This window comes from Amborella trichopoda, chromosome 13, assembly GCF_054954075.1.
Source record: "Amborella trichopoda isolate Santa Cruz 75 chromosome 13, AtrichopodaSantaCruz75HAP2 v2.0, whole genome shotgun sequence".
NCBI lineage: Eukaryota > Viridiplantae > Streptophyta > Magnoliopsida > Amborellales > Amborellaceae > Amborella > Amborella trichopoda.
The window spans coordinates 42,242,845-42,314,933 of record NC_142348.1 but is presented as its reverse complement, the minus strand read 5'-3'; the positions used below and the strand labels follow the sequence as shown (position 1 = coordinate 42,314,933).

Sequence of the window (72,089 nt, the reverse complement as noted above, 5' to 3'; positions counted from 1 at the left end):
TAGAAGTAAGATGAGAAATGTTCCATATACTTCTGTAGTGGGTAGTTTGATGTATACAATAGTTTGTACTAGACCTGACATTGCCCATGCAGTGGGAGTTGTTTCCATGTTTATGTCTATTTTAGGTTGAGAACATTGGCAAACAGTTAAGTGGATTCTTCAATATTTGAAGGGGACACAAAATGTATGCTTGTGTTTTGGAAATTCATCATTGGAAGTTGTTGGTTATGTGATGCAGATTATGCAAGATGTCGTGATATTAGAAGGTCTACTACTCGATACATTTTCAATGTTGACAGTGGTGCAGTCAGCTGGATGTCAATGTTGCAAGATACTGTTGCCTTGCCAACAACTGAAGCTGAGTATGTGACATTGACTAAGGCAACGAAGGAAACGATTTAGTTGAGAATATTACTTGGCAAATTTAGGGTGAAATAGGATAAATATGTTGTGCATTGTGATAACCAGAGTACAATTCATCTGGCTAAGAATATAGCTTATGACTATAAGACAAAGCATATAGAGGTTAGATATCATTTTATCCGATTGGCCCTCGAGTGTAGAGATTTACAGGTGGACAAGATTCACACTGAGAAGAACCTTGCCAATATGTTGACAAAGGTTGTCTCAACTAAAAAAAATATGATGTGTAGATGACTTTCGGGATGGAGAGTGGTGCATTGGTTATTATTTCAGAAACTTTGTGATTTATCTTCAAGTGGAAGATTTTTACATTGTGAAAATAAATCACATATGTGAGAGTTTTATTTAACTTTTCTCTCTTTTATTTTGGGCCATTAGAATGTATCAAATCCAATGGTTGTGGTATTATAGGAATTTTACTCTTTTAAAGGGATTAAAACCCTTAGAGAGATAAAGAGTGAGCAAGATAGAGAGATTGGACTGCAATTGAGCTTTCTCTTAAGAGCTTGGTATGCACTGTTTTAGAAAGAGAAAGTGAGCAAAAGGCTTGAACTTCATTGTGGATTTGTTGTATGTCATACTTTAGCGAGAGAAAGTGTTAAAGATAACCCATTTTTTGGGTGTTCTTAGTGCCTTGTTTTTTTCCTCTATTAAGAGTGAGAAATGACTGCTGGAAATTGATATTTTGAGCTCGATTTCACCTTGTAATCCCCCCAAATCAGTAGCTAAAGTCTCACGTCATTCTTTCGTGGATCTAGGTCACGATTTGTGACCCAAGTACGTTAAATCTTTGTGCTCTGTAGATTGAATGTTGATGTATTTTTCATTTCATATTCTTGATTTTATATTGTGTAGTTTTCATTGCTTGTTTATATTGATATGAATGCACAATAGCTGTAAATGTTATAAACCCTTGCTGATTTTTCACCGATCGATATCAACAACACAAAATATGCCAAAGTCGATGTGTGTGTAGGAGTATGAAACATGCAATAAAACAAATAAATAAATAGTAATTCACTAGCACCGAGATTTACGTGGTTCACCTTTTTAGGCTTTGTCAGGTATCAAATCCATTATTAACTCAAATGTTACAATGGTATTTCAAGAAACAACTTTTCTTGGACTATCTACTTTCTTTTAAAGACTGTATCTCCCTAGGTTTTTTTCTCTAAGATTCTTCACTCTCTCAGATGCTTTTTTTATTTTATAGAGACTTTCTCTCTCTCTAAACGAAAAGATTATCCGATTCACTCTTTTTCTTATCTCTAGAAGGGTAACTTTCTCTGTTATTTTTTTATGCAAAAGAAAGCTCCTGTATTTTTTCCAATACACCAAAACGAGTCAACAACATTAAAAGAGTCACACATGCTTTTGCCTTTTATATATAGGCTAATGAGATAATAATCATAAGTCAACCGTCATATTTTCCACTTTCCCAAATTGCCCCTTTACTTAGGGCAAATTTCATTGGTGCCCCTCCCATCATGGGAGGGGACACCGAACATTTTGGAGTTTAAAATTTTATACTTAAATATGAAAATAGATTTTCAAATAATCCTAATAATTTTTTACACCAAAATTACATGTTATAGTAAAATTTGGAGGTGAGCCTTAATTGGATTGCTTGATGTTACAACCTTACAAAAACCACACCCTTTGAGTAGTTTCTCTCTCTCTCGATTTCTTAGAATATTCACGATGTTTTAGTTAACTGCGTAGTGATGACGTTTTTTCCTTTTCTCTTCTTCAAAGAGTTGAATTGCAGTGACTTATCCAAGTATTCATTTTTGAAGAATACTATTTAGTTGTTGAAGTAGATTGTTATCATGAGAGAGTGAGAGAAATTTTGTAGATTTCTATGAAGCTTATGGGCAACATTTTCTAATGATTTGTAGATTTATTCTCTCCTTTCCTCTTTTTGAATTCTTTTGATGTTTGAAAGAGTTGGCCTAGTATTACTTGACATACAGCTTTTTCTCTGGGAAAAATAGGGTAATTGGTAACTATAAATTAATGGTTCTTTATATTGTTTTTCTATTCCACCTTATGATTGTTACTGTGGTTTTTATTGTGTTGTTTGGCCCTTGAACAAAAATAGGACAATGTTTGATCAATTTTGTCCAATGGATAGATAGAAGGAGAACGTTATTATTAATGTTATTAATGTTTTGCCTTCATCTTATCAAGTATTTTCTTCCATTTTTATAGCTCTAATTTAGATGTTTAATCTTTAACTACTATATGCTAATTGTAAGCAAAAAATTGATAGAGCGCGAGACCAATCCGAGATCAGAGAAGAGATGTCGTGAGGCTGGTGATCGTAGAGCCCAGATTTTTCTTGCCCTCTTGAGAGAGAAGATAAGAAACTCTGTGTTTTACAAATGAAACTTTGTATACCCCTTTATTTTATTTTTATTTTTATTTTTTTGTTCTTCCTCTTTCAGGCCTCACTTTTTATAGGGAGAAGAAAAGTTACCCGTTATATTTCTCAACTGGTCTCAGAGAAAATAAGGGTTCCCTGATCTCAGGGATATACATCCAACGTTCATATAGGCGTTGGTTTATGTGAACGTTGGACGTGATAAACATAGGATTCCTCCCACAATTATAGGTAAAGTCACACGAGGCCTTATGGTCATACGCGCTAACATCTCCCTCTTGGCCATGATGGCCAAGCGTAATAAGTCACATACATACTCCCACTTTTGAGTATGACCTTTAAGAAAATGTATTGTCATGAGGTTTTTCTCACGTTTTCGCGATTATGCCTCTCATAACAAATGTCTATCATGAGGATTTTCACGCTAATGTGGATTTTGTCACTCATGAGAATTGACTGACTTAGACATTTTTAAGTCTCATTAAACTAGTGTGCGTAGATAGTATTTTAACACTTAGACCCTTTGTTAATGGATCAACGATCATATTTGATAAGGGCAAGTAACTAATAATTACTTCACCTTTCTCAACTGTATCCTGAATGTAGAGATATTGGACATCTATATGTCTTCCTTTTAAACTATTTGCTCCATTTTAAATTAATTTAATTGTAGCTTGATTATCACAAAATATTTGGATCGGTCCGTCGATTATTTGCAGCTTCAAATTATCTATGAAGCTATTTATCTAGAAGGCGAAAGTACAAACAGTCATACATGCAATGTATTATGTTTCCTGTATGTACCTAACTACACACCCTTGTTTTTGCTAGACCAATAAACAGTTGCTCCTCCAAAGAGGAAACTATGTCATAAGGTGAACTTATTATCGTCATTATCCCCAGCAAAATCCGCATCTGAATATCCTATAACTTCAATCTTATCTGCTTGAAAGAACAATTTTAGATGTTTTGTTTCCTTAATGTACTTTAGAATTCTTGTTACTGTTTTCCACTTAGCTATGCTTTGATTACTCTGATATCTGCTAACAAGTTCTATAGCATAACTCAAATCTGGTCTTGTGCATCTTACTGCATATACCAAGCTACCAATAGCTTGTGCATAGGGAACATTAGGTTTTTATTGTCCTTCTACTAGATAATCATTTCTAGACAACTTTAATCCATTTCAACAGGAGTAGACAATGACTTATAATTTTTCATTTGAAATCTTTTAATAACAGAGTCAGATATCTCTCTTGGCTCAAGTACAACATTTTTTATTTTTTATCGCTAGTTATTTTTATTCCTAAGACATAAGAGGCTTGTCCCATATTTTTCATCTCAAACTGAAAAGAAATTCATGACTTAGTTTTATCAACCATTTCTAAGTCATTTCCAGCTATCAGGATATCATCTACATATAATGAGAGTATTGTGAACTTACTCCCACTCTTCAAGACATAAAACACAGTGGTCCAATCTATTTACTTCATAACCCATATGTAGGATGGCATCATAAAATGTTAAGTACCATTGTCTTTAATATTGTTTTAAACTATATAAAGATTTATTTAATTTGTATACTTTATTTTCTTAACCTTTAATTATGAAGCCCTCAGGTTGTTTCATGTAGATGGTTTCTTTTAGTTCACCATTCAAAAATGCAGTCTTTACATCCATCTGGTAAAATTCTAGGTCATAATATGCAACGCTTGCCAAAATTATTCTAATGGATATAAACGTTGCAATTGAGGAATAAGTGTCGATATAGTTGACTCCCTTTCTTTGGGTAAAGCTCTTTGCTACTAACCTAACTTTAAATTTATCAATTGATCCATCAGATTTTAATTTTTTTTCAAGTACCCATTTAGAACCAATAAGTTTCCTATCTGATGACAAATCACATAGATCCCAAACTTTATTTTTCTCTATAGAATCTAATTTTTCTCTCATGACATTAAACCATTCTTGAGATTCTTGTGACTTCATAGCATCATTGAAGTCAAAAAGGTCATCGATGTCATCAAGGTCAATAAGGTTATATGTCTCATCACTCATATAGACATAGAAATCATCAAAATATGATGGAGGAGTTCTAGACCTGTTTTAACCACTTAACACTGGGTGTTAGGTATTTCAACATCATCATGTTTATCAGGGCTATCCATATCCACTGTAGGTAGTGGTTCTAAGTCATCTATGATATTAAGTGGATTGTCATTATCCACTACAGGTAGGTTTTCTTCAGTAATTTTTTCTAAGAACTCAACATCTCTGCTTTCAATGAGCCCCTTATCTTTTTGATAAAATCGATATCCATTTGATCCTTCGAGGTATCCTATAAAATTACAAACTAGAGTTTTGTTTTCTAACATATTTCTCTGCTGATATGGAATTATGACATGTGCAGTTGACCCCCACTTCTTTAAGTTGGATATATCAGGTTTTCTACCTGTCGACAATTCATAAGGGGTATAATATATTGCCTTAGTTGGAACCTTATTAAAAATATATATGGATGTGCTTATTACGTCTCCCCAAAAGATCTTTGGGTAGATTAGCATGAGCCATCGTGGATTTAGTCATTTCTAAGAGGGTTCTATTACGCCTTTCAACTATTCTATTTTGTTGTGGCACATAAGGCATAGTAGTATGTCTTTTAATATCATATTTTTGGTAATAAGCATTGAAAGCTTCGGATGTATATTCACATGCTATATCAATTCTAAGAACTTTAATATTCCTACCCAATTGATTTTCTACTTCCTTTTTATATATTTTAAAATTTTCTAAAGCTTATGATTTATGGTGAATTAGATAAACATATCCAAATATAAAAAAGTCATCAATAAAAATGATGAAGTATAATATCCCTCTATGAGTTTTAACATTGAGGGGCACACAAATGTCTAAGTGGACTACAATTAATAACTCATTAGCTCTCTTCCCTTTATTGAATGATTTCCTGACAAGCAATGCAGATAGGTTGGAAATTCCACATTACTTAGATTTGGAATAAGACCCAATTTTATTAACCTATTTATTTTGTCTTTTCCTACGTGGCCAAGCCTAAGATGCCAAATATATGCATCAACAACCATTACACAATCAATATAACCAATACAACTAGAATAAGACGAAATTTTATTATTTACATTAAGGAATAAGTTGTGGTTATCAACTAAGTGTCCCATAAATTTATCCACGCTTTTCGATTGATACTTTCAATGATCGGAAGCGGACTTCAAAGCCTTTTCTTATAAGCAAGGGGACAAATACAATATTTCGTCTCATACAAGGGACAAAATATACATCAGTTAATACAAGATCGATTGTCCATACATACAGCCTACAAGTTCATACACCTATTACATTAGAATAGGTGTTGTTCCCCATGTAGATGTGCTTCTCCCCGACTTTTATTTCTTTAAAGTCCTCGAAGATGCCTTTTGAGCTTGCGATGTGTCGATTAGCGTCTGAGTCCACCCACCATCCTTTGATGTCGTGGTCTGCCAGCAGGCACTCGGATACCACATAAACAACTTCACGCCTTTTGCTTCTATTCCCACTATTCTTTGGATTTGACGAGTTTCTATTCTGTAGGCAGTAGTTCTTGAAGTGACTTGGCACTGACTACATAAGAAGCATTTTGTAGGTCCATATTTAGTTTCTTGGTTGTAGGGCTCAGTTCTTTTATTTTTGAACCTATTGTTCATCTTGTTAAACTTCATTTGAAATTCTGGTTATTAGGCTTATGTTGGTTAAATTTGGGAGTTTCTTGAGCAAACATGAGTTTACTCCCTTTATCTTTGTTCATGTGCTCTTGCTTTAAGGCTAGTTGCATAGGTAGGTCACCTAATATAAGATATTTTGTATTCAACCTAAGTACAATTGTTACCATCCTCCATGAAGGTGGAAGACTATTTAAGATAGTGGAAACTTGCAAGTTCTCAAGGGCTTCATTCACAGCAATGGCTAAGTCATTAGTCATAATGAGCATCTTGTTAACATATCCACTATATTATTACCCTTATTCATCTTAAATGCATTATATTGCTCTAATAGCAATTGAAGGTGTATTTCATAGGTTGATTCATATTTAGTTTTTATTGCCTCTAGCACTTTCTTAGATGTTTCATGATGCTCGAAAACGTTAATAAGGTCAGCTTGCATAAAAGGTAACATAAATATTTCTGCTATGAGGTCATCTTCTAAGAAAATTTCTAGCCTTTTTCTTTCTTCTTTTGTTGGTTTATCACCAACTTCTGATGGATTTTATCTTAGTACATATATTATTTTACCTTGGATGAGAAGATATTCCATCTTTCTTTTCCACATCCCAAAATTATTTCCATTCAATTTTTCAATTTTAGAAAGTTAAGCCATTACAATTCTACTGGCCATTTGCTAAGTTTTGTGTGAGTAAACCAATTCTTTATAGGTTCTAAAGAAGCTAAACAAAGCACCAAAAAAATTTTAATATATGGTCAATACTTGTACAGAGAGAGCTGCAATTATTTCATAAATAATGTCAGTTATTAATTGATGCCTTAAAAAAATTTATGAAATAGGCAATCTCCAAAAAATTATAAGCAAGTACTACAACTATCAAATATAATAAAAAAAATTCCCCTTTATATTAATTGTTTGGGGTGCAAGAGCAATATCAATATCAAGAGTGTGTATGCCCTTACAATAAAAGAGCAAATATCAAGTATGTTATTCACCTTAGAAGACAAATCAATTTCTATATCACACCAAGGCAGTAAGTGCATTAAAAAAAGGGAAAATTACATACATATCCGTTATCCTTTATGTTATTACGAATGTACCAAATAGTTTTTGTTATTACATGTATGTCTATTTTTTACTTTTTATAATGTAATTTTTTAAAAAATATGACTTTACCCTTTTCAGATGTTGAATAACCGAATTAGAGGGTTTCTCGGATGTTCAACATCTGAAAATAGGCTGAAAGTTTAACTTCACATTCCCATTTTCGGGTGTTGAACATCTGAATTGAAGGGTTTTTCAGATGTTCGACATCTAAAAATGGTTTCAGATGTTGGACATCCGAAAATGAATTTCCAAAAAACCTATGAAATTTCGCAGTCATTTTCGGATGATGAACATCCAAAAATATGATATTTTCGGATGTCTAACATCCAATAATGGTTTCGGATGTTCAACATCTGCAAATGTGATATTTTCGGACATCCAACATCCGAAACCATTTTCACAAGGAATACAATGTATCGACATAACCCCTTCAATTTAGATGTTCAACACCCGAAAATAGGCATGTCACTGTTAAACTTTTGGCCTATTTTCAGATGTTGAACATCCAAAAAACCCTCCAATTCGCTTGGTCAACATCCGAAAAAGGGTAAAGTCATCTTTTTTTAAAAAAATATGTTATAAAAGATAAAAAACAGATATACATGTAATAACAGAAACTATTTGGTAAATTTGTAATAACGCAAAGTATAACGAATATTTATGTAATTTTCTCTTAAAAAAAACCTAGCAATACCAAGATTGAGGAAAATAAGTCTTCTATAGTTTTTTTTTAATAAAAAATATCAGCAATATATAAGGCAACAGAATGACAAGATATATGTTTAGAGTAATTGTACCTCTGTAACAAATAATCCACCATAAAATATTTATCAGAGATGCGAGATATGTATGATTTAACGGTGGGGTTGCAATAACTTGCACACAACATATTTACAACTTTCTTAGATTAAAAAAATGGGTGTTGCCCATCGTTTATATCTTTATGTAATCATAAGCAATCTCTTAAATATGGTTGCATGCAATATCTTAAATATGAGTATCTTAAAATATGACTGCACGCAATATAAAAAATATATATAGCTGCACGCAATATCTAAAAAAATGTATACACCCAATATCTTTTAACTGCTCGCAATATCTTGAACAAGGTCTAGCAAGTGCAATACCAACGAACTTTTGTCACAGCAATCTTAGAAATGACTTTTAGAAATATCTTGTTTTAAACAATATCTTAGAAACGACTGTCAGCAATATCTTAAACCAGGTCTTGGTCAAGCAAGTGACTTACGTGCTTATCATAATGGAACAACAAGGCTAGCAAGTGACTTTATGTGCTTCTCATAATGCAATATATTCTGAGTACAAAGTTCAAAAACACAATAATTCATTTACGCGCTTATCAAAATGCAAGGTATTCTGAGTAAAATGGCAAATGACTTTTACGTGCTTGCAAGATATTCTATGAGTATAAAGTCAAGAGAAAGGAAAGAAAAAAAGAACAGCAGTGACATTCAGTGGTATGCATTAAAATTCACAACAATATTGCCAATAGAGGTTTATTGTTTTGAAAACACAGACGATGAGAGAGTAAAATTTGATGATGGCCCTTATGTAGTTAACCTTCCAAAGATGATAACAGATAACTAAAAAAATAAATGAGTAGAAGATCAAAGAAGGAACTCATAGGTTAGGCATACAGGATAGCAAAGAAAAGCCGAATTGAGATTAAAAAAATTACAACAGCACCGAGATCATCATAACAACCCTTTGCTCTGATACCAGTGCAAGCAAAAAATTGATGGAGCGCAAGATCAATCTGATATTAGAGAAGACATGTCGTGAGGCTGGTTATCTACGAGCCTGGATTTTTCTTGCCCTTTTGAGGGAGAAGATAAGGAGTCCTCTGTTTTACAAATGAAACTATGTGTACCCTTTTATTTATTTATTTATTTTTTTATTTTTCTGTTCTTCCTCTCTCAGGTTTCCCTTTTTATAGGGAGAAGAAAAGTTACAAGGGTTCCCTGATCTCAGGGATATACATCCAACGTTCATATGGACGTTGGTTCATGTGAACGTTAGATGCGATAAATATAGGATTTCTCCCACAATTGTAGGTTTCCCAGCCCACAATTGCAAGTAAAGTCACACGAGACCTTATGGCCATACATGCTAACACTAATTGCATGTGTATGTGGCTTAGATGTTACGGTTCCTTTGAAATGAGGGCGTATTTGATCGGGCTACGCACCATCATCATATGGTATGATCTAGGATGAATTCATGGTTTACCCAATTACAAAATTCAACTTATATTTTGCCTTATGAACGTTTTTCATGTATGGAGGGGTGACTCATTTTTTGTCCTATGGCGGCTTTATAAGTATCGTGATACAACAATCTTATTTTGATGCATAAAAGCTCAGGCAGGGCATGCCTATTTTGTATTTTGAGGACCTTTAACAATCTTATTTTGATGTGTAAAGACTCTTGAAGATCTCCTTTTGATGTACAAAAGCTTTTGAGAGGCATATTATTTTGACATATAAAGAATAATTTTTGAGATTTGCATTTTGGTGCAAATTTGGCTAATAATGGAGTCTAAGATGCTTTTGATCATTAATAGTATTTGTGGAAACTGAATATATTATTATTAAGTAACAAATATAAAATGACAAAAAGCCATACTACAACTCTCTTGTGCTCTTTGATTACTTGCTTCCATCGCTATTACTTCATGGTGTTGTTTTATGAAATGGGATAAATAAACCACTAAATTAGAAAGGTATTAAACCAATAGCATGCAAAGGAAGCTTAATGGAGGCTGAAATCTATGGCCATATTAGAGTCTCATTCGCTTCCAAATCTTCAAAATCAATTCCTTGAAGCCGCAAATTTTGATCTTAACATTGCATCCCACTACAAATTTTATTCATGATTGTTATTCATATGACCACCAATTTCTTAATTACCATTGTAATCTCCTTAGAAAACCATGCATGAATTCATTATTCCAACATAACTGCAATAGTTCAAAAGCAGAAACACAATTATAAGGGAAAATGGAAAATAAATGTCCTAATAAAAATCCATATCTACTAATCAATGAACTAAAAAAAATAAAAATCCATATCTACTAATCAATGAACTAAAAAAAATAAAAATCCATATTTACTAATCAATGAACTAAAAAAAAGAAAGTTCAGAAAATAAATCTATAAATCATTAGAAACGTTGACTCTAAGTTTCATATAAATCTATAAAGTTTCTCTCCCCCCCCCCCCACACACACACACTCACACTCACATCATAACAATGTATGCTCCAAAATGAATACCTACTCTTCGAAAATAAGAGAAAAAGAAAAAAAAGAATAGAAAATGAAATAAAAAAGAAAAGAAATCATCTCTACCTATTTACTAAAATACTTTTAATATTTAAAGAAATCAACATCCAAAGAGAGAGGGGAGAGAGATTACTTAAACTTATCCAAAAAGATAAAAAAGAGCTTCTTTCTCCACATGTTAAAAAAATCCTGCAATTTAAAAGAGAATAATAAAACCTAATTCTCTAATGATACAATGAAAAATATATGCAAATGAACATAAGATAAATAGAAAAGCAATAAATTACAAAATAATCAAAGACAAAAAACCAAATTTCGTAACTACTTTTATGGATTTTAATTCAGGAAACAAACGTAATTCCGAAATATGATAATTTTCAACAAAAATATTTGATAGTTTTCTCTGATTTGGGTAGCTAAAGCTCTGATTTTCCCTTATATCTTGCAAATCATGGATTTTAAAGAGGCAATAGGCACGTAACATCAAAGCGCAAAAAAAAGTTCAATGAGCAGGAGCGGAAAACCCAAGGGGAGCATGGAAGATAACTTGGTACTAAAATTGTGAGCTTCTTCTTGAGTAAAACATCATCTTCAATGGAAAAGGTTGCAGAAGCATGAGAAGATTGGCTATTTCCATGACCCTCGTTCATTTACCAAACCAAAAACCTAAAATCCCACATCTCAACTCCAATTGAGAGAGAGAGAGAGAGATCTTGTAGGAAACCTAGAGAAAAAGACATAACAAAAAAGGGATTTTTTTTGAGTAAAATGGTTTTGGGGGATTGAAATCAGCGGCAATTTATGGAGCTCCACCAGATTGGTGGAGGAAGGAGAAACGAGGAGACATTTTAGGAAGAGAGAGGTTAATAGAGGATTGGACGCTCAATATTTGGTGTCAAAATGTTTTGGGTGCAGTTTGCATTAGGATGCATCCGTAGGTGTACAGTTAAGGTGCACCTTCAAATTTTATCATGGTATATAATTTTGATGTAAAATGTTTTTAGGATTATCTCAAAATCTATTTTGATATCTAATTATAAAAATTTAAATTTAAAAAATGCTTAAAATCAAGTAGATCTATAAACCTATGAAAATCTTTTTTACTTTTTATAGTCATACATCTCGATGTAGAGAGATCAATCAAAAGGTCTTTCAACATTAAAACTACCTTTTTCGAAGGATTTTTGAGTGGCATCCGTAGTTCTACATTATAAGGTAGCATCGTTATATAAACTTTTTCCAAATGTTTTATATAACAAATAGTAAAAATAAAATAGTGTAGAGACGTGCAATTGTGATCAGGACAATCTTGGCCCTCCATTCAGAATGTACGGTTGGATGAGGGGAAGTATATAAGTTTTATGTTGTAGGGGAAGCATAGAAAGCTTGCCCTTTTCTTTTTGTTGTTACAAAAGGTACATGGGTCAAATTGAAAAATAGGATGGTCACCAGTTGAATGGGTTAGCCTGTAAGGGAGAGATTTGATATTGAGATTGGAAGCAGTTGAGGACTAAAACCGCCTTAAACCCGTGTATTGAAAATATTCATGGTCATTCACTTCATAAAATGATCATATATCTTATGTAATATCGCATTTGAACGTTGTTTGATCATATATCTTGTGTAATACCGCATTTGAACTTTGTTAGTCACTATGTATACTATTATATGGTAATTAATAATTGTATACATGGCTTTTAAAAGTTGATTATCATCCATTTGAAAAATCGGGTCGGATCGATAGATCAATGGTTATGATTGGAGAATTAGCCAGATCGGTAGGGTCTAATTTTTAAAAAATAAAACCAAAAAATAATAATATTATAATATTTTTTATTATGATATTTATTAATTTGTCATAATATTATATTAATGATAATAAAATGATATTATATTATTATACAGTTGTTATAATTTTGATATTATTATATAATTATTGGTGCATTATTATTATTATTTAATTTTGTTTATGATATTATGAGTGTCAAAATAAGATTTGAATTGTCTAATTTCTTTATTATATTATGGATATCTTATTTGTAAGAAATCATTTCTATTGGACTTATACTACCGTAGCTGGTTTAACAACAAATTTCTAAAACTTTATTTTCAAGTTAGTATACCTCGACAACGGATTTGTCATGTATTCGGTTTTTTAGAAGCTAACCAAGTATTGCTAAAATCAAGTTTTACATATGTTAGAATTTGCATACTCAGGTTTTGACATATATCTAAGATTTGTGTATCACCTAAGCGATCCATAAAAGAATATAGATAGAACGAATGAAAAAAGATGTAGTGGCTTTCGGTTTTACTAAGGATGTGGTCCTTGATAGAGGAAAATGGATGAACATGATTCATGTAGCCGACCTCAAATAATTGTAGTAGCGTTCGGATGATGATGATAAACGAAAAAGTCAAATTTAATTTGTTATTTAAAATAATAATTTGGTGATTATTAAGGAAAGGCCAAAATTTAATATCACACCAAATCTCCCAAGCAAGTTTTTTTTGTTTGCCTAAAAGGTGTCATGTACAGTATAACACCGCGGGAGCATTGCAACTGTGCTGATTAATTAGAAGTATAAAATCGTCTCATAGATGCACAAATGGAAGATTCAGCCCTTCTGGTTCGCGGATTCACCGCTCCTTTAAAAAAGAAACCCTACCTTGTCTTGTCTCCTTTGGTACCACTTAAAACCCTAATCAACTGCACGACCTTTTCTCACTCACTGCTAAGGTAAGGTAAGAAGCTTTTCTTCTACTCTTCGTCTTCCTAGCTTTTCTTTTATTTCATTTCGTAAACTTCCTCTCAGTCATTGCTAAGCTTCTCTACCTATCGATCTATGCTCTCTTTCTCTCTATATGTTCTTCCTCTTCCAGTCTCTTGGTACAGTATATCGATTACATGGATGGAAGCTGCATTTTGTGCATCACTTTTTCAGTTTAGTTTTGAAATTAGGGCTTTTGATGCAACTTAAATGGTTGCATGGGTTACACAATGCCCCTACTGAAAAATCATGATGGTTTTCTTTTTGCATACGATTAAATCGCACACAGCCTTTTGTTGGTGTGAGTTTGGGTTGCTACTGATGGATATTTTTTCTTTTGTTTTTTTGGATTGTTGAGCATTCTAATGTTATTGATTTTAATGATACCCTTATTTTCCAATGTATTTACTTTGTCTTCTTTATCTTTATTTTCTTTCTCTTGACTTTGGTTTTATGCTATATGCTACTTTTGTTTGTTAAACTACATGAAAAAAGGAATTTTGTATGTGATTGGAAAGAAAGGGAAAAAATGAGGATAATTGGTGTTTTGAAATGTTTGACTTGGCTCTTTTAATTTGGTTCTTTGAATTCATTGTTTCTTATTGCTTAGTATACATTAATAACAATCAAGTCTTATGATACTTAAGAAAATACTCAGTTAACAATTTTAAAAAAAAAGATACTTAAGAAAATACTCTAACCTAGGATGAGTCTGGGAATGTTTGTTGAAACAAAATTTTTATTTTATTAATACACTCAATGGAAGTTATTTAGTCTCTTGTAAAATTGTCAGTAATGGTTTAAATAACAAGGGGACTTCCTATTGATATACCAGCTTTTCCTAGAGGAATAATCTTAGAAGGTGATAATTAGGACCGTGAACATGGGATTAGAATAATTAAATGGCCTTGTAACAATTAAATTTTGCTGATAGTACAAAAGCTTCTACACACGTGTAACTTTTTTTTTTCTCCCTTCTTTTTAATGGATCCACCTGTACATGTTTTACTTGTCGACATACATACATATGCACATGAATGTGTACATTGACAGATAGGAACACTTGCATGCATACCCATCCAATGTATGTGTTTGATGCAGCAATTATTGCACGTAAAAATACGATATTGTCTGGTTGTTGATTTGCGTGTATACTGAAAATATGGAACGAAGTTCGAACATTGGAAGCAGTAGGTAGTTTAAGGTCAGGTTTTTGTTTTTTGGGGGGGAGGCATACTGCTAGCATAGAATGGTGGACAGGATTTAGGACAATGGAATGAATTTTTTTGTTTTTGCTTTTTCTTTTTTGATTGTTAATATAGGATTTGTTTGAACTTTTGCATTGGGTTTGAGTTGTGGCTGAGCAGTACTCATGTTTCTTTTTTCCAAACCGTAGTTTTTAAACCTTTTCCCACAATTTCATTTTTTGAAGTTGTGCAGAAAACATCAGAGTCGATCCAATATTAGAAATTTGAAAGTTTAGTTAGAAAATCTATCATAACGACTACCTACATTCCACATAATTGGGCACCATAAATAGCAGCTAATGAACAGTCCTCCGATACCATAGTAACACATCACAATCCCTTGTGGAGAAAAAAAAGGATTTGCTGAGATGAAAATAAGGATATCAGATTCCTGCCAAGATAACTGGAAGTTCCAACCAATAAGAACCCTAGTGAACCTAAAAAAAGTATACAGGCCCTACATAAATTACTTGTTTTTCGAGAACCTGTTATAGGTTGTATCCATATACATTCTGATCGCTAGTTCATACTATATCCAGTTGCATTCTATTGAAATTGAGACAAGGACAAAAATTATTTTACTCTTTTGGATCCCGGAGTTACTCTCCTCAACTAGCATTATCATGAGTGAACTATTAGAAACAACTCATCGAATCAGTTAGGTATTAGGTATAAATAACCCTTCCTTCATATGATCCCACTATGTATGTTTTTACACCAAATTTTGGTGTGATTTTGGCCTTTAAGTAGTGAGTAATGTTTCTCAGGTGGTTTCTACTGTCGTGCTACTTAATGATCTGGGAATGGGGGTTAAAATTAATTTTGGTCAAAATTGTGAATCTTGACTGATGCCTGTATCTTTACACTCATACTACACTCATACTCAATCCTTTGCTGTAGGAGTTACCCCTTTCTTTGTTTATTCTTTGTTCCTTCTTAATGAGGATGACCTCTTAAATTTTTCTTTTCCATCCTAAACCTTAATTAACCCTTCTAAACTAATTCTTTTGAAAGGACTTACCAAAAAGTAAGGAAAGAAACATTGCTCATCCTCTACCCAATTTCTCTAATGCATGACACATAGAGCCCCCCCTTTCACCATTTTTTATGAAATAAGCCCTTAGGCCCTCAGTTCTTCCTTTTCCCTTGAGTGCTTCTGAACAGATTTTACGAGCAGTTTCTGAAATTAATTTAGAATATTTGATGAAATACCTTATTTATTTATTTTTTTTGGGCGAGGAATCGGTGATACTATGAAGTTCTGAGGGTTAGGTATGTGTCTAGTTGTGGCAGTGCACTGTCCAGGCTGTGTTCCTTTCATTAGATATGATGAAAGTATGACGAGTAAGATATACGAGATCTTTTTGGTCAATAATAAATTTAGGATATACTCGCTGTTAATAGAGAAGAAGGATGGAAGATTATCACAAGCATATAAGGGGGTCATGGGAGAATGGGTCTGAAATCACTTGTGGCCCTTTTCAGGATAAGGTTTGGCCTTTTACTGGAGGTTTTCTATGGCTTACTTGAGGGCTTTGTAGCTCAGTTGAGCTTTCAAAGACCTCCCTACGTAACTTCCAAAAGCTAAACTTTACGGCTCAATGTAAGGCAATACAAGGGTGGTCCTTCTCTATTGGTGGTTTGCTTGGAGTGGTGAGCTCTATTTTGGCCACATTTTTGTTCTATGAACACATTGAACTTTGTTTTAGAATGCTTTTTTTTTTGGGGGTGCCTCACAACAGTTTTAGGTAAGATATTGGGGATTAGGTGAGCTCAAACGCAAGGGAGCTTTTCCATGGCTGGATAGTCCATGCAGTTTGTTGCTGAACTTACTTATCAAGGCCTGTAACTGGAGACAGTAACAGAGTAGAGGTATGTCTCCCTCCTTGAGCTGTGAATATGTCATACTATTTTATTCATTATCAATAAATACTAAGTTATAAATGTTGATACTAGTCTTCAAGTAGTGAAAAGTAATGTAGTATAATCATCATTTTGATTATATTGTTATTGAAATATTATTATTCATGATTTTATGCATTTTATGTTGATATTGTGATATTATTCTTGGAATTTGAAATGGATAAGTGTTGGAGACTTTGGCATATTGTAATTTGCATAATTCGTTTCATGGAATCCCCTTTTGATGGAAAATTGTGCTTCAAAATTTCCTTTTCTCATGAACCTTTTTTACCCCCAAGTAACCAATGTTTTTGCGAGAGAAAGTATATACTTGGTAACTAGGAGTGTAGACAATGGTGACATGTACTAAGACAGGTGAAAGACACGAAAATAGATACAATTGATATAACAGGAAAAGAGGTCTAGGGTGATAGAATCCCCAAATCGCAGGGTGCTGAGACCACTCCTTCCTTGGCTAATTGATCTGTCATCTCATTTGCTTTGTTGCAAATATGACAAATGGAGTGTTGGGAAGAGCTTCTCCAATAGAGAAACTCTTACACAGGATTAGCAAGTCACCTGGGAACTGGGGTAAGTTGAATCTTTGTAACCCATTTGGTGACATTGGGTAAGTCTATACAACCAAGATGCTTGAAAGAGTCGTGGTAAATGCTTTCGTTTCATCGGATGAAGGAGCTTAGCCTCATTGAAGTGCAAAAGCCGCTTACGCTAATACCAATCCAATTCAAAAAGCTAAGGTAAGAACTTGCATAGAGATTCTAGGTGCTTCTCGTACTGTTGGGTAGTCTCCCTTAAAACAGTTACCGATTCTGGAATTGTTCTCTCATGAATGGGGAAACTTAAACAAAGGTGGAAAACGACAGTGAAGGTGGTAGACAATTGCTGACAGTGTTTCAAAAAGTAGACCGCCCAGCTCCTAGGCGGTTCAGAAGGCCTGGGCGCATCGCCCAAGCCTAGGCGGCAAAACGAGGCGGTGGTCCATGGGCGGTCGCCCAGGGCCTGCGCCCTGCCCAGGGGCGAAAATGACTTTTTTTTTATTCGATTTAGTTTTTTTGAAAAATAAAAGCTTTTAAGGGTGGGTTTTAGGTTCATTTGAAACCTAAACCACAAGAACCACTTTAGAGTGAGAGAAACCTAAAAAAAAAACTGAATTTTGTGATTTTCATTGGATCAAAATGTTTCTCAAAGTTACGAAAAATGGATCCAAACATCACCCAAGTATATTAGATTTAGTTTTGGAGTTTTTTAATCCTATTAGAGGGATTTTTTTAATATTTTAGCACCACGAAACATCTCAGAGGTGGAAGTTTGGAGTTCAAGCAATCAAAGTAAATGCAAAACTTTATTTTCAAGATTGGTTGTTTTATTTTGAGATGTCTTCTTTAAGATCTAGTTAATCCGAATCCAAATGACAAAAATTGTGTTAGATGCAATTATTATGAAAAAGATACAAAAAGGGGCATAAACCGGTTTAGGAAACATCTTACTGGTGTTGAGGGGGATGTTGCCCCTTATAAAAATGTTCTTGAAGCTATCAGAGAGGAGATTAAGCAATATATGAGTTCTGTAAAATAAAAACAGGAACAAAATCCTTGTCATTTGAGTAGATCTATTTTTGGTTTTGCTAGAAGAAGTGATCCGGGTTGGAAGTATGGTCCTGACCTGAAACTATGAGATACAAATTGTATAAGGTGTAATTTTTATGAAAAAGATACCAATGGGGGTGTTAACCGATTCAGGAAAGACCTTGAAGGTATTAAAGGGAATGTTGCTTCTTGTAAAAAGGTTTCTGAAGCTATTCGGGGATGAGATTAGACAAATTCTGAATTTAGAAGAACCAAAAAATAATGAAAATGAACTTTGTTTTATGGAAAGATCTTCTCCAGGATCTTTTAGAAGTGGTGATCCTAGTTGGAAGTATGGTCATAACCCGAATCTGAATGAAAAAAATCGTATTAAATGTAATTATTGTGGAAAGAATACTAATGGAAGAATTTACCGGTTCAAAAAACACCTTACCAGTATTAAGGGGAATGTTGCCCTGTGTAAAAATGTTATTGAGGCTACCAGGGAGGAGATTATACAATATTTGAGTTCAACACTAAAATATAGAAAAAGGTAGAGCGGCCAAGACTCCTAGGGCCTCATCTGCACATAGTAAGAGGGAGGTAGAAGAAGAGGAGGAGGATGAGGTAGATTCAGAAAAAACAGAGGTGGTGAACCTTAAAGCTCCTTTAGTAGCTGTACGAGGCAATAGATCTGGTGAAGTGAACCATTTGAGTAAGATATTGCGAGTTACTTAGTGATCATAATACCAGTTGCATGGCAAGGGATTCTCTTTGTGATGAATCACTCATCCCTACATGGGGAAGTCTTCGTAATCACACCCATAATATCTCCGAAGATGCCCGTGACCCCTGCAGATCTAGGCCTGAAGGAGATTTCATGTAAATTTCGCTTGATGGAACCAAGTTGTGGAGGCATGTGATGGGTCATGGTCTAGGCTTTTGACACTTTCCTTTTGCTTTTATACCTGTTTATTTCTTGTAATCCTTGATGCTTTCAGAGTCAGGGAGGACCAATACCATGAAACCACCACATCCCAAATCTACCAACAAAAAGAAGTCGATATGCTTCTCTGCCCCGAGAAAGTCTTCTGCTTCTTTCAGGACCCGTTGGCTATAACCTGAAGTGAAAGCATTTATAGAATAGGGCCTCGGCCACACAGTAATAGGGAATCTAAGCATCTAATATTGGCATATCCCAACTTATCCTAAATAGAGCGTCTTCTCCATGAAGTTTCTGGAGTATTTAATTGTACTATGACCCTGGTGTTCTAGAAATGCTAGTAAACACTTCTGATCATTGTATTAGAAAAATAAACATTGCAGCAAAAAGTCTTGAATGCGCTAATTACCCAATGCAGCTACATTTGGCTATTTATGATTTTATGTGTTCTGGTTGTATCAGATATAGATATGATATCTATATCCTTGTCTTCGTGCATTTTAAGATTGTGTGGATTTATGGAAGGTAATATAATAACTCCTTGAACCAATAATTCTAACAGGATTTTGATCAAGTCTAAGAGTTGGCACATATCCTGTTCTCATATTTATTCCTCTCATTTATGAAAAACAATGATTTTGATATAAAACCCCTTTATTTACCTCTGTCCAGCCAGTTGAAGACGGGATGGATGTCTTGGATCTGCCACTTGAAATATGGGCTTCAATAGCTGTTAGAACAAAAAATGGCATTTGTTCGCTTTGTTCCTCTTCATTATGATTTTTTTAAATAGGAGAAACTTAACAACACATTATTTTGGCATTAGTAAGGACAATGTGTCAAGTCTCAAATAATGAAATTATTACAAATTTTGTGAATTTCTTGCGAAGCAAATATTTAGGTGTGAGAAAGGAAATTAGGAAAATCAATCTCTTAATATTTTACATGTGAAAATATGATCTAAATTGCAGAGTAATTCTTTATAAATGGTGAAATGTTACCAATGGATCAGTTCCCTCGTTTCTTAATGAGGCCTCGAGAAAAATCATAATTTGTATTTAATTTCAATTGTCGTATGTGTATATATACGGAAACATATCTCATAAATGGTCAAACCACCTCACAAAATAATTAACGTGGTCAAATCATCCAATTTAACGTTAGAAAATGGTTACTTTATAAGTTTCATTTCACTTAGGTACCTCCTTAAAAAGATTCTTTGCCCTTATTCAGTTTCTGGAAGGCTGAACAAGCAAGAGTATTTCAATAATTTGGGCCCATGTAAGTGGCCCTGGACAAATGACATGAATACCCCTTCTTGTTCAAACTTAGGAACTCGGAATAAGGGATTCCAAATGAATAAAAGTGAGTTCCGTGTGGCTAAATTACATTGGACCGTGCAGATTGTAGTACACTACCCTGGCTAAATTACCCTTTCTTATTCAGTGTTAGCAACTCCTAACACGAAAATCCAATGGAAAAGAATGAGTTCTGGGTTCTTAAGCTCAAACATCTGAGGATTCATTGGTCGTTTGGCTCATGGCGCCTTGGCCTTTGCGAAATGATGATAAATACACCTGCTTGTTCTGTTTTATGTGCTCTGAACAAGAGATATAAAATGAAAAACATGTTTGGGATTTCGAAGCCTAAGAAGAAGAGGTATTAATGCCATTTGGCTTGGGCCACTAAGTTCGGCTAAATTATCAAAATGCCTTGCTTGTTCAGGCTTCCTAAATCTAACAAGGGGCAATTTGGGTGTTTTAAATAATTTTTTCGAGTACCTGGGTGATATGAAACTTATAGAGTACTCATTCCAATGATAAATTGGATCAATTGACGACCTTAATGATCTGGTTAGGTGTTTTTTTCATTTAAGTAATATTTTTCTTGGATATAACCTTCACTTACATTATGTTACAAAGTGCTGTATTCTAGCCTGATCAGTCTTAAGGTGTCTTCATTTTGTTCTTGTTCAGTTCCTAACCTTGTGTTTCTCTTCAATGTCATTCTTTTGTGTTCTGATGCACACAACATGCAGAGCAATTTAGCCATATATATCCTCAGTCATGTCTTTCCCGTTGACTCCCTCCAAGAGACCCTACGAGTGGCATAATGAGCCAAATGGAAGGGACAGATGGCATAACACTGTGCAGAACTCTCATTCAAAAACTCCTTCAGATTTTACTGTTTTCCGTGTTCTTTGCCTTGCTTCTAAATCTGGAAGTGTGATTGGTAAAGGTGGAACCATTGTTAATCATATACAACAAGCAACTGGTGCAAAAGTTAGGGTTGAGGATACTGTCCCTGGGTGTGATGAGAGAGTTGTTGTAATAACTGGTTCAGAAAAAGATAGAGAAGCAGGCAAAGAGCCTGGCAAAGAAGACGAGGAAGGTGAAAATGTTGCTAATGATGACAATGATGTGAAGAGTAATGATGAAGATAAAGACGATAAAGAATCTGATGAACCCCTTGATGCGCAATCTCAACAGGCTATGTCGTCAGCACAAAAGGCGTTATTACTTGTTTTTGAGAGAACGGTAGAAGGAGAGCATGAGATTGAACAGGAAGATGATACGGATTCTAAGTCATCTCCAATTGTCTTCAGATTCCTAGTGCCGTCAGTCCAGGTTGGCTGTATTCTGGGGAAAGGGGGAAATGTGATAAAACAAATTTCAGCAGAGAGTGGAGCACAGATTCGTATTCTTCATAATGACAAGCTTCCTGCTTGTGCTTGGTCTTCTGAAGAAGTGGTGCAGGTAACAGGATCACCGATCGACTAGTCCCTGCAAATTCTTGTATTCTTAGGGAAAGTATACTGTAATCTATCTTGGAAAATCCGATGGACTATGGGAAACCCATTGTCCAATGTGTTGGCAGTCTCCAACGAAATGATGGATGTGATGGAAAGAGTGGATCCGCCATTGGGGTTATGTCCTTGTTTGGTGGGTCCCTCTCTCTACTTCACTATTTGTCATATCCATGGGTGGTGATGATGCCAATAGACTATGATTTTTTGGTAGTTGGTTGGACAACAGTTTATTCCTCAATTTCTTGTAACAGGATCATCGATCGACTAGTCCCTGCAAATTCTTGTGTTCTTAGGGAAAGTATACTGTAATCTATCTTGGAAAATCCGATGGACCATGGGAAAACCATTGTCCAATGTGTTGGCAGCCTCCAACGAAATGATGGATGTGATGGAAAGAGTGGAGCCACCATTGGGGTTATGTCCTTGTTTGGTGGGTCCTTCTCTCTACTTCACTATTTATCATATCAATGGGTGGTGATGATGCCAATAGACTATGCTTTTTTTGTAGTTGGTTTGACAACAGTTAATTCCTCAATTTCTTTTGCTGGGTTAAAACTTTATGTTGTTAATCTGTAGTATACACCAAGTATTCTTTAGACGGCATTGTATAACATTTTTTGGGAGTATTCTGATTTTATTTCTATAGTACGGCCATCTATCTTGGTGCACTTACGGCAATATCTGGAATTAATTTCCTTTGTTTTTCCTTCCAAGTTATCTTGATAAGGGTAGAATGCAATTTTTGTGAGTGTGTCATATAAATTCCAAATGCACGTACTTTGTCTGTTGCAGATTACTGGGGGATTAGACTCTGTAAGGAAAGCTCTTCAAGCTGTTTCTCAGCAGCTTCAGGAGAACCCGCCTCGTGATCGTGATCCATTTCCCCCAAACAAGCCTTCAGGACCACCCCCTCATTTGTTTGGTTCAAATTCTCACTCAGATCTCTTACCTCCCTCAAACTATCATTTCTCTGGTCAAGGGGGTCCATACCCCCCTGTGCGGGGTGATGACAGTGGCTATCTATCGGGTGCTCCTCCACCAATCCCTAAATTTTATGATGGTTTTAACTCCAGTAGAATGAAATCAACCCCTGAAATACTTACATTTAAATTGTTATGTATGAATGAGAAGGTTGGAGGTGTGATAGGAAAAGGGGGTTCCATAATTAGAGCACTCCAAAATGAGACTGGGGCTGAGATCAAAATTCTTGACAGTGTACCTGACTCAGAGGATCGTGTAATAGTCATATCAGCACCAACGGTAACACCTTTAGGCTTTTGCTCCTTGTGAGAGTTTATTGCATTGGATTGTGGCAGCCTTTTCATTTGGTTTGGATATAGTTTAGTGCTGGTTCTGTTGGACATATTGAACTACTTATAGTTTTGAAATTAATTTATTTTAATGAATGTATTTCATAGTTTTAAGCTTCCATTGCAACTATCTGATGTGCCTATTTGTGTAATTTATTAATATGCAGCATCCAGACGATAGAATTTCTGCTGCACAGGATGCTGTTCTTCGCGTGCAGAGCAGGATTTTTAAAGCAGCACCTGACAGTAAAGAAAAAAACTTGGTCTGTAAGGTTCTGGTACATTCCAATCAGATAGGTTGCTTACTTGGGAAGGGTGGTGCCATAATAGCAGAAATGCGCAAGTCATCTAGGGCACACATTCGTATATTGGCTAAGGACCAGATCCCAAAATGTGCTTCGGATAATGAAGAAGTCGTTCAGGTTTGACTTAAATTCTGTTTCTAATGATCTTTGGGCCTTATGAAGCATCACTTCAAATGTTTACTAAGTTTTCTACAAGATCATGACGTCTTCATTTTTTGACTCTTTATCATTTTTGTATACAATGAGACCATTTATATTTTATATATGGAGGTCGCAATTAGTTATAACCATCCAATGTGAAATCTAATAGCTTGATATGTGTCACAAAGTTCGAGATTTTTTTTTTTGAAGTTTGAGCTTAGTCAATGGAATAAATGTAGGCATCCAATTTCACATCCAATGGTCAAAATTATTTGTGAACACCGTATACCAAAGATAAATGGTCTCATTGTATACTTTTCCTTAATTATTTTCCTTTCTTTTTTGTTTTGCATTCTTTCCATACACAGTAACTTGTTTTAGCAATTGACATATAACTCATTTAGAGAATTGTAAAGCATTTGAATGTCCCATCCGCCTTTTAGTGTTTCAATTGCCGGAATTTGATCTATTATTTTGTTACCAGGTAACTGGAGAATTTGAGGCTGTTCAAGAAGCTCTATTGCAGATCACATCCAGATTGCGCCAACATCTTTTCCGCGATAGATTCCAATCGATTATCAACCATCCACATCATCCTGCTTTCATAGAACAAGTACCACCTCCAGTACCTCCATATATGGGAAGGAGACCTCCTTCACCTCCTGGGATGTATTCCCATATGGGTCCTTCAATCCACAAGTTTGATCTTCCTCCCAACATGGATCATCCTGGCTTTCCACATGGAATTCAGAAGCCAGGATTCCCTCACAGTTCTGAAAGAATGCCACCTCCAGCACCATGGGCACATCAGGTATTAATTCTCTCTAATTCTCTTCAAGGATAACTTTGTATATATCTATTAAGGAAAAAAGGTAGATCAGCTTGTTTGGTGTTTCAGAAGAAATTTCGAAGGTGTGAACTGTTGATTAAAATCCCGGACTTGGGCTTGGGCTCGTTAGGGTCTTGAGTTTCGGAGCTCTAACCCACTGCCTTGTCTGTCTATAAGAAAACATACACTAAAGGGGTATGACTTGGGAGGACTAGCCTGAGTCTCAGGGTATTTTATTTGGTGAGTCCAAGCCTGAGTCGTTGATTCTTTTAATCACTTCTATGAACCCTCGACTTTCCTCACCCAAACCTGGATGTCCACCACTAGGATGTCCACCACTAGGCTGTGAGCCTATATGTATTTAATTGGTTGTTTCCAATGTGTTTTGTTTAAAGTTTCGGGACAATTTCCAGTTTCCTGCATATGTGTTTCAAAATGCTGAAATTTTCACTATTAGATTTTTTGTAAGGGATAACTTGGTTTGGGGTTTTGTTTTTTTTTGTTCTTGAATGGAGTGCAGTTGGCTGTGTATGTCCCAGATTGACTCTTGATTTGGTGACTTTAGGTTTTGGTTAATGAAAGCTGAGGATATAGTGACTTGGACTTTCAAAATATTAGTCCTGAGATGTGCTATTGTGTCAATGGTTGTATTGTGAGGATTGGCCTGGTAAACCTTCGGTCAGGTTAGTGATTTTGTTAAGTGTGGCCGGTTCCCTGGAAAGATGGGCCAAAGGATTGAAATAGAAGAAAACATCCATCCTGAAGAGAACCGAAAAGATGGAAGATAAGAAGAGCCAGGACCTGAAATGCACATTCCATGCTGTAGTGTGTTAAAGCATCCATCAGAATCATTTTTCATGTTTCTACTTGACCATAAAACCAACTAAACGCTGCACTAATTGTACCTTATCCGATCAGTGCATCTGGAAATTGCCAAATGTCTCTTATGACTTTTGGGTTGCATGAAAGCCTAATGCCAGCATTTCCCAGAGCATTTACATTCCATCAGTAAAGTTTTGTTCTGATCTATCAAGCCTTTTTTCTTGGATTACCTGCTCACATACCTTATGATCTTCAATATGTTACTGCAATGCATTCTACAATCTGGACTTTTGTGAACTGTAAGACTTATCTTTAAAATTGGTAGTCGCATTCTTAGATGTGGGATGTTTTCTGGGATTTATTGAGGTTGATCTGCCCACCTTTATCAGATGGCCATTTGTGATACTGTAGTTACCTGTTGATTGATGATTATGATTGCGTAAACATCAGAACGTTGAGTATGTATTCCAGCTTTTCAATTATATATTTAGACGCTAAGTCTGTCACTGATGTTTTGGCAAATGTGGTACTCTCAGTGTTCCCTAGTTTGTGAAATATATTACTGGTGTAATACGTTACTGACGTAATACATTGCCTGGTAATGAATTGTTGTTATTTGGGTAGTATCTGGATACAACTTGGGAAATACATTGTTACTATTTGGCTACGTTTGGAAGAGAACTGGGAAGTGCATTACTGTCATTTTGGCTTGAAAATATTGCATGAATTTTACTTGTAGCAATATGTTATTTTTAATAATATTTTCATTTTTAAGATAAAATATCAATTAAAACTAAAACTACCGAACACATCCTCAATTTATATCATGATATCAATAGTTTACTTAAAAAAAGCCTACGAAGACAGAGACCACTTATTCATGTTCTATGGCAAAACTAGTCAACACAAATTTGATGAGCATATGACCTGAAGTTTGTGAATGGAAAAAATGAATGGGGACACCATTTTCCCAATCTCATGCCGAGACCTGTTAGGCACAAACACTAGATCATTCAATTCAAATGGATGCACTTGCCTATGAACTATAACTACATAGAGCATAACTAGAATGTCAATCACAACCAAAAACAAATAAAGAAATTTCAAGCAATAGAGAGAAGAGAGAGAGAGCTATAAAAATAATATTTTTATTTGATTCTAATTATAAAAATAAAGCTAAAAATTAAATTTCATATTAATATCATTTTTAAATAAAGTTAAAAATAAAAGTATTGTTAAAATGTGGAACGTTATTTTTTCTCTGTCTTTAAGAAATTTATCATAATGCACATCATTTTCTAACAATTTAATATTTTGCGCTTTTTCTAATGTTTCAACCCCAAATTATGTATTTCATGGGCATATTTTCATATTAAATTAAAGCGCATAACTTAAACGGTTGTGTTGGCTTCATTTTGTAGCACGTGTTGGAGGTTGTGATTACACGTGAAGAGAGCGATTAAAAAGTGATAAATATATGTTATATATATATATATATATATATATATAGAGAGAGAGAGAGAGAGAGAGAGAGAGAGAGAGAGAGAGAGAGAGAGAGAGAGGGGGGGAGAAAGGGAGAGCTTCATTTTGTAATACTTGTTTGAGGTTTTGATTACACATGAAGAGATAAAAAGTGATAAATATGTATATTGTATGTATGGGAAAGGATCCTGTCAGCCCATGGGCTGACTACTATAGTGTCAGCCAATGGCCCAGATTCAATTTGGGCCGATCTGACAGTTCGACCACATTTCGTATTGGAATTTTCATATTTTTTCTACTCTTCCAAATCACTTGAAATTTCAAGAATTCATTCTTTTCATCAAGGCGCTCCTAATAAAAATATAAAAAAATAATTAGCAAAATATAAATGTATCAAAATACCCTTGAAAAGTTTGGGGTATTTTGGTCAATTTATATTTTGCAAATTATTTTTTTTATATATTTATTAGATTCTCCTATTTTTGAAGAATAAAAGCTCAAAATTTTAAGTGATTTGGATTTGTAGAAAAAAATGAAAATCCAAATACGAAATGAGGTCGTGACCATTGGATCGGGCCCAGATTGAAACTGGGTCGTTGGCTGATACTGTAGCAGTCAGCCTATAGGCTGACAGGATCCTTTCCCTTTATGTATATATAAAGAGAGAGATGGGGAGAAAGAGAGCTACAGTTTCAGGAGAGAGAGCAATAAAGAGGGTTGGTTGTCGGACATCAAAAGCTCCATTAGTGCAAATGGATATTCTCTGGTGGATCCGATGGGGGGACAAATTACCTGTTGCAGCCCGTAATACATTCTCACCCTTCTTAGCGGAAAATGGATTTTATGATTTTGGGGCAATAACGGGTAATCTGTATCCATTTCCCATTTGCTCGCAGCATACCCAAACACTTGAAATAGAGGATTTCCTGAAATTCCATTTTAAACATAATGGATTTTCAAGTACCCAAACGGCCCCTTAATGAATTCGCTATTTACATATGGACGAGAAGTTTTGAAATGGTCCTCGGTGATGTATGGATTTTAATTTTGCATTTTAAATTGTGTTTGCTATTTCTTATGGGCCTTAGATTTCCCATTGGTTGGATTATAAACTGCATGGCTTCTTCCATTGTTGATTCACATGTGCCAAACAATTTTGTGATGATTAAACTGTTCTGTAATTTCTTTAATTCATATTTGAGGCTCATTTTCGGCGCATTTTCTTTCCAAGTTGATGCCTTGATCACCTTCAAGTTCTATCACTACTTAAATCTCTTCTATATTTGCTGGATGTCCTTCCACAATCCTTTCCTTGGAGGTGCAGTACTGTAGGACTGTCTCAAACATGAATTAATGGTGATCACCTTCATTCTATCACTCCTTAATACTATCCTATATTACTGGATGTCCTTCCATAATCCTTTTAATGGTAATTTTATGACTACTATCCTTTCTAGGTATTTATCATACTGCAGGACTGCCTTCTTAAAATCTTGTTTCTTCTCTCAACTGGGCTGTTTCAGGGTATTGGTGGGAGTGGGAGTGGGAGTGGCAGTGGGCGTGAGACTGGCCTACCTGATTATGACAGGGGGTTTACTCAACGGAGACCAGATGGCGTAGGAAGGTTTGTACACCAACATGGTCATGTACTTTTTGCTTCTTTTCATTTCTATATAAAAATCATTATATGAGATACTAATTTTGGGTAATTCTCTGGTGTTTTACTTGGTGCAAGTCAATCAGCGATTATCACTAGCACAACTGTAGAAGTTGTTGTTCCTCGAGCTGTTGTTCCCACAATTTATGGAGAGAATGGAGAATGCCTGAAAAAAATACGTCAGGTTGGTCTCTTAGGCATCTTTCTCCTATGGTTTTGCTCTGGTATCCCTGTTTAATTTGCTAACTGGGAGTATGATTCTTCCAGATTTCAGGTGCTAATATTACCATCACAGAACCCAGACATGGGGCCAAGGAGACTGCGGTCATAATTTCTGGAACACCTGAGCAAACAAATGCAGCACAGAGTCTTCTTCAGGCATTTGTCTTGAGTGGGCAGGGATCTCCTTGAACTGAGAGGTAGATAACCCTATTTTCACTTTTTGAGATACATGAAGTATGCCATTGTTATAGCTAAGTTTCGGTTGAGGTCTTTCTTTCCTCTATCTTTGTCTGCTTTTGTGTGTTGTGAAGAAATAAGGTTCTGATACTTGTCATTTTGTCTTCTTTAAAACTTGACATTTTTCTTAGCAGAGGACCAAGAAGCTGAAGAACGAGAAAAAAACAGTTTTGCAGATTTGAGGAATATCATGTACAAGATTATCAGGGGAATTTTACTAGGGAAAGTTTTGAAACTTCGAATGTATATTTGATATTGAATGGAAGTGTCACACTTTCAATTGCACCTTAGTTTTGGACCTCCCAAACTGTACCCATGAGACTTGGAGCCCATGAAAAACAGCTGGGTGATGAAACTGCGCATGCTTAGAATTAATGAGGAAAGTAATGATCTGGAACTTTTGTCGTAGAAATGTTTTGCAACTGTTTGTTTACCACTTGAATATATCTATTTTCTACCTACAAGAATTAGTTCTCTAGATTTTTTACCCAAAAAGAAAAGAAAAAACAATAAATCATTCTCTAATTATATATCTTCCTGACAATGAGTTACTCTAGAAATTTAATCAGATTGAATGAGTTTGTCACTGAATATGGTAGCTTCATTGTCAAAATCAAATGAAAAAGTGAGTTGGTTTGTGTTAGGTGTCCCGCTCATGTTTTTTCCTGTGTCTAACCTGTGCTTATGAATTCATATCCTTTGAGTGGCATACTTGCTTTTGAGAAATCATTCTGTTTACATCAGAGAAGATACAATTCAGGGAACCGTGCATGTGCTTCTAGTGCTTTGGATTCAAAACATCCATTCTAGGTACTAGGTTTACTATTTGGCTGGAATCTTAGTTTCTAGGCATTTAAAATGGTCATTTTTCAATTTATGGCAGTCAAAAAGGTTTGTGGATGACTCTCCTTTGCTTGCTCATCAGGATCAATCTACATCACATTTCCTTGGGATTTCTAGGTTTGAAAATTATTGTATAGTCTGTTCTATCTTCATCTTTCCAATGACACAAGTTCAACTGGGTGCTGCATGATGCTTATAGAATTTTATAAGGTCCTAGTGTTTTCTTTATGTTCCTTGATAATGAACTACATCATTTTCGTCTCTCTTTTTTTAACCTAGTGAGACCAGCTACATTGCTTATAAATGATTAACTCGCTATGTTGCATTAGATTTTGATTGTCAACTTGTTTTGATTTTCATTCAGTATCTTGTCTGTTAACTTGTTAAAAAAATAAATAAATAAATGAAAGTTAAGCAGCTTGTCTAGTTGTCTATCTATAGATTTGATATGAAGAAACCTGCAGGGAAATTTATAAGTTTCTAATAGTCAAGTTCCTCCTTCTAGAATCCAAAAGATCGAAGTGGGATTTTTATTTTCATATATCATGCTTTTCATCCCTGTTTGCAGGATGCTTCTTAAAAATTTGAAAAATTTAATAGTCAAATTGCAAATCCAAAATGGGTTTCTCTTCTTTGTGCCAGTGTGCATGCTTTTCCTCATCAATGTGCATTTTAGGCTGGAATTGATCTTCCCTTCCAGAGTTGGGTAAAACCTACGCCTTTGTTTCATATTATTCTTGCAGGACCATAAACAGTGGCATGGGCAATTACGACACAGCATTTGGCTTGACAATGGGTATGGAAGTGGAGGTCTGCTTGTTGAAGGTTTCTGATTATGCAGGGAGTCCAACATGTTTTTGCATGGCTTGGGTCCCTCTCTCACAGGTAGCTCACAGACCTCTGATGGTCGTCACGTGGTAATGTTTCTTGGATAGATACTTTCAACACCATGAAGTCTATATCTGTTGTAGAATCTGCATTCTCCCCCAATTAGACCACTTATTGATACATGGCGAAGTTTTCTTATTTTCGTGCTCACTTGGAAAACAGCTGTATATTCATGTTCCTCTGGTAGATGACCATAGTAATTCAGCAGACACTGAGCACTAGAGCAGCATCTTGGGGTTAGAGCTAGATATTAAATTTTCTCAGGCTCTTGCTGCCAATCATGTATAAATGGCGGCTTCTGAGGAATCCACATGGACCTGGTACTCCTTTTTCCTATTTGGGTATGCTAATGGGGATTTGAACCTTGGAAGTTGCTGTTAGTACATCATCTCAGGTTATGTTGGATAGGATACATGATGTCACCACTTTAGGCTTCTGTCAAGCTATAGAAGTTCAAGGTCAGCTGTGGGCTTTAGCCAGTTGCAATGCTGGAAATGCAGGCCTAACTACTGACAAGCTACATCTCCTACGTCCCAATTTTGTGTAAGTGAAGATTTTTTCAGGAGCTACTCAGTCATTTTTTTTTCCTTTTCTCATGTTGGCCCTTGAGCCATGTAGTTTGCTTTTGGAAAATCATGTTTCCAGGCATTTGTGAATCCGAGACCTTCCTTGAGGGATTGCATTTGCAACATGCTTTCCCACCAATAGATGCCCAAGCCTAAAACCCTAAAGCTAGAGTGCCTAAAACCCTAAAGCACCAAACTCTGATATAAATAATTGATGCTGGTCTGACGAACCAATGTAGCTTGCTTTCTGAAGCCTTTCTGACTGAGACTTATAAGAATGCAAGTACGGTTGCCCCTATTTGTTTATCCCAGTAACCACACTTATTTTGGGTGTCTCAGTAGCCGCCCATGTCAGTATTTTCTTGTGTCATTCTCCCCTTTTCAAGAGGCAAAGGGTTGAACTTATGTAAATTTGACATTGGCATCTGCCTGTTGCCAAGTGCTGCAGCTCTATTGTGTTTGTTTGTAGGCAGCAATTGAAATAGAGCTGTATGGGCGTTGACTACATGTTAATCACATTTAAGCCAAATTGGCATCGGACTTCAAACTGGTGAATGCTTCAATGGGATTCACTTCTTTACTTCTTGGCCACATTATGATTGCATATTTTATCATATGTTTCATGTCATCTTTATCCATGAATACGTAGGCTCAAGTCAATGCACTTGGCTGTTGGGTCTGACGTAGATAATCTGAAACCAGGATCCTATTGTCAAACCTTCGACTCCAAACACTCAAGATGTCTGTGTGGCTTAATTATGTAGCTACTATGTCACTCAATGTACTAGGTCCTCTACCTGAATCAATTGCACCATTGCGATCGTACTTTTGGAACATAGCTATGTCATCGACCTACATCACCTTGGATTCACAAATTTGTTGGCTTGGTCTGCTTGATCACTTTATTATACGAATCAAATGACTGCCCATTCTTCATCATGGCTGAAGTATCATTTCATTTTCTGAATAGTCTATTGACTGCGTGATTGATGGATTGGTGGCTGGAGTCACTGAGAAAAAAATTCACCTTGTTGATTATGAAACTTTGGAATTGCAACTAGCATGTTCAATTTTTAATGAAAGAGGATAGAAACCTCATATTGGACTTCCTTATGAATCGTCATGTAAAACATTAAAAGTAAATGTTACCTCTGCCAAAAGCATATGAGAAAGCAATGTAAAACAATATACTCATTCTGAGCCATCCACAAACTTTCCATTATGATACGCAAGGTACTAATACAAATAGGCATTATGTTGAAAGTGGAACTCATGACTCACCTAAATCAGCTTAATCATTGTATCAGTGGAATCAGATCCTTGCCTATTCTTCAGGTTGGAGTTATTCATTCAACTTTGGAAAGGTGTAGATTGTGTGGTTGATGAGTTGGTGAATGAAATAGAAAACTTCACCTTGTTGATTACAGGGCCCAAGAATTGCAACTGGTATGATAGAGTTATAATGAAAGCAATAGGAATCTCAATTTGCACTTGCTTATGAAGCTTTATGCCCTACTCGTTTATGCACTACTAGTAAAACCTTAAAACTAAATTCTGCAAGTAGATCTGCCAAAACCAAATATGACAGCAATATAAAATAATCTACTTGTTCGAATCCATCCACAAAATATTCATTATGGTATGTATGGTAAGTGCAGATAAATATTGTGTTGAAATACATGACTCACCTAGATTTGGTCTGCTTGATCATCATCATTGAATCAGATCCTTACATATTTTTTTTTGAAGCTGTTAACAGTTTGAATTTTTTTGGTCTTTTCTGTTTACTGAAAGTATCGGATATCTCCTATGAGACTTTCTTCAGGTTGTCTGATTTTTTCTTTCAACTTTCAGGAAAAAAGTTTAATTGTAAGGTTGATGGTTAGATGTCTGGCATCATGTACAATAAAAAGTTACTTCAGTTGAGTATGTAACCTAAGAATCACAACTAGCATGATTGATTTATAATGAGAGAGGATGGAAATCTCATTTGGACTTCCTTTGTATCTTCATGCACGACTATTGGGACCTTAAGGATACGAGTTAGAGGTAGATCTACCAAAACCAAGCGAACATTATGGAATAATCTACTTGTTCAGAGCTATCCACAAAATTGTCGTTGTGGTATGTAGAGTGCTATAGTACACGTAAGCGTTCTATGAAAACACGAGACTTTTTAATTTGAACTGCCTGATCACCACACCATTGGAATCAGATCCTTACCAATACCTCAGCTTGTCTGAGGTGTTCTTTCAGCTCTGAAGAGGAGTTTTGACTGCATGGTTGATTGGGTGGTGACTGGAATCACATGTAATAAGAAACTTCCCACTGTTGATTACGAAACCTAACAATTGCATCTAGTATGGTTGTTTTATAATGAAGAGGATAGAAATCTCATTTGGGAATTCCTTTTGGAGTGGCGTGCACTAGAGGTAAAAACTTAAGACCAAGTATTAGGAGTAGATCTGCCAAATCCAAATGAGAACCAACACTATAAATAATCCATATTTTCTGAGGCATCCACAAAATTTTCTTTATGGTATTTAGGGTACAATACTAAGAAACATTGCGTTGAAATAAATGACTCCTAAATTTGAGCTCCTTGATCACATCACTGGAATCAGATCATTACCTGTTCTTCTGCTTGTGCGGGTGTTCTATCAACTTTGTAAAAGAGTTTTGATTGTATGGTTGATGGGCTGGTGACTGGAAGCACATGCTATGGAAAGCTTCGTCTTGTTTAAGATATTTAAGAATTGCTTCTAGTAATGACTAATCTATAATGAAAGAGGTAGAAATCTCATTTTGCACTTCCTTTTAAATCATCATGAACTACTATGAAACCCTTATATATGAGTGTTAACTTTTACAAGTAGATCCAAGGCTTTCTTATTTTCCATTTCCATTATGGGGAAATTTCTGTTGAATCAGTAACAGTGTGTCTAAAATTTTTAGGAAGGATTTAAGTTTTGGACGAACTTCATATTCATGAAGGACGCAGCTGAAAGAGTATGTGGTCTTCTTATCCCTAATTTTTTCTTAAACCTTAGTTGCTTTTCGGATTTTGAGTGTAACAGATGAGTATCTTGAAATATCTTTGGTAGTTTTAAGTTCTAAATGATATTCCAATCAGTTACATTTGGCGTTCTTCTCTTTCCCCAAATTGCTCTTCATGATAGAATAGATTTCTTCTTTTCATTTATAACCTTGGAGGAATTTGTTGCCAAATATGGAAGGAGTTCAGAATGAAAATAAGGGCGCTTTTTTGTATTTGTGATCTATTTTTTGTTGTCATTTTCAAAAGGATTATCATTCGTGCTATTATGAATCATTCGTAGTATTAGTTCTTGATTAAAGGCTATTTGAAAGTGTTTAATATCATTATGGTCCACATTGAAACGTACTTGTGCTCATTGTGAAACTGTTACACTCTTGATTATTTGCTTTTGGGTCACCCTTCCTGAGTTTAGGCCTTTCTGGACTAAATTTCTTCACAATCAGGTTTTCTTTAGCTCGATTTTGGCGAGAATTCAAAGTGAAACTCAAGGCCCTCAGGGTTTGTTGCTGTGAAAACCACGGCAGTTCTTTAGATAATTCACAGGGCCTATCTAGAATGTGGATTCATGTTTGGTTGATGTGTACACTCTTGTGGTGGGCAGTTGTTTTTTTCTTGTGAGGTGCTTCTTTAGACCTGTTGTATCTGAAGGGTGATTCCCTTGAAGTTCCTAGAGCATTAGGTGCAGATGCTTTTGTGGAGGTGGCTAAGTGTTCTCTACGAATATGGTCGTTGTAATTCACATGTCTAGGAAAGCTAGCTCTTTTAAAGTAGCTTGTCTAATTTTGAGGTAAATAGGTAGTGGCTGGGTTTATGGGATATTGCTACATTGATAGATAGTGACTGTGTTAGTCCAAATTGTAATCTCCTGTTTAATTTACTGAGATTTCCACTACTAAAAAACCAATTGAATATGGTATTTTTCATTGTCATTTGAATTATTATGGCAACCTGTGTTGGTTAATATGAGTTATTCAAGTCATTCAAATTTGAAACAAAGTTGTAGTCGTGGGGACATAAATGTTTGTGTTGGCTTTTAAGAATCCTTGTTGATGAATTGTTTTCATTCCTGATTGGTTTTCTACAATTTTCACATGTTCTTAATTTCTATTCTTTCTTCTTTTTTAAATCTGTAGTTTTGATATTTTCTTTTCTTTCTTTAATATTTTGGATTTCCAACCATATACTTGTGTCGATACTCATATAGGAAAATAATGTGCTGGTTTCTTAAATTTATGCATAAACAACACTTTATAATTGCTCACCTTTAATGTAGTAAATTCAAGTTAGAATTTTATTTACCTTGCCTCTTTAGTGGTTATTCTCATCTTCTTTATTTACTCCAAGTTCTTATAGTAGGCTCCCAGATTGCAATTCTCTCACTCTCTCTCTCTTAGACTCGCACAAACACACACTAAGGGGTTGTTTGGATACCTAAATATTGTCTGTGAAATAAATTACTGGCATAGTACATTACATGCAAATGGATTGTTAGTCTTTGGATAGTATTTAGATGCAACCTGGGAAATACATTCACTTTATGACTCACCTCAAGCCATCCAATTTGACATCAAATATTTGAGAATAATTGTGACCTCCATTCACAAAGATAAATGGTCTTTTTGCATTCCTATTTAATATTGAAATGGATATGTATAGATAGCATCACTATACCATGCTTGTAATGCCTTTTAACATTGAAATGCATGTATAGATAACATGACTATACCATGCTTGTCATGCCTCAAGGAATAATAACTTAAAGTGTGAATTAATATTGGTTATAAACATTGAGTGAACTATTTTAGTCACAACCTTTAAATATCATTAATTTGTAGTTTAAATAGTAAATGGTGATGTATTTTTTTAAAAAAATTATTGTGAAATGGTAAAGTATTTTAAAAATTAAATTGAGATATTAGAGGAAGCCAATGTGAAAAAAACATACAGCTAATATATTATAAGTAATTTATCACTTCTTTATCTGTATCTAAACCCTAATGCCAAAAAAATCCTTGTTTTTCCCAAAAGAGTAATCCTTATAATTTAAATAAAATATAATTTATCACTTTTTTTGTCTCAATCTAAACCCTAATCCCAAAAAAATACTTTTTTTAAAGATGTAGTAATCATTATAATTGATCAAATATAATTTATCAAAAAATCATTATAAAATATAATTTATCAAAAAATCCCTTTTTTTTTTTTCAAAAGATTTAGCTTCAGAGATACAGCCCAAATTGGGGATAGAGGGATGTAGAAATGGATGTGCGCAGGAGAGAGGGAGAATAGAGAAAGGAGGGAGAATGGATGTGAGAGGAGAATGCGTAGTTAGATTACCCGTTAAGCGCGTAATGGATTTCACAGCCATCCTGTGCGTAATGATTTCATGTAGTTTGAGGAAATCTTGTGTAATTTATTTCAATTTTCTTACTGTTGAAGTGTACCCAAACATGGTAAATCTCCTATTTCAGGTACCCAAACGGCCCCTAAAACATCTTGTGAATTTGATAAATTGTGTTTATGTTGCTTCTGGTTTCTTTTCCCTTTCTTGAAAAATTATATTTAAATTGTGTTTATGTTGCTTCTGCCTTCTTTTCCCTTTCTTAACAAATTATATTTAGCTTTGTTTCCGCTATATGCCTGCCATTTGACTAATAAGCATAAGTGGAGGAAAACCTCGAAAGGCAAAAGAGCCACCTTCCATACCCTCTCACGTCTACGCTTTCTTTAACTCTTGTGTTTATTAATTCATTAATTTGTGAAAAAACCCAGGATGTCCAAGAAAAAGTTGAGGTGCAGTTTGTATTGTGAAGAAAGAAAAAAGACATTTTCAAGAAAGACAACCATGTTCTATGTAATTCCTTAGGTGAGCGTAAAACTACACCGCTCTCTTGCCTAGAACCTATATGGCCTTGTCTACATGACGCAACACTTGCCGATTTAAAGTCTTTAATTGGTGACAGCACCTTTAAGTATTTTACAGCTGCTTTCTTTCCTTGGTATGCCCTTTGTCCATCTATGACAGTGGCAACTAAATAATCCACGTAAGTTTTTTATTAATGAGCAAATCCATGTGAAATATTAGATATATTTCTTGTGTGGAAAATATATTACACCTTCAACCATTAAGTATTTTACAACTACTTTCTTTCCTTGGTACGCCCTTTGTGTATCTATGACAGTGGCAACTAAATAATCCATGTAAGTTTTTTCTAATGAGCTAATCCATGTGAAATATTAGATGTATTTCTTGGATGTTGCCATGGTCCTGAGCCGGAGTCAGAGTCCAACTTGTCCAAGTCGTACTGTCTGACTTGGCTGAGTTTCAATAATATTATATAAAAAAATTGATTCTTGGATCAGACTTGTCTGGTTTTCGGAGTTAATCATCAGCACCTGGCACCCTGCCGGCTATGAGTGACTCATGCGAGTTCAAGTCCATCTTTAAATCACTGCATAGGGATAATATTTCTCATAGAGCTGATGCATCTCCCGAATACAATTTATCCTCAGATACTTGTATGTATTTGGTGTACTAGTATGATAGTATTGGCATTAGTATGATAGTATCGACATGCTACAACACTGATACCCACATTGGATACTCTTGGAGTTCATATTAGTAACAAAATGGCAGAACAACAAAGTATAGTGTTCGTAAATTATACCAACCTGTAAAAGAATAGGATATAACTGAAGTTTTCATATGTTTATGGCAAAACAGATAAGATCATATACCACAACTCCAGGCGGATAACATTCATGTCCTTGCTATGCGTCTTGCATGATGCTCCCTACAGCATAAAATGTCATAGATATGGAATATCATATGAATGTTTTGTCCTTGTGTCCAATGATATGTTCTTACAATTATAAGCATATGTGAAGAACATGCAATATGATATCTTAAAAAATGTAATATTAGTGTGAGATTCATAGACATTTCTTTTCTTGATTGGTTTGGTGGTGGCATTCAATGGATCTTAGTACTTAATAGAATATACCATGACTATGTTTATCATTGCTGTGTAACAAAAAAAAACATGTTTATCATTACTATTTATGTTTGTCTCAAGTAGGATATCATGTCCCAATCTGTGTCTTGGATTTTGGGAAATGGTGAGTCATATCCCAATTCCCATGTGCATATCCATGTTCTTGTCTCCTTTCTGAATTTGGGCAATACTGCCACACCTCCGAACTTACCTGATACCCAAAAGTCACACCTTTGAAGCATGGACTCTTTTGCAAATTGTGCATGCCTGCAATGCATGTTCTGTATATTATACAACTTCATGCGTGTTTGAGTACAAGCAGTGGATGTTTTATGTTCTGATCAATAAAATTCTACAGTTTGGTGTTTGACAATTTTCACAAACATATCCCAATGTAGATTAATGGATCTCAAAGATGCCACATAACCATTAGTTGACTAGTCTATTCGGACAATTATGTGGAATCCAGATTCCACAATATCAAATCCCAATGTTTATACCTACCTGTGATTCGATCAACATGGAGTCTAGCTTCCACTTTCTGGGAATATTAATCTAAATTAGTTGGAATCCAAAAATGAATTCCCAAGTGGATCATGCTAACACGCTTTAACAAGTCTTGGGTTCAAGTTGAATTTTGTTATTCTATGGAAACTTCATTATTCCATAGCAGAATGATTGCTAAAATATCATGGAATGCTTGAAGTTTTGTAAATATTATTTGAAAGAAGGTAAACTTCATTATTCTCTAGTGGTAAAATGATTGCAAAAATATTATGAAATGCTTGGAAAATTTAAAACTTTGTTTGAAACATGCTGTTCCTTAAAATTTATTATAAATTATAAATTATATTTTCTTTGAATTTCTTTATTCAAAGAGGATGAGTGTCATGAAACTCGACTTAACATCAAGATGGGTGTCTAGAAACTCTACTTAATATCGGTCCTAAAGTCTGGAACCCAAAATAAAACTGTTATTTTTTTCATAGTTTTATTATTAAATAAAATAATTTTACTTTCTTTATTCAATCTAGGAACTCTAACCTCAACTCTATTGCTTAGTTAAGGGCACTTGGTGACCTTGATTCCAATACTTGTTGAAACCTGTGATTAAGGGCACTCAATATATCAATTTCATCGCTAGGGTAGATCTTCAAACCTTTTGCGTTATGGAACTCTGGTTCTAAGTGGTTGGAGCGTGATTCCCAAAATGTAGCAATCTCGATTCCTGAGATAGGCATTGTACGGACAGCGTTGCCTACCATAGGAAGCTTCTAGCCTCTTGCTATTCCTCACTTCCGATTCCTAAAACTCTCCCGGACCTGGATTGCTCCCATTTCCAACAAGTATGCATTCAACCCTTGGAGATTTTGTTTCTGCTATGTTGAGACAAGATCCCAAGCCCCATTTTAATTATTAGGGATTGTGTATGCCAAATTTAGTATGTGAACTTGGTTTTCACTTGCTTATGGGTTGACACACCTCTCTGTGGTGTGGATTTATAACTTCTCAAGTTTAATGCATCGGGAAAATTGCTAATGTTCAGTGTCTACGTTGAGTATGTTAGAGAATATGATGTGGTTCTTGAAGAAAATGCTTTTTTGTGTGACAATTAGGAAAGAAGTGTGATTTCTCCGGGGCAACTTGATCGGTAATGGACGTAGGGGTCATGGCTTGGTGGTCATGGCATTCGGACAATGTCCAAGGATTGAATCCCACAGTTAACCTAGGCAAATATTGAGATCTGAATCTGAGCTTGCTTAGGTTCCATTAGTTCGAGTTTGGAGTATATGCTGAGATGGAGAGATCATTTGAATTCGTTATTTGGGATTTTGGAGTATATGTTCTAGTTTTTGGATAATTAAATGTTCTGTAACATGGCTATAATTCTACAGTTGTGGAGGTTTGGGTGCTTAGGAGATGGAGGGAGGTTGGACATGTTGTGTGACGCTTTTTCTTGCCTGTATGTTTTCAATTGTTTGAGGTATGCCATGTCAATCTGAACACCAAAAAACAAAATTTGGTACTGCATGTTACTGATACAGCCAGTTGTTTTGTTAATCATGGGCCCTGCGGAAAATTTTACTTTGAGATGGTGGCTTCCTAGGAATTCTTGTAATCAGTTTGGCCACAAAATTTGTATAGGAAGCGAAGTTGGTTCAAGAATTATTTTAGAAGGCAACAAGACGATAGAAAAGGTTGATGTGAATGATTGTATTTGAATGGGAGGCCATTGAAAATGTTTGGACGTCACTGAGAGCATGGTTACTAGGCTATTCCTTCTAAGGTGGCACTTCAGCTCAAGGAATGCAGTCTGCGGTTTGGGAATGGGCACATTTTGCCATTGCGTTGCCATTCTATCGGAACTCATTCCCTCTCTAGTTGAAAATTCCTTGCACTAATGTTGTTGAGGTCCGCTTCTCTCCTTTTGTTTGCTCCATTTTTAGACCTACATAATGCATTAGAACATAAACTTTTGCTTTTTAGGAAGTGGGGTCATTTATTGCCCAAAAAAAGAAAGAAGGGAGATCGTTTGCATTCTAGATCAAATTTGGAAGGGATGTGAATATCAATATCCTTTTTCTTATTTTTTATGTTTATCCTATTTTTAAATTTGTCTTTCTCATTTTTTTTGTGTGGATGCTTCCCATGGTGCTCTGTGACTAACCATGGAGCTTTTGGCAAGCAATAGTTATCTAAAACTAATTGTAGGACGAGAGGCATGGAGATAACGACTTGATATGATGGAAATTTGTGGTGATGGAAATAGGCCGTTATCACATGGCCGCATTTACCGTCGGCTGTGATATTATGTTTCCATTGGAATTTATCAAAATATAACTAACATTTCAATTATTTAGAATTTTGGAATATATTTGATGAGACCATTTACTTTTGAAACAAAGGCACAATCATTGTTAGCCTTTGGATGTGAAATTAGATGGGTGATGTGTTACTAATTGAGCAAAAGGTCCCAAACAAAGTTTCTCAAAAGTTTGATACATTTTACTATATTAGATTTCAAATCCAATGGCTAAGAAAAAATGACTTTCTTGTACTAAAATAAATGGCTTTATAGTAGCGCATTCGTTTAGAATTTTACATTTTTTTTACCATTCAAACTCAAAATCATGGGTATATTTTGATGGGAATTTTGAAATCGATCAAGAACATAAACGGGAAATGTTAAAATCTCATAGGTGTATTTTGACAAATTTCTCCTTGAGAATTGTTATTTTTTAAATAAATACAATGATATATTGTTTCGAAGAGACATGAGGTTTTTTATGGACGCATGATGGCACGGTTTTTGGAAATTTATTGATATTGCAGCTTGTAATTTTATTCGTTGAATGAGGAATACCTTTCATCATCCCAAAAAAAAAAGAAATTGGGGAAAATTTATCTGTAGACCCCACATTGGAGTATGATTTTCCCATAGAATTGAAAATTTGAAAACTTTTTGGTGGCATTAAGTTTCACACTTTCTTTATCTTCTTACCCTTTGAATGGTTATTACCTTTTCAATATTCATTTGAGATGCGCAGGTCCCCTTCATTTAACTCTTTGTTTTCTCTGGTTTGCTCTGCATCTCCCTCCACACGAGAAAAGAAAAGACTCATTAAATGCGAATCATGTGAAATTAGATGGGTGATGTGTCACTAATTGAGCAAAATGTCCGAAACAAAATTTGTCGAAAGTTTGATACATTTAAATATATTAGATTTCAAATCTAATGGCTAAGAAAAAATGATCTTTTTATATTAAAAATAAATGGTTTTATAGTAATGCAATCGTTTAAAATTTTAAATTTTTTTTACCATTCAAATTCAAAATCATGGGTATATTTTGATGGGAATTTTGAAATCGATCCAAAACATAAACGGGAAATGTTAAAATCTCATAGGTGTATTTTGACAAATTTCTCCTTGAGTTTTAATAAATACAATGATATATTGTTTCGAAGAGACGAGGTTCTTTATAGACGCAAGAAGCCACGGTTTTTGGAAATTTATCGATATTGCAGCTTGTAATTTTATTTTCGTTCAATGAGGAATACCTTTATCATCCCAAAGAAAAAAAGAAATTGGGGAAAATTGATGTGTAGACTCCACTTTGGAATATGATTTCCTCATAGACCTGAAATTTTGAAATCTTTTTGATGGCATTAAGTTTATCACTTTCCTATCTTTTAACTACTTTTTCAATATTCATTTGAGATGTGCAGGTCCCTTTCATTTAACTCTTTTTTTTCGTTGGTTTGCTCTGCATCTTTCTCCACACACAAGAAAAAAAAAAATTCATTAAATGCAAATCTTAACCTCTTATAGGTCAGAGTTTGCTGCGCAGTTGAGGGGAGATTGATCGAAATTTTAATTTCTATTATAAAAATTATGGTGCATCAATATTACCACACAAGTAACTATCTACTTGTTGTGGACATATGACTTCTAATGTATTGCTTCGTGATTTATCGGGTTCAAAAAAGAGAGAAGGAAAAGAGAGCGCACCTCAAAACTAAAGAGCAACAAAATCTATTTCCTCTTTTTTTTTCGGTTTTTTTTCCCGGAAGGAATGTATGAATAGTGTTTGGGTGTTTAAAACTAAAGCTCCCTTTCCCTTTTTTTTTCTAGCCTTCTTATTCATAGGATTATCCCTTTGATTCTAGGAAAAGAAAGGCCTTTTATTGTTTTGAGCTATTTTCTTGGACTTATGCTGTGTATGATTAACTTTGAATTGAGATTCCATTGCGTCGTCCTCCTTTTCTAAACTCTGCTTTCTTCCTCTTTATTCCATGATGGTAAATTTGGCACTTGTTTGAGGATGACATATACAACCTTAAGCATGGTCAACAAAAATATAAGTTTTTGTTGTCACCTTTTGAAATTCGCCCCATCAAATACTGTCGAGCTTTGCGTCACTTTGATAAAACTCACGCTTGCTCATCGAAAATATAATATTGAATTGTTGGAAAATATTGGTGAAACGGGGGCTGTAAAATCTGGTTGCAGAGGGTATTAAAGAATTGAGAAATTTTCGTCCATTTAGAAAAAAAAAACTTTAATTTTTATAAACTTCGCTTACTTTTTTGTTTTTCCAATTGGGCGTCTATTTTTATCAAAATAACTTTTACGGTAGTCGTATTACCGTGAAGTACCATTTACCGTAAAATCTAATCCATGTTATACGGCATTTTCTATACTATAAAGAGTTGAAGTATTATTACGGCATTCGAAATGCTGTAATAGTATCGCATCTTATAAACCTATCCACCTAAACTTTTTTCTCCTTTATGGTTTTGTTTATATTTATCTCTTCTTTTCTATCTAATTTTTTTTATATTTATCTTAATTTTCTCTCTCTAATTTTTTTTAATATTTATTTCTTCTTTCTCTCTCTAATTCTTGTTTTTTATCTCTTCATTCTCTCTCTGAATCATTTCTCTCTAACTCCGTTTCTCTCCCCACTTATTTTATGAACTCAATAAATGCGATTCCAACACGCCAAGGAGATTTGTATAACGTGTGCGTACCTTGTCCTCCCGTATAGAAATTCCCTTCAACCCCACCCAACTCCGTTTGCAATTATCTCGTCAGTAAAATGTTGGAAAATTACCTAAATGCGCTTTTTGCACGTCAGAAAAGGCCGTATGCAATTATATCGTCAGTAAATCGCTGGATAATTACCTAAATGCACTTTTTGCACTCAGCAAAAAGTTAAACCGCGCTTCTTCGTACGTCCTTGGTGCTGCAATCTCGTCAAAAAAGGTGGAGATTATTTATTTGGCTAGGAACACTGCTGGAAATTCCAAAGAAATCTCAAGCACCGGAATCTCGCCAGGAATCGTCTAGGCCTATCGGTAAATGAAAGGGTGTTCTCTCTAAAAAACTAGGACGCTACATACACTTTTTCATATCTCTCATACACCTTTACATATTTCTCCCTATCTCTTAGGCATTATTTTTAAGAATATCTTCCTATCCTATTTAAAAGGTACCAAATAAATTAGGGGTTTTGAAAAGTATAGTCCTCTCTCCTCCCAGATAACTCTCTCTATCTTTATCTCTCTCACACAATAAAAAAAATAAATATATAGGAAATTCCCCAATGGTTCCCCCTCTAATGAGGAAGAGATATTGTGATTCCAAATATAACGATACAAATGGAGAGGAAAAGGATCGGCAATCTTGCGATAGATTAGATTGCAATGTTTATCTGGTCACCGTCCCTATTCTTACGCTTTTAAATAAGGGAAAAATACATTTACGACACTTTAAGTGTCACAGTAGATGTTCAATTAATCACAATACTTAGAGTACTGTGATGCTAATGATGACCTTCACGGTAATATGACTACCGTGAAGGCTATTTTAGTCCAAAAAAGCTCAAAATTGAAAAAAAAAGAAGGTATAGGTGCGCTTTATGAAAATTTGGGTTTCTCTTTCTAATTAAGTAAAAATTAAGATATATTCTGATAATTTCCCTAAAGAATTTCAATGTAAAAAATATGGTTGGGCCTTGTTTTCAGTCATGCTAAATGTGTGGATTGTAACAAGTAAATTAGCTCTCGGGATACCTATTATTAGCCCCAACTGCCAATGGATTGTAACAAGTAAATTAGTCCCGGGGTTACCTAAAAACATGTCTTTATGATATCTCGCCTATTTAATACACTAAGAATGACGAGCCCTAAATGCACTAGAGTTCCTAGAGATAAAAAGTAGTTCTTGATGAAAAGTTATATATGGATGGAGATGGCAGTTATCGTTGAAAATTTGAGTAAGAAAAAAATGTATTTAAGATGGTAGAAAAGAGCTATATTTATATATGAAAAAATATATAACGAGACTATTTACTTTTGGTATAAGATGATCACAATTAATTTTCACCATTGGATTTGAAATTGGGTGACTCCATTTATTTCATTGACCAAGCTCAGAGTTCAAAAGAAAATATCTAGAACTTTGTGATACTACTAAGCTATCAAATTTCACATTAGATAGTTATAATTTATAAGTAATTACAACTTCATTGTATCAAAGGTTCATGGATTCGTTGTATATAATCTCTTTACATATTTATGAAGCGACTGTTGAGTAGAGAGACGTAGCTCTCGAGTTAGTAGTTATGGCAATCAACCATCTTAACGACCTTATCAAATCCAATGGCTAGAAATAACCGCTTTTGACGGTTAAAAACATTGACTCTACTTAGAGCCGTTCTCTCTACAAAATAATACTTTAGGAATGCCAGGGTCATAAATTACATTATTTTGCAATAATAACTACTATTTTACAAAGCTAAAATGCTAGAAGTGCAAGAGGTGAACTTCTTAAGAAATAGGATATCTGAAATACTATGATAAGATAAAGCTACAAGTTCTTGTTTATCCAAGAACCTAAAATCATTGTACTGCAACGAGTATAACTCCAAGTTTTTTTTTGTTCTTTTTTGAGTGGCAATGTAAACCATAACATGGTTTTTTTTAATAGGTAAGTCAGTAGGGGAGAATGCCCTTTATCCGTTTTTCATTAATAAAAAAAAATGTAAAATTTACATCTCATTACCGTAAAACTCTAAAGCATGATGCTTCTACCAAATCATGAGTTAAAACAAGACAAATAAAATCCAAACGAGAACGTCAAACAATAGCTCTTTGATAAGATGTAACCTTTTTTTAAAGAATATCGGCCATCGTATTGGCTTCACGAAAGATGTCGGAGACATGGTGACTAAGGTGTCATGCCCCATTGCAAAAAGTTCCAATTTCATGTTATCTTCATGTAGCAATAATTTTATAGTTTTGAAACGCACCCTAAATGGTAATGGAACAAGGGTAAAAAAAAAAAAAACCCTAGGCCCTCCCTCGAAAGAAACATTTTTGTACGAGGCTCCGTATTTTCTTTATTAAAATTTATATAAAATGAGAGATTTTTTGACTGATGGGGTGGTCTTCCACGTGCCCATTTCCCTTTCTATGAGCCCTGTCTCCTCTCACACAACCGCTTTTTTATTGCCTTTTACCAAACTACCCCTCACCTCAACCCCATTTCCAGATTCCCATTCACTCTCATTTTGTTTTTTTCTTTTTTTAATTATTATTATATAACCTCCCGCACGTACCCTTGTCATCACTTAGGAAGTTAGAAGACCAAAAAAAAAAAATTAAAAAGAAAAAAGAAAAAAAAATTTCCTCTTTTTCTCTCCTTCCCTCTCCCAGCTTTTTCTCACGTTCTCAAACCCTGGTCTTGTGAAAGCACTTTCCTATGAGAAAGTTGGTTTTCCCTCTTGGCATGGTAAAGTGTCTTCACATCTAACCTGCTATGAGCATTTTCACATCTAACAAGCTATAAGCATTTTCACATCTAAATAAGTTATGAAGCAGGTTTCTCATGAAAATGTACAGGGAAAAGCGCTTTTCTGGCTATTACAGTAACCATTGCTTTCCTAAAAGACAAACATGAAGAAGCAATACTTTAAAAAACCTTTCTCATGGAATCTTTCCTGGGATACAAACATGAATCTTTCGTTATTTGCAAGGAGGTCACAGGACGAGTCGACTGGAACCGGGTCTGGACCCAGACAATGGACCAGACAGGTGAGCTTTGGGTCTATTTGACCTAGAGGCGACTCAGTCGGATCCAGTCGGGGTCAATGCGACCTAATCCGACCCTTTATTATTATATGTGTAAGGTACATATCAATATACAGTGACTGTATTTTCCTGTGTAAGGTACATATCAATATACAATAACTGTATTTTCCAATAGTGACGTCAGAACACTCATTTAATGAAAATTTGAGATGCGCCTTAGTATAAAGTTACAATCTCATATTAATTTTTCTTACAAATATATAATATATTTGATATATTTTTATTTTTTGAACCGAACCAAACCGAATCCAATCAAGTGAATAAAGTCTATGTCCAATTGATTTGGAACCCCAGGTCTAGGTCTTGGCTTGGGTTGGGTCTGGGGTTTAACTTAAACATAATCAAGTCGGGATCATATCTGACCTGGTTATTTGTTGTCAATAGAATGCGTATACAGCACAATGTAATATCTATTCCCCCTATCAAAGGGCTACTTAAGATTTTTTTTTTAATATAAAAATTTGAAAACCACTTAAAAATCAGTAAATGATCATTCACAAAAGACAAAAAATTAAATTTTGAGTTTTCTACCCTTAAATGTCCCCATTTAAAAACTGGGCTGTCTCTATTTAATTTTGAGATTTTTTTCAAGTGCATAGAGGGTGCAAATAGATTTTTTTTTTTATTATTTTATTTTATTGAAGTTGACCTATGGTTTAAGGAGGTTATATCCTCCAAAATTTAGATTCCTATAACCAATCCTAGATAGAATATAGTATTGCTCGAGAGAGTAAATAGACAATATACTCTCACGGGAGTATAATATGGCTGGGGTGGGCTGAAGCTATATAAACTGAAAAGTAATCGGGCTTTATCTTGCCTAAAAAAAACCCGGTTTTTAAGATAACATGACGCACTAGAGCTCAAATTGCATGATTATTTAATTAGTACTAGGGAAATGCCTCCCATGGCCTCATTTATTTTTCCCTACTGCCTAAATAATCTCCATTCTCCAAAAAGAACAACGGGAGAAACAAACAAAACTAAAAGATTGTGTGATCCCTTTCCAATATTAATTATTTCTTTATTAAGGCAATAACTATGAAACTCGGAACTTGGAAGAACAAGCATAGAGATCCATATAAAAAAGAATTCTCAAGTGTGGCAACGGGCTGGGCCTGCCTTAGGTCTGGTCCCGATAGGGCTCGCACAAGCCCGGCCCTATATGGCAAGGGCTGGGATGGGCCGTGCCAAAAACAAATGAAAAATAGAAAAGAAAAAACATAAAAAAAGAGGGCCAACATTGGTGCTCGTCTGGCCCTTGGGCCATAGTTTGTGGCCCAAACCTTACTTTTCTTTTTAGAGCCGATCCAGGACACTCTGCCCATTGCCAGCTCTAAGAATTACCAGTCCTATAGGGCAAGGGCTGGGCCGGGCCAAAAAAAAAAAAAAGGGGGGGCCCAGCACTAGTACTAGCTTGGCCATAGTTTGTGGCCCAAGTCCCACTCTTTTGGGGCCGGCCCGGACTGGCCGGCCCGGTTTGATCTGCCCATTGCCTACCCTAGCAATTCCTATTGTCGAAAGGTTACTTACGTAATTTTTGAAAGCTGCTCGAACTTTAACCAACCCTGTCGACCTTTGTGCTCCCTGTGGCCCTTTTCAATGTCCCATTCCCCCCAGTTTAAATCCTTATTAAATGAACAAACTTCTTGTTTAACTTTAAGTACATGTTAAACAAATACAAATGGGTATGATTTCTTGCAAAACTCTGATAAAAGCTTTTTCAGGAGACTCCGAACAGGCAGAGAGGCACAGTTACAGCAGGCGCTGTAAATTCCTCACATTCTCCTGAAACTCAGCTTTATGAATTTCATCTCTCTCTCTGTCTCTGTCTCTCTTGTGACAAAAACCACCATTTCCTTTATTTTATAACATTTATCTGAAGTTTTATCAGAGACCCGTATTTCCCTTTTCTTGGTCTTCACTGCCATGCTTCTCTGTTAGATTCGGAGAAGCTTGATAAAAGCCATGGAAAAGAAGAAGAAGAAGGACACCCCCAAATCAAACCCACAACCAGGAACTACTGATTCTGGGGTTAGTTAGAATATAGGCTTATTTTTCTTTCCATTTGCACCATTTTCTTTTTCCAACCCTAAATATACTCCTCTACTTTTGCTCTGCAAATACATTAATGATGAAGTCACTGCATCTTTTTTCTGGTTTATTGTTTATGTTATTTTTTTCGATTTTACTTGCAAGCTCTTGGTGGTAAACCATACCATTCTGTACTTCTTTAAGCACGAATGTTTGAATGTGGACAAAACGTCTCAAAAATTTCAATGGTGTCTTTTCATTCTATTATGGAAAGATTCTTTTTTTTTTTTTCTTCGTGTTTTGTTTGGGTAGAGTCAAATCTGGGAAAATGGTTGGCCTTGTGAAAGGTAAAATCCATTGGCTATGTTCTTTCCTGTGATATTTATGTTAATGTGATCAGTTTCTTTGTTCTCTGCACTGGGCTCTGTATCTGCTACTGTTTCTGCAAAATTGGTTAATTTTTTTCTAATGGGTCTTTGAAGTCGAAATTCTGAAAGATGAATGACAATGGTTGACAAAACATATTGAAGATGATCAACTCCAATGATTTCCATGGACTAGGTTCTCTTATTGGATGCTTATATTCTTGCATGTTTGTTAATTTTATGTTAAATGCCTAGAACTAGGTTTCCTTGAACTGGGCCCTGCTCACTGATACTTGTTTCTGCAAATTTGGTTACTTTTTGTAAGTGTCTTGAGTTGCATTACTGGGTTTTGAATGTAACTATCTCTGATGAATAACAATGGCGGATTAAACAGATTAAAGATGATCAAACCCAAACAGTTGGGGCAAGCATGATTAAGAGGACTTCAAGAACAGGGAGCCCTTCAAATGATAATTTGAATGCTCTTAACCAGAACCAGTTCCCTCCCGTTTTACAGTGGCCTTATACACCTCAACCAACAATAGAGCACTCTACCATTGTTAAGCATTCACCTCTCACTCAAAACCCCTTGCCCTATCTTAACCATAGGAAGCCATTAAATCTTAACCAAGCTCAACAAGCATCTGGGTTTTGGCCACCACGCCCTGAGTTCCCCTCTGGTCCAGGGGCTTATTTCCCTTCTGCCCCTCCTCCCACCATTACCGAGTCTAATTGGCAAGCTCCTACTGTTCTTGGAGCTTCTTCTGGGAACGAACATGCTGCTCCTGCATACTGTTACCACGGGGGGTATTCGTATCCCATGGGCTTTCCAGGTAAAATACTCTCTCCCTATCTCTCCTCCCTCTCAAAAAACCAAGAAAAAAAAAGGTAATGAGAGTTTAGTGGTTGTTAGGAGGTTTCTTTGTCTAAGACTCATTGGTAACGGTTATTGGTTACAGGTCCATGGGACCCTTCTACTTGGTGGGGGCAACCACAAACACAGTCCCCTTATGTGTACCCTCCTCCTCCTCACCCACCCCCTTATGTGTACCTTCCTCCTCCTCACCCCATGACTGAAGGTTCGGCCGTGGTGCAACCTTACCAGAGGGGTGTTATAAGACCTCCTGCTGGACTCTCTCAGAAGCATCAGAGACTATGGGAAGCACAAGTGGGCCTCTCTCTCTCTCTCTCTGAATTATTGCATGGGTTTGAAATATGCAAGTTCTGACATTGACTATTCAATTCAGTCTCTCTCTCTCTCTCAATTATTGAATGGATTTGAAATATGCAAGTTCTGACATTGACTATACAATACAGTCAGCCGAGAATGTTCATCTCTGGACTGCTCTGCGCCGTCTTGAAACAGAGATTGCTTCATACCGTGTCAAGATTACAAAGCTTGAATCCATGCTTCAATCTCTGAAACCACAACAGGATGCTGGAATAGAGGGGTCGACCTTGCAAACTACAAGGAAAGGGAGAACCAAGAGATCAACAGCTCCAATGGCTAATACACTAAATTCTCCTGAGAATATTCAACCTAGACCTCGTGGAAGAAGGCCTAAAGGTCCAGCTGAAGCAAAGGAACAATTGAACCCTGAGAAAGAGATTTCCCATAAGGCTGATGATAGAGAACAGGCCTTCAGTCCAATAGCTCAGCAAGAATCCGAACAAAAAATCCCAATGATTCTAACAAATGGTGGTGGATTTGAGTTAAATGGAAGTAATAAGCCAATACCATCTTTGGATTTCCAAAATATGGTTTCATACCAGAACCAGGTTAATCAAGAAACAGTTGGGAACCAAATTAGCGCATTCGTCACAAAACCCACCTCTGAAATGCCAGGAAAGAGAAATACAGATGAACAAAAGTCCCTATTTTTTATGCCTGGTCAAGTTGTAAAGGGTGCTGAATCTTCTGATCATGCTTCTATGTCTTTTAGAGGAGTTGGTAATGGAGTTCATGGATGGCCCCAAGCCATGATGCAATCTGAAAATTGTGCTAGAAATATTATGGATATGAGATCCCACCTCTTCTATGATCACGGCAATGCCTTGAGGCAAGGAAACAAGGTTCTCTCTGGTTGGAGCTGTGTAGGTGAAGAAGATCAAGATGACGCTGAGCAATCACGGAAGGAAGATGGTGATGATGAAGAGATGGAAGATGATTCGAGCTCAGCTGTGGATGAAATGAGCAAGCCAAAGGTGGAAGGCTCTCTAGGGCTGGATTCAAGGGCTCAGATTGCCAAAGGCTTGACTCAATTGAATAGGTGGTAGGTAACTCAGTTGGGTCTAACCACTGACATAGGAAATTGGTGCCTCAATAGAGATAATTCTCTTTCTTCTTTTTGTTGCCTATGGACTCAGGTTCAGAGAGAGAGAGAGAGAGAGAGAGAGTGGCAAGAGATTTTGCAGGGTACAAAGGCAACAGGTTATGTAGGTTGACGACTGATGAGAAATTGTAGGTTTTGGATGTTTTAGTAGCTCACCTTTTGTAGATCTACCCATCCTTCATCGGTTTCCAATTCTCTTTCCTGGTTTTGCAGATGCTGAAAAGAGATTACTTGTACTCTTGTTTACTGCATGAATTAAATCAAAATCATTTTTGGGCTTCTCTTTTTCTCGATGGGGATCCAGGAGCTATGAGAGCCAAAACTTCTTAATGTCGTCATAGTTTTCATGCCATTTTACGTCATGTGGAGCGATTATGATCATTTGATTCAAACCAAACGCAAGTTGGAGTTTTACTGTACAATTGCACTAATTCACAGTTTAATGTAGCTAAAACCTTACATTACTTGTTAATTGGGTATGGAATGGCAATTTTAGTTTGGAATTGAACCTTTGTGCGCCAAATCCTGATGGGTGAGCATGGGCTGAAGCCAACTCACTCCTGAGATGTGTTCTTGGCTATTATTAATTCATATTTGGCTATTGCTTGAAGCATAAGAAATTGTGTGCAGTCAGGGGGTGAAATAATGCACGGAATGAATGATGTCAACTTTTTTAAATAGGATCAAGCAATAATGTAAGAAAATACACCATAGCAAGAAAATACACCATAGCAGGTTCAATACTAATGTGATTCAAGCTTTCGAAAAGATCTGATCCTATACCAGGAGCCAACTACTTGACAGTTGTCTGCACGGAACTGGTTTTGACAATTTGTTCCTCATAATTCCTCAGGATCTATGGGCAGTAAACAAATGCATACTCCATTTTTCTTCAGCCCTTATTTCTTTGGTACTAAACTATCAGCCTTGCCATGGCAAATGAAATCATTTTCTTTGTCTATGAATTTAAAAGAGGTCAAAGTTGTTGTTTCTAACCTCCTCAAGGCTTTTGAAACTTTGGAATAGCTTTCTCAATCTTGCTTGTTGAGGGCAATTTGATGGAGTCCTAGGGTTGGAGTCTGTGGACAAGTCTCTATTAGCAAAAACACAAAAACATGCACAAAAGCATAGGGATTATATACATTTTATGAATCTGGTCGATTTTGTGTGGATTTTCCTCTTCCTTTTTAAGGGAGTGGGTATCCCCTATGAGGTGCAAGAGTTTGATGCTCGCAATCGTAGATCGGCCTCATAATTATCAGAACAAGGAGTACAGTTTCACAACACAACCCGAGTGTTCTTGAATCGCCAACTAGGCTTTTCCTTTACTAGGGTTTTTGGAGAGAGTACCTAGGAGAGAGAGAGAGATGTCAAGGTCCAAAGAGAAGTGGTCTTTGTTAAGAAGCACTTCCACTTTTTCTCTCTTGGGAGGAGAGTTATTCTCTCTCTCGATCCTTTTTTTTTATACAAATATTTAATATGAAAATTCATCATCATTATTCATAACAAGATGTGGAAAAGTTTTATGTTGATTGTCCTACCTATCACAACCCTCCTCTTTTATTTGGGTTTTGTTACTTGTTTGACTAGGTTAGGACCAACCATGGTACAATTACAATAATTAATGGGTGCGGTTGGCATACGGATGCATCCATAGGCGTAGAGATAAGGTGCACCTTCAAATTTTATCATGGTATATAATTTTGATGTAAAATGTTCTAACGATTATCTCAAAATATGTTTTTATATCTAATTATAAAATTTTAAATTAAAAACATAGCTAAAATCAAGTAGATCTATAAACATATGAAAATCTTGAAAATGGACGGTGTAGATAATATGTTATAAAATACATTATTTCTGAGACTTAAAATCTTTTTATTTTTCATGGTCATACATCTCGATGTTGATATGATCAATCAAAGGGCTTTTCAATATTAAAACTACCTTTTCCGATGAATTTTTGAGGTACATCCGCAGCTATAGAGGTACTGCAACCTTATAAATTCCTTTTCCATATTTAATATGGGAATTCTTTCTAAAAAGTGAGTAATTTTTTCATATTTTGAATAATATTCTATCTCACCAATTCCCTAAAAGATTTTGTACTCCGTCGAGAGTATAAGGAGTAACTTTAGAACCCCAAATTGGGGATGTTAACTCTTCAACCAATGGACTAACCTCAATATAAAAAGCTTCCAAATTGCACTCTTTATTCACTAAAAAAAACAATGCCTCAATGCTACCATCCAATTTTTGGAGGAGAGTTGGTAAACTTAAAATTCAAAATTTTTTATTTTGAAAAATAATCGGACATCATTCTACAATGACAAGTTTGAGGCAAATTAAAACCACTTTTCGCACCAGAGAAAACGTCTCATCACATTCTTCAAACTCAATTGGGTGAACCCTTTTGCACCAATCGGGTCTTTTATTTATCTATAGTTTCATCAGCCTTATAGACCCTCAAAACTCACTCAAATTGGACCAAACTTGGTTCTAAATTATAGAAGAGGTCGCGGTTGAAGAATAAAGCAAATTTGACATATGATTTGGAAGTCATGATCCAAACAAGATCATTCACAAAAATTTCATTTTGATCCCATATAGCACGAGTTTGGTACATAATGCGTGCGAGCTTGGCACACACGCTCTGTAGTTTGGTACATACGCATGCGTGTTTGGAACACTCATAGAGCCTGTTTAAACCCAGATTTTCCAGTAAGCTTCTTTGGGCACTTCTTATGGAAATTTTGGATGCATGTAACCTGAACTCGCACCCCGAAAAACCGTCTGAAATGCTCCGAAACACCTGTTTTTATTACACAGGCCCTCCACATTGTGCGTGCTACCAAAGGTCGCACACATGTTTGGCTTGGTGGTAATAGGATTGATGGCTCAGATTGACCCGCCACTTGGCGAAGGCCGTTACGACCTTGTTTTCCTACAAATAGGTCCTTTTCATACTATTTTAGGGTCTGGAACCCGACCATTTAGCCATAACCCTAGAGTCCACTCTTTCTACCCCTCAAACCCTGTACTCAACCAGACTCTAGCGTTAGGTTTCCCAGACATCCTTGCAACTCCAGGGACCATAATACAGCCCACTCTAACCCTAAACACCCAGAAAGCTCCATAGCATAGAGTGTGAACTAATGTGTCTAAGGCCAAGTTACCCATGGTCCACCCTACCCTCAAAGGCTTCCCTCCATCACCGAATTGGTCTTAGCATTGAGCGTCTTTAGCTCAGCCCTCCAATCAATGACAGGAACGGTCCACCGCATAACAACCTACTTCTGGCTTACTCTGACTCAGGCCACAACTCCAAATACAGGCTCGCGGTACTGGCTTGCCAAGTAGGCCCACATCACCATTTCTTCTGATTTTTTTTTTATTTTTATCGAGTTTGTTTTCCTATTCTACTTCCAAATCCTTTTACAAAATCCCACCTGTTTTCCTAAACTTTTTCTAAATTTTCTTTTTTCAAATTTTGATGATTTTCAGCCATCGCAGCTAGTGGAATACCGAAAGAAGGTCGCAAGGCTGAGACCTTTCATGATCCATAATTTGACATAACCCTAAATCTGATCGGCAAGGTTTAGATGAGGAATCGGCAAAGAACGTTACGTATAAACACTAGTGTCCAAGAAATGTGCAATTACAACATCAACATCTCATTAGGGACATATGACCAAAATACATGAATGAACAATCCCTATCCAAATCATCACTAGCAGTATGTGACTTTGATGGCATATACTTATGTTCCTAAATTGGCCCATCTGAGTTAAGAGACAAAGAAAGTCAATTTAGAGCCTTCCTCTAGTTTCCTGAATCCCTCTCCTTCTCCCACAAACCCTAACTCACCCTTACTTCTCCCAAGATGCTTGTTTACCTTGAATAACCAGATTCAGCCCAAGCCCTAGGTTTTCGATATGTTCAATCAATTCAATCCTGTGGATTAACCCTTAAACTTGTCAAACAAAATTTTTAGATTAACCTAAAAGATTCGAGAAAAAAATCAAAGTTCTTTCTAGAGAATATTTACATAAGGCCTCAGTCTGATACGACACCAACTCTGAGTGCTAGGTATGTAAGATCCTATTGATAAGGCTTCTCTATTCTCTTTTACTTTATTTGTTTGCTCTTTATTTTACTTTTGTTTGATTTTTAATCATCTTAGATGAATTTTTATTCAACTTTTATAAGGAAATTACAAAAAAAAAAAAAAAAAAAACAACTTTATTAGGATTTTTGGTGAGATCTAACTAGTTAAGCAACCAATTTAGAAAGAGTCTTTGCAATCTTAATCCTTTTGAATTGTATCATGACTACATGCAGTTTTCTGAAATTACTTTACTCGAGAAGAGATATGGTGACTTATGATCTCACTGAAGGTATGACCCTTCATAGAGCAGAATGATATAATAAGATTCATGTAGCTAACCCTAAATAATAAGAAAAAAATGATGATAATATTATCTGATGTTAATATTTTGATTACTAAGGTTTTCTTGTAGGAAAAAAATGCACTTATTCTATTGACCAAGCTCAAGCTTCAAAAGAAATTATCTCGAACATTGTGACACACCCAAGCTATATGATATCACTTCGGATGGTTATAGTAATTGTGACCTCCACGTGTCAAAAGTAAATGATATCGTTGTATACAATCGCTTTCTTGAATTGCAAAGAAATTTCATATTATCCTTCCCATATAACCAAATTCATAGTAAGCGAGAATGAGCAAGGGTCGTGGTGGTAGCACGCTACCCCACACCCTAATCTCCACATTGTGGTTTCTAGTCCCACCACTAACACTACCGTACTAATACTTTCAAAAAGCTACCTCCTAATCTACTTGAAAAAAACAAATAGGGGCTTGTCTTCCCCACTGTATTACCAAAAAAAAAAAAATCATGATAAGCATACAAGACAATAAAAAAAGCAAAGGTAAAGGAAAGGAAAACCAAAAGACCCATGAATTTCATTTTTCCCCCTGAGTTTAGAAGAGCCTCCAAATTTAGAAGGTCTTGAAAGGCTTGTAAGTCCTCAAAGAGGTGGCAAGGCCTTGAAAGGAGCCCACGGCCGCGGCAACACTGACCAAGAGGCAAATCAAGTTGAGTATCTGCAGCCAGCACCACTCGGTAGACGCGCGCTGGACCTTCTTTCGGTGGATGTACATCTCTACAGGGAAGTAAACTGTAAGGGGCCAAAAGGCAATGGACCCAATCAACCCCACCAAGTCGTTGAAGAAGGGGAAGATCATGGCGATGAGGGTGAGGACCACCACATACAACGTTCTTGATGTGATCCTGAAAAAGTTGAATGAGTAGGAGCATAATCCCAAGGTTGAAATTGTCCATTCATTGCTGATGAAAGGGTTAGAAGGCCATCGCCTCGAGCACACCCTCTCCATGACTGCATATAGGGGCTGGGCAAACACCTGTGCTCATTATACACACAAATATTGGAATCAGGCCAATTTTCTCGGTTTTTATCATTCTAATTTTGATATAAATTTCAAAGATAGAGAGTATCCTAGTCCTAAGTTAGGTCAAAGGTATTCGGTAGGAAATCACAGCTCAGGGACGCAACTCGGCCAATGGTCGAAGCCTAAGTAGCCGAGTAACTCGGTCCAAGTTCGGAGTTACTCGGCCCGAGTTAGGCAGGGTCCGGCCAGACCAAAAGTGTTAAAAATACAAAAATATTCCCAAAAAATATTAAAAATATGTTTAAAGTAAAATTGAATAAAAGATATCTAAATGAGGTTAAAAAACTAGTGAAAACTTACTTGAAATGATCCAAAGAGATGAACAGCAACACAGACATTGGCAAAATCTATCAACCAAAAGGGTTCATAATACCCGAACCCAGTGAGCATATTTCCTGGTGCCTTGCTGCCAAATGCTGCATAGCCCAAGCAACCGCAAAGCAAGTAGAAGACAGTAGTGATGATGGTTGATATTGTAGTTGCCTTCTTCATCACTTTGTTCTCAGCAGGAGGAGGGCCTTTCAATGTATCCTTCATCAAACAATAAAATAATCTTAGAACCAACTGACTTTCCCAAGTTTTCAACTCAGTCTAAGACTCAATTTTTCACAATTTGATAGAGTAAATATAATAATAAAGGGAAACGTTTATATAGAGCCTAGGCTCTAAACAATCAAATTAGAACCTACCTCAAAACGTTCATTAGATAATGTTGTTTTGATTCCAAAATATCATCAAATTGATTATCTCGACATCAAGATGCATGGACATGAGAAAAACATGGATTTCAAGTTTTTGAAAATAGTGTATTTTGTAACGTACATTTGGACCGTCAATTTTCAATATTTTCAAGTTTTTATAGATCTCTCTATGTACACTATTTTTGAAGCTTTAAACTTTATAAATAACAATAAAAATATATTTTAAGGCTATCAAAAAGATTTCCAATTTTGAAACTATATTTCTTGATCCTATTTGAATGCAGGCTCTAATTTGATTGTTTAGAGCTAGGCTCTATACAAACCGCACCCTTTAGTTGTTTTATTTGTAATATTTTCGAACTGTTTTTATTTAGCTATCTTTATAAACTCCTGTATTAAAAAAGTTGCACGTTTCCGTCTAAGAATAACGGCATAACTACATCCGGCACAGGCAACATTTGTAGAGAGAAAGAGAGCTCCATTTCTAGAGAGAGAAGTATATATTATTTTGAGAGAGAGAGAGAGAGAGTTCCATTTCTAGAGAGAGAAACCTCCATTTCTAAAAAGAGAGCGCTCCATTTGTAGAGAAGAGAGAAAAAGTATATACTATTTTTGAGAGAGACCTGGATTTCTAAGAGCACAGCAGTAAATGCGGAGGCAAATGCAATATTTCCGAGAGCTTGGCAAACCCTCCAAAACTTCTCTCCCGCAGTGATATCTATCCCAACTCTTACCCCTGTAAGACACGTTGTTTTCGAAGCTCCTTCACCTGCAAATCCTCAACCTCTCAGTTTCCTCTCTCTCTTACCAATTATAACAAAACTCTCACTTTCTCCTTCTCTTTCTTATTATAGGGCAAGCTTTCTATGCTTTCCTTACGGCATAAATTTTATATACTTCCCCTCATCTAACCATTTATTTTGAATGAAGGGTTCCAATCACACTGTCACGTCTCTACACTACTTTTTTTTTAAAAATTTTTTTTAAAATTATTTTGACACTAAATTTTGAATGTATTCCAGTGTTTTAAAAAACGGCGGGTTCGACTCGGGAACCGGCACAGCTCGTGCCGGTTCCAGCACAAAACCGAGAACCGCCCGGTTCTAGAGTAGAACCGCCGGTTCTATCTGGTTAAGCCCGGTTCACACACGTAATGCATGACATGAACGTGCGAGCGTGCCCCACGCACACTCACACATGCACACGTGTGTCCGAGCGCCCGGTTCACACACGTAATGCATGACATGAACGTGCGAGCGTGCCCCACGCACACTCACACATACACACGTGTGTCCGAGCGCACGTGCAAGCGTGCCCCACACGTGCACACGTGTATCTGAGCGCACGTGCGAGCATGCCCCACGCACACTCACGCGTGCACACGTGTATCCGAACACACCATGCACGCTCACGCGTGCACACGTGTATCTGAGCGCACGTGCGAGCATGCCCCACACACACTCACGCGTGCACACGTGTATCCGAGCACACCATGCACGCTCACGCGTGAGGTTACCCTAATATTTTTGCACACATATTATAGCATATATTACATAGGTATTTATATACCAAAGTTGAATACCCATCTTTCGATGTGGGATAATTCTCAAACATCATTAAATGAAAATGAAATGTAAATATAGTCTATTAATCAGCAATTTATAATCACATGTAGTTAGATGGTTTGGTGGTTATGATTTTTGTTTTTTTACTCGATGTCCCAAGATCGAATCCCTTTGATGGATGTGTTGCATTCGAATCCCCTTGGGCATGCGTTGCATTTTTGTTGTATATATAGTGATTGGTATACATATAAATATTTTTGTTGTGTATATAGTGGTTGGTATAAATATAAATATTTTTGTAAATAATATAAAAGACATAAAAAAATGAAAAATAAAAAAATTAATTTTTTATATAACAGTTAATTTTTGTTGTATATAGTGGTATAATTATTTTTGTAAATAATATGAAAGGTATAAAAAAATAAAAATAAAAATTTTATTCTATTTGAAATCTCTATCTTTCTATTAACAATCTCTTTTACTAAATTTATTATAGAAACCTAAAAAAATAAATTTTTGAAAAATTGAAGTGTTATTTCCAAAATTTGTACGCATTTTATTAATTTTTACATCGATAACCAAATCTTTTATTTTATTTATGAATTTTTACATTATAAATCATGTAATATACTATTTTTCTTACAGTTATCAATAATACATTTTAAATTAGATAATATTATAAAATATTTTTAATTTGTTATTATTTGTCTAATAAAATAATTATAAAATGTGTACTAATAATTATAATTTTAGTATATAATATTATAATTAGTGAGGTTGTAATAATTTTGGATTATAGTTAGTTAGGCTGTAATAGTTTGGGTTTTTTTAGCGGATTAGGGTTTTTCGCCAAAACAAGATTTTAATGGCCATTCTTTCATTGATTAGTCTACTCTTTATAATAGTCCATGTATAATTATATATTTTATCCATGATAATTCTATGATTTTTTTTTTATGTGATGCAAATTTAATAGTTAAAATAAGTTTATACAGGGAAAGAGCATCTCAATATTCACAAATTGATAAAAAAAAATGAAAGTTAATAATGTAGTACCCTCATTTTTTATTGGATTCCTAAAAAAAAATGAATTTTAATAATTTTTTCGGATTTTTTTGAAGCTTTAATCCGACCGATTCAGCAGATTCCCGATCCGGATCGTCGATTCGGTGATCCGGATAGGTTTTTTAGGTGCCCGATTCAGGTCACCGATCCGCTTTTTAAACCATTGGTTCAATCCTATGTTAAACTCCACTAGCAAAAAATATAAAAAAATCTTCCAATAAAATAAAACGTTCAAAATACCCTTGAAATTTTTAAAAAGTATTTTGATAATTATATTTTATGGAAAAATTATTTTTAATATTTTTTCTAGATGCGCCCTAATGAGAAGATGACACGTACCAAATTTCATATTCATACAATTTGTATAAAAAAAAAACTAAAAATAAAATACTTTGAAACGTCGGATCTAAGATCAAACGATGCATGACTCTCTTGATCAAAATTAAACAGCTGGATGGTAAGGGAAGCATAGATCTTCTATGCTGTATGAGAAATATACAAACCTTTCCTATAATAATAAGCCTCTCACCCTCTTAGGGTGGCCATGTGGTAAGTGACCCGACCCGGACAGATCTTGAGACTAGGGCCTGGCCACAAAAACTGATCAGTTCTAAAAACTGGGGCCTGGCCACAAAAACTGATCAGTTCTAAAAACTGGGGCTTGGCCACAAAAGCTGCTCAAGAAAGGATATGTGAGACTAAGTCCCAGTTCACTGGGTCTTTGAGTTTTCATCCTTTTTGCTTTGTTTTCCTTTAATTTTACCCAGCCCCGCCGACCGGGCTCGGGACGACACTCAGGAGAGGGGAGTAGGGCTCTCCCTCGAAGAAAAGATACCTGCAATTTTGGCAATGGAAAGCCCAACACCAATAGAGGAGTAACAGAAGGACATGATAGCTGCAACAATAGAGAGGCCCCAAAGCTTGTGAAAATTGGGGATTTGAGAGAGCACAATCTGAATACATCCATAGATGACCAGGTACTTGTTCGTCGAAGCGACGCATTCAGCTGCATGCCCATTCTTATGGAAGCAATTCAATCTCTCCACCGCCCTGATCAAAATTTACAGAGAGAGAGAGCGCACATATTTTGATCTCATTCCTGCTACTCTTAACAATATATTCTCATAATTGAATCTAAAACTTAGTTGCAGAAAGCTTACGCCATGCTCAGCGATGCAGTTACTGCGTAACCTAAACAGTTTCCGACGAGAAAGACATACTGTGTGGACGCACATATTTTGGTTTTGAGCCCGCCTGCACAATAGAGAGAGAGAGAGAGAGAGAGAGAGAGAGAGAGAGAGATCATAGGTTGGAGCTTTATTGAATGCAAAGCCAGAAGTGGTGTTGTAATTGCAATACCTAAATGGGCACTCACGGCAGCTTTGTAATTGTAGTTTCTCTTGCCATTAACAGGATCTGGATATCTATAACAATCCGCCAGAAAAAACGAGGTGTATAAAATGATGAGAGAGAAAATCAGGAGCACGAAAACCCCAAAAATCCACCCCAACTGAGCTATTGCCCATGAGAGAGAAAGCACCCCTGATCCTATCACAGCAGTAACGATATGTGCACTCGCTGTTAGCAATGTCCCTGCAATCCGAACCAGAAAGAAAAAAGAAAAAAAATTAGAGAGAGAGAGAGAAGAGCATGAAAGATAGGTATTTTCTAGTGAGAAAGAATGTTTTGATGGTTACCTGTTCTCTTGACTCGCCCATCGTCGTCTGTTTGGTCAAAGGGCGTTCCGGCATCGAGGCACTGGACTCCTTCCTCTTTCTGCATTTTTTCCTCTCTCTAAAAGAAGCGAAAAAGTAAGCAACTTTTCATCGTCTTACGAAGGGATTGTATACGAAATAGAAACCCTTCCTTTTGTTTACTTTTTGGTACAGGTCACAATTACTCGTATTCACAATCACTCATAATACAACAACAAAAAATCAAATTTGGTAGCTTGACTATGTCGGCAAGTTTGAGAAGGTTTCTTTTCAATTTTGAGTTTCGTCAACAAAGTAAATTGCAGGCATCCAATTTCACATCCCAATTGTTAAAATTAGTTCTTTACGTAATAGTTATTTTTTCTTTAAATTCTTTGAGCACTTTTTTTTAGTAAAAGTTATTCTGTTTCATTTTTAAGCCACCCATTAATAGTGCATTAACGGTCATTTTTTAATCAAAACGATTTTTTTAAAGGAAGAGGGATATAGAGAATGGAGAAAGAAGGCTTAGATGTTGATATGGGCAGAGCCCAATCTAGGTCATTGAATTCAAAACTTGCAATATGCTACAAGGGAATATATTCCAATGCTTAGAAAAGAGGTTCACTAACCCATTAGAAAATGCAAAAAAATCTCAGAGCCCCCATCCCTCCATCTATCCATAAGCTTTGCATCAACATTCTATTCTCCATAAATATTTCTATCTCTACTCTATTAGTTTTCATCATTGGGAGTCCAAAGCCTGGACCCAAACATTATTCGGGTCTGGGTCCGGGTCCAGCAGAATTTAAAATGCATCCGACCCGTACCCATAAACCATTGGAGATAAAATACTTCATTTCAAACCCTATTCATTTGGGTGCATTAAGAATCGTATACAATAAGAACTCGTAGCCATTTTTAGCCATTAAATGACAAATCAGATGGCTTGACCCAACGGGTACAGGTATGGGTTCAATGTTTGGACCCAACTGGTCGGATCCGGGTCCAAAACTTGGACCCGAATACTATTCGGGTTTGGATCGAACTCGACACGAACCGTTTCCAACCCTAATGTTATCGTTGTTTCCACTATGTTTCTTGACAGCAGATCATATTCCACCCATGTTTTAGGTCAATCAGCAATGCCCTCACTTTATATATTATTAGTGATAATTTGGAATTGCGTTTGGACTTATGGTTAGCTCCTTGTGGTGTAGTTGAGATGGAGTTACATCTCAAGTTAAAAAATCTTAAAAATTGATGGTCTAGATAATACATTATAAAATGTACTATTCTCACTATTTGAAATCTAGTTTTTTCATGTCAATATTTCTTGACGTGGAGATGATCAAATCAAGGGTTTTCCAACATTAAAACAACATTTTCTGGTGAATTTTTTGAAGTATTGCCTTAATTTGATTGTTTAGGACCTTATCCTTATATAAAACTTTTTCCTAAAAAAATACCTCAGTGAAAATATTTTTATTTGAGTAACTTTATTGGAATATTTTGGGTCTTTGTTTGGAATTTGATGGATCTTTATCGAAAAGTTGATATACGAAAGTTATATTATATGGAATAAATATAAATTCTTCATCATAGCCTTTTATTCAGTCAAAGTGTTTAAAATCCTGTTTAAAAAAATTTAACGAAAATTTGAGTAGGTTTTAAATCATTTTCAAATAATCAAATTGAGATGACATATTTCAAGGTATTTCTTATGTAACGACAATTACTTTTTAAATTCTAGGATGTAAATAAGGTTTTAAAAATTTTAACATTAAAAAATACTAAAATGATAGAATTTTGATACCGTATAAATGATTCATCTTATCCTATTAATATTGAAGATAATATCGACTTTTGATTTTCTCATGCCTTTTTCTTTTAGTTTTATCCACTAATAAAGAAATCCCATAAACATTTTCTCATCCTAAAAATAATCAATCTTTTCTGAATGACGTTCTACACGATCCAACTCCATAAATAAATGAGGAAATTCATCACATTAAGTAAAGGGGTGCGGTTTGTATAGAGCCTAGGCTCTGAACAATCAAATTAGACCCAATCTTTAAATAGTGTCGAGAAAGTTGGTTTTACTATTGAAAATCTTTGTGATAGCCTTAAAATATAATTTTATATTTATTTATAAAGTTCAAAGCTTAAAAAATAGGGTAGATCAACATATCTATGAAAACTTGAAAATCTTGAAAATTGACGGTCTAAAAATGCATTACAAAATACACTATTTCAAAAAATTGGAATCCATTTTTTTCTCATGTCCATACATCTTGATGTCGAGATGATCAATTTGAAGATATTTGGGCATTAAAACAACCTCTTCTAGTAAACTTTTTTAGGTAGGCTCAAATTTGATTGTTTAAAGCCTCGGCTCTATATGAACTTTTCCCTTAGGAAAGTGGTCACTCTCAAGTCTAACTCGCAAGGCCATGGATCCAACTTGATTTAACGTTTTTTATGTCATAAAAGAAAAATGAAGGGATTTGATTTAGTTGTGCTTGTTAATAGCAATTTTTTAAGTTTATATACGGATGCAACCTTACTTGTCGAAAGTAGCAGTAATTAATACCTTCTATTTAATTTGAATGGTGGAAATTTGTAATTGTATTAAAAAACGTCCTATTTTTTTTATAATGTTTTAAAAGATGTGTCAAAACTACATCATTCAACTAAAATAGATAAGGTAGAACACCACAATTTTCCTTCCACAAGTAAGATTGCATCTTTGTACAAACCGCACCCTTTTAAAAATGGAATGGTAAACAAAGAGACCATTTATCTTTGATATAAGGAGGTTACGATTACTTATAATCATCAGATGTGAAATCTGATAGCTTAAGTGTGTCACAAAGTTTGAGAAAATTTCTTTTGAAATTTGAGCGAGGTAAATGGAATAAATGCAGTCATCTAATTTCACATCTAATAAATAAGATTAATTGTGACCACCTTGTATAAAAAATCAATGGTTTTATTATATATTTTTCTTTTACAATCAACTATGTTATGAAAGTTGAAAACATATGATTATTGTCCATCCTTAAACCATAACAGGAGTCTTAAATAGCAATCATGGCCTTTTTAAATAAAAAATAAAAAATTGAAAGTTAACGAGCTTTCATTGAGAAAATAAAAAGAATAAAAATAATATATCAAAGAACGGTAAAAGAAAAGGGTAAGCCTCTATACTTCCCCTAATTTATAATAGTTATATATTTTCCCTTATCTAACCATCAGATTTGAAAGAACATATGTGATGGATTCAATGCAACTATACTTTTTTATTTTTAATATTTTTTCTACAAAATATTTTGACATCAACTTTTGAGTATCACTCCTCTCTTAAAATCACACATGTAAAAACTATATAAAAAATATTCCCTATAAAATAAAAGGACTAAAATACCTTTGACAGTTTCAGGGGTATTCTTGGTCATTTTATTTTATTGGAAATATTTTTAGATTTTTTTGAGGTGCACCTAATTGAGATGATGCCACGTATCAAATTTTACATTCATATAAGTTTTAGAGATGATGCCACATATCAAATTTTACATTCATATAAGTTTTAGAGATGATGCCACGTATCAAATTTTACATTCATATAAGTTTTAGAATAAAAACTAAAAATAAAATACTCTAAGGTGTTGAATCTAGATCACACGGTCAATAGCTTATTTGATCTAAATTGGACAGCTAGATGGGACGAATATAGAACTTCTATACGTCAGGGGAAGTATCCTTTCTTACAAAAAAAAATGAAAAAAAAAGAAGGCATCAAGGTGCAAATGCCGTCACGGCCATTGACAGTCTATTGTTGATTGCCTTTGAAAGAAAAGCCAAATCTGGTTATTTGCTTAGTTGACAAGCAAGTAATTTCCCAATTAGTTAGACTAATTTTTTATTTTTTATTTTGTAATCTTTTATCTAGCAATTTGGTCATTGAGCCTTGACAAAATGATTTTTTTTTAGTTGCAAATAAAGAATGTCAATAGCATTGAGAACCATGCAAGAAAATTGAGTTTTCTTGGGTCAAGAAGGACAACTAAGTAAGACCTCTACCATAGCTGCCATTGTTAATTGGATATGGTTAAGGGTTGCTATCCCTCTGAAAAATTTTCACCTGAACAAATAAAATAATGAGGTTTTTGCCCATTTATTTTTGCTCTTGAGTCTTGACTTGGTGGCTAGGCCTTAGGGCACAAGTGCACCAACCCCTGAGCACAACAGTATTATCTATCCAAAAGGATCGCTTCTAAAATTTTGGATTTGATTAGGTCAAAAGCTTTGGAAATTGTTTTACACCTCAGTTACATGTCAACAATTATTGCTTTTTGCTAATACTAATCCCTAACTAAGTCACGGGAGACTTTATAAAAGTTGAAATGCAAGTTCCGTATTAGTTAAGGGAATTTGGTAAAAAAACATCATCTCAATTAGTGCTGAAAATGGATCAGATTAGGGGTGGCAATGGACCCGGACCCGATACGGGTCTGGGTGTGTCAGGTCCCGGTATGGGTCCAAGAATTGGACCGACGGGTAGGGTCCGGGTCCCATAATTTCTTTGGATCCAGGTCTGGGTCTGGACGGACGCGATCTACTGCCACCCCTAAAAATGGTAGTGGCACGGCACATATTATGATGTTGGTTCGTAGCCCCATTTCTTTTCATACTAAACTAGAAGAATGCGAGTCGCTAGCTCCATTACGGTTTTAGAAATTGGTTCACAATAGCCATGCGAAAGTTGTCAAGCTGACTTAGAATCGTAGGAGTTGGTTTGAATTAAGAAAGTATAGCTTTTAGGGAGAATTCCTAAAAAAAACGAGGGGTATCGAGATCCTAGAGTCCATGTTGTTTCTACATAAAATTGGCTAAGTTGGACATCAAACCGTACTGATTTATTGACCGGATCGGGGTTAGGACCTTAGTTAGTCCGAGCCCACTTGTTCAAAACAGGAGAGGAGCGAAGCATTCAGTCTCCTTTTCCAGGAAGGACAGTTTGCACTTTGGTTATAACAAGCATTGAAACGTAATCCTCCATCATCATCGTCCATCTTGAGAAAGTTTGGTGGATTCCCAACATATGTATTGCATACTATACACATCTTGTATTTTAAGGGTAGGGGGTGGCAACGGTCTGGGCCTAGATTGGGCAGCCACTGGCCCTAGCCTTGAAAGGGCCGAAGGATAGGGGTGGTCTTGGCCGGGCTGCTGCTAGCCCTAGTCCAACCCAACACTGACAGGGCCAAAGATACCCTTGCTCAGTCCCAGTTCTAGTCCTATTAGGGCTAAACCAAATACAATAAAAATAAACAAAAAAATCAATAAAAAAAAAAGGGGTCGGGCGGGCTTTATTTCGGACCCAACGCCACCCTTTCCTTTGGTCATGGTGACCCAGCCCTAGCCCTACCAGCGTTTGGCCAAATACAATAAAAGTAAAAAAAGAAGAAAGAAAAATAGGTCGAGCGGATTTTATTGTGGACCAAGCCTAGGCCCGGCACCGCCCGTTCCTTGGGTCATAGTGAACCAGCCCTTGGGCCAGCCATTGCCAATCTTGGTTGAGGGGGAGGTTCCATTCTATTCACACATGTGGGTTGTTAAACCTGTGCGAAAAATCAACCATAAGATAGTGACGCTTGCTTGCATAGGCACGAAGAAAAAGGCTTATTTTTCAAAGGTTTGACATGCTTACAATCCTTCAGGTCAAAGTAAAATCACAGACATTTAAACACATACCTCATTCTGATGCATATTAAAACAGTATATGGCTGCATGCTTCTCAAACCGTTCATATATCCAACATAGCCTTTCTATTCCAACGTTAGTTTAACAATTTGCGATTTGTATATGGAAAATTGTTTCATGAGGGCCGCACCGCATTTATACGAGGACCCGGCTTCTATGCCGCCAACCCCACATATGTAGAAATGCGGGCCTATTAATAAATCTATTTTTAAGATGGATTTTAAGACTTAATTTTTAAGGACATGTAATATCTAACATGGAGATCATGAATATGAATAAATAAATAAATTTTAAAAACTAAAAATAATAGTTTTAGTAAAGAAACTATTTGGACCGTTTGTTTTCATTGGTTTTAGATTGAATACCTACTTGAGAAATGCGGTCCAGCCCGCATGAAATAATTTTCTTGTCTACAATATGCAATCAAAGTATAAAGCATCCATCTTAAAGATGGATGCAAATAGGTGATCCATTTAAAAGTAAGTGTAATTAACGGTCTTTTTCTTAATATAAATTATTTTTGGTATTCAATTTTTTTTTTTTTTTTTTCATATTCATGATCTTTATGTTAAAAATTATATATTTTTTAAAAATTATGATTAAATTATATTTAAAAAATATATTCATTCCCAAGCCAACATTTCTACTGAAGAGTCAAACAGTATGATTACAAGACGTAGAAAAACATGGTGTCGTCTTTTTTTGTTATCACCACATTCCACAACAACCCACCATTAAGTCCAACTCAAAAAGACGTGTTTTTGACAGAGATTGTCAAAAGAGGAATGGCTGCAAATCTCTCTCTCAAACAGAAACTTTCATATAGGAAACACTATCTTTATCATTGGGTCATATTCAATGATCTCATTTCACACACTATCTCTATTTTCTGAATCACATTCAATGATCTCATTTGTTGGCAAATTGGATCATCCAATGTTGACTATTTACTTGGAGGAACTTTCTCGGCATGTGCTCCAAATGAATGCATCAGGTAAATTTATCCTAGCTTAAAAAAACGGCAGTAACAAGAAAAGTTACGGCTGTTTTGAACAAAAGAACAAGATAATAGCATAATGATGGTCTTAATAGTGATGTCTGTATCTATACTTTCAAGAAAATATACTTTTTCTCCCTCTGTCCATTACGAAGGAAACAACCAGATAAATGCTCTCTATTATGATGGAAACAACAAGATAAAAGCATAATAATGGTTTTGTTAGTGCCGTTTGTATTTATACCTTCAAGAAAATTTACTCTTTTCTCTTAGGGTGGCAGCGGACTTAGGACCCAATGACGCGACCCGACTCGAGTCCGGATATGGGTTCAAAAATTAATCCCAGCGATTTGGGTCTAGGTCCATGTAAACCCAGACCCATACCCAAACCCGACGGGAATAATGTTAATATTTAATATATAATAATATTAAAAAAATATTTAAATAAATATAACTATATATTTTTAGCTATAATATTTAAATAAAATTACGGTTTGTATAGAGCCGAGGCTCTAAACAATCAAATTAAAGCACACCTTCAAATGGTATTGAGAAATATCATTTCAATACTAGAAATCTTTGTGATAGCCTTAAAATATACTTTCATCTTTAATTATAAAATGTAAAGCTTAAAACATAGTGTAAATCGAGCAAATCTATAAAAACTTAAAAATCTTAAAAATTGACGGTCCAAAAATACGTTACAAAATACATTATTTTCAAAACTTGAAATCCATTTTTTTCTCATGTGCGTGCATCTTGATGTCGAGATGATCAATTTGAGGATATTTGGGCATCAAAACAACCTTTTCTAATGTAATTTTTGAAATAGGCTCTAATTTGATTGTTTAGAGCCTTGGCTCTATATAAACTTTTCCCTTTTAGTTATACTGTTTAAATAATACATGTATATATTTACTCTAACAATGAGAAATAACACTATGAGACCCTCCCACACATATGCAAGTAGAACCCTAAAGGAGCACCATTAAATTTTGAAAAAGATATTTAGAAAAGTTATGACATGGGTATAGAACTTGGGTGAATGGGTTTTATAGAGATATGTGTCGAAATTTAAGTTTGGGGTTCTATTCGCATGGATGTGAGAGGGTCTCACATATAATAATGATCTTTATGAAACCCTCCCACACCCATATGTGTAGGACCTTAAAGGATCACTATTAAATTTAGCACTGATCTCTAAAAAAATTATCATATGAGTGTGGGACTTGACTTTTTTAGATATATATATCAAATTTAATAGTGATCATTTGGGATCCTATATCAATGAGTATGGGAGGGTCTCATAAGATCTTTACTTTTATATATATATATAGCCGTTGTCATTTCTCTCTCCCATCCTTATGTGTGCCTACAAATCTAGATGAATTATTGACCTCTAAAAAACAACATCACAAAACCCCAATCAAACCTTGACTTTCCCCCTATTTCTCTAAATTGTTACTTTTTTTGAAATAAGGAAGCGCAAGAACCCTTTATAACTCCATTTAAATCTGCTATACGGTACTTATCCTAATCTTATTTCAAATTTCTGAGGTCATACTTCGCCAAAAAAATTCATGAGCCACATTAGCCCCTACATCTTCTTCTTGCTAGAGCTATAACACCCAAGCAAGGGAGTATGCATGGGGAGGGTATGCTTTAGTTTTAAAACATTATATATGTCTTAATATTTAAATTTATTTTATGACTTCTAAAATTAATTATCAATAATAGTGTGTATATTTATCTGGCCATCAATGCATACAAAGAGTGGGAGCATTCTTTCCATTTACTCCCTCAAGTAAATACTGCCGTAGGAGTAATTTTGGTGAGTGATTTCATGCAATAATTACTATTAAACAATCATAAAAAACCATATTAGGACCATTTGTTTGATCCAAATTTTTAAATATACACTCTTTTTATCCAAATGAACAATCATAAAAAAATAAAAATAAAAAAATTGAATATTTTTTTAGCCAATTAATACAAGGCATCATTTTAGTTAGATGCTTAGATCTAAGTCAAGACCAATCTTTTTCCTTTGCAATTTTTTTAAGATAGCTTTTATTATCATTAGATTAAAGTTTAAAATAAAATTAAAAAAAAATCATTTTGAATTCTCAAATGCTTAAATCTTGAAATTCACCAAATGAATGGTCTAGATTTATTGTTGAAAGAAACGCATTTTGACCATATATAAAGTACAAATTAAATTCTATTTTTTTGAAATTCATTATTGGTATGCAAAAAGTGTGCGTGTAAACTTTTTGTGATCATACAATATCACAAATATAGTTTCCTAAAAGTGTTGTTTCAACATTGCTCATTATATAATAACATGGTGACATGATATCATTCGCCATATAAATTATTGCCTCGCTTTCCGTCATTAAGAAAAACCATGCCAGTTTGGTTGAGATGTTAGGCCCTTTTCTTCTCTTGTATGACGTCTTTTTATTAGGAAAATAGTTTGACCCTATCAAAATAAGTAAAACCTCCCTTTATAACTCATAAAAAATTGCAATTCAATGGTTGAAAATCCTTTAAATCGATCATCACAGCTTGAAAATTATGTGCAAAGAAATTAGTATTTCAAATTCTAAAAAGAAAAAAATTTATATAAGGATGCTACCTTATAATGTCGAACTACGGATGCCCCTCAATAATCAATAGGAAAAGGTAGTTTTAATGTTGAAAAACCCTTTGATTGATCATCCGGACATCGAGATGTATGACTATGAAAAATAAAAACATTTTAAGTCTCAGAGATAGTGCATTTTACAACATATTATCTACACCGTCCCTTTTCAAGATTTTCATATGTTTATAGATCTACTTGATTTTAACCATT

General features: G+C 35.3%; 4 protein-coding genes across 30 annotated transcripts; 3 read left to right on the top strand and 1 right to left on the bottom strand.

Moving 5' to 3' along the window:
* The first annotated feature begins 13,560 nt into the window (after nt 1-13,560).
* On the top strand, nt 13,561-41,149 carry LOC148779239 (RNA-binding KH domain-containing protein RCF3-like). Of its 23 annotated transcripts, none has more exons than XM_088855388.1 (11): nt 13,561-13,689; nt 16,453-16,620; nt 16,710-16,839; nt 21,437-22,154; nt 23,000-23,467; nt 23,685-23,939; nt 24,448-24,774; nt 28,620-28,720; nt 28,832-28,937; nt 29,021-29,172; nt 29,347-29,624. In XM_088855388.1, exons 4-10 carry the CDS (start codon nt 21,465-21,467, stop codon nt 29,162-29,164), a joined length of 2,091 nt encoding a protein of 696 aa, XP_088711514.1. In that variant the 5' UTR covers nt 13,561-13,689; nt 16,453-16,620; nt 16,710-16,839; nt 21,437-21,464; the 3' UTR covers nt 29,165-29,172; nt 29,347-29,624. The 23 variants fall into 23 exon arrangements, 20 of the variants coding, with proteins under 20 accessions (XP_088711514.1, XP_088711520.1, XP_088711512.1 ...); XM_088855394.1 differs by having other exon boundaries at nt 29,344-29,624; XM_088855386.1 differs by having other exon boundaries at nt 13,561-13,694; nt 16,716-16,839.
* On the top strand, nt 30,809-42,649 carry LOC18442473 (uncharacterized). Its single transcript, XM_088855399.1, has 4 exons — nt 30,809-30,940; nt 34,465-34,518; nt 40,458-40,546; nt 40,708-42,649. The coding sequence occupies exons 1-4, from the start codon at nt 30,815-30,817 to the stop codon at nt 40,763-40,765; spliced, it is 327 nt and encodes a 108-aa protein (XP_088711525.1). The 5' UTR covers nt 30,809-30,814; the 3' UTR covers nt 40,766-42,649.
* Nucleotides 42,650-48,806: 6,157 nt separating this feature from the next.
* LOC18442471 (uncharacterized) lies at nt 48,807-52,229 on the top strand. 2 transcript variants are annotated; one of them, XM_020672382.2, is made up of 4 exons: nt 48,807-49,252; nt 50,012-50,450; nt 50,577-50,785; nt 50,935-52,229. In XM_020672382.2, exons 1-4 carry the CDS (start codon nt 49,187-49,189, stop codon nt 51,892-51,894), a joined length of 1,674 nt encoding a protein of 557 aa, XP_020528041.1. In that variant the 5' UTR covers nt 48,807-49,186; the 3' UTR covers nt 51,895-52,229. The 2 variants fall into 2 exon arrangements, with proteins under 2 accessions (XP_020528041.1, XP_020528042.1); XM_020672383.2 differs by lacking the exon at nt 48,807-49,252 and adding an exon at nt 49,666-49,813.
* A 4,398-nt stretch (nt 52,230-56,627) lies between these two features.
* Nucleotides 56,628-62,814, bottom strand: LOC18442470 (amino acid permease 6). Of its 4 annotated transcripts, XM_006852686.4 has the most exons (7): nt 62,473-62,814; nt 62,135-62,368; nt 61,936-62,029; nt 61,611-61,825; nt 58,769-58,914; nt 57,745-57,975; nt 56,628-57,396 (listed from the first exon to the last, which is right to left on the bottom strand). In XM_006852686.4, the coding sequence occupies exons 1-7, from the start codon at nt 62,555-62,557 to the stop codon at nt 56,974-56,976; spliced, it is 1,428 nt and encodes a 475-aa protein (XP_006852748.1). In that variant the 5' UTR covers nt 62,558-62,814; the 3' UTR covers nt 56,628-56,973. The 4 variants fall into 4 exon arrangements, with proteins under 4 accessions (XP_006852748.1, XP_088711509.1, XP_088711508.1 ...); XM_088855383.1 differs by lacking the exon at nt 58,769-58,914 and having other exon boundaries at nt 62,473-62,714; XM_088855382.1 differs by having other exon boundaries at nt 61,936-62,368; nt 62,473-62,712.
* Nucleotides 62,815-72,089: the final 9,275 nt, after the last annotated feature.

Coding starts and splice junctions, on each gene's coding strand:
- LOC148779239 (XM_020672380.2), top strand. CDS start 21,465: ATGTCTTTCCCGTTGACTCCCTCCAAGAGACCCTACGAGTGGCATAAT. Junction 23,468..23,684: donor TAGTCATATCAGCACCAACG/GTAACACCTTTA, acceptor ATTAATATGCAG/CATCCAGACGATAGAATTTC. Junction 28,938..29,020: donor GCCTGAAAAAAATACGTCAG/GTTGGTCTCTTA, acceptor TGATTCTTCCAG/ATTTCAGGTGCTAATATTAC.
- LOC18442473 (XM_088855399.1), top strand. CDS start 30,815: ATGGGCAATTACGACACAGCATTTGGCTTGACAATGGGTATGGAAGTG. Junction 34,519..40,457: donor TGAAGGACGCAGCTGAAAGA/GTATGTGGTCTT, acceptor ATAATTCTACAG/TTGTGGAGGTTTGGGTGCTT. Junction 40,547..40,707: donor TATGTTTTCAATTGTTTGAG/GTATGCCATGTC, acceptor AAATTTGTATAG/GAAGCGAAGTTGGTTCAAGA.
- LOC18442471 (XM_020672382.2), top strand. CDS start 49,187: ATGGAAAAGAAGAAGAAGAAGGACACCCCCAAATCAAACCCACAACCA. Junction 49,253..50,011: donor CAGGAACTACTGATTCTGGG/GTTAGTTAGAAT, acceptor CGGATTAAACAG/ATTAAAGATGATCAAACCCA. Junction 50,786..50,934: donor AGAGACTATGGGAAGCACAA/GTGGGCCTCTCT, acceptor TATACAATACAG/TCAGCCGAGAATGTTCATCT.
- LOC18442470 (XM_088855382.1), bottom strand. CDS start 62,557: ATGCAGAAAGAGGAAGGAGTCCAGTGCCTCGATGCCGGAACGCCCTTT. Junction 61,826..61,935: donor ACTGCATCGCTGAGCATGGC/GTAAGCTTTCTG, acceptor AATTTTGATCAG/GGCGGTGGAGAGATTGAATT. Junction 58,915..61,610: donor TTCCATTGCCAAAATTGCAG/GTATCTTTTCTT, acceptor GAGGATTTGCAG/GTGAAGGAGCTTCGAAAACA.